The sequence below is a fragment of the Myotis nattereri genome (genome assembly GCF_964212035.1).
Source record: "Myotis nattereri genome assembly, chromosome: 15".
NCBI classification, from domain to species: domain Eukaryota; kingdom Metazoa; phylum Chordata; class Mammalia; order Chiroptera; family Vespertilionidae; genus Myotis; species Myotis nattereri.
Window position 1 is genome coordinate 50459992 of NC_138090.1, and position 70154 is coordinate 50530145.

A 70154-nucleotide genomic window follows, 5' to 3' on the forward strand; every position below is an offset into this window, starting at 1 on the left:
GCCACATATGAGTGAGATCACGTGATACGTGTCTTTCTCTGACTGGCTTGTTTCATTTAGCATAAGAACTGCAGGTCCCCTCACGCCGTTTCAAAGGGGGAAGAGATCCTTCTTTATTTATGGCTGCGTAGTATTCCCTGGTGTACATGTACCACAGCTTTTCTATCCACTCATCTACGTATGGGCACTTGGGCTGTTTCTAGATCTTAGCGATTCTAAATTACGCTGCTATGAACACATTGTATGCGGGAAACGTATTTATACGTCCTACCAGTGTAGTAGAGTGTGGGACACGTATTAATACGTTTTTTATAGACTAGCAGTAGAATGTGGGTAACGTATAAATACGTAAACTAAAATTATTGTAATTTTACTGAACGTTGCCATTTGCGCAAAAAATTAGCAAAAAATGGCCTGCGCCACCTGTTAGTGCGCGACAAAAACTACCAGCAAACAATGTGTGAACATAGGGGTGCATATATTTTTCCTGATTGGTGTTTGGGTTTCTTAGGATATAGTCCCAGAAATATATGGGTCAAATGGCAGTTCCATTATATATATATATATAGATATATATATAGATATATATATATATATATATATATATAGATAGATAGATAGATAGATATAGATATATATATTACAGAGAGGAAGGGAGAGGGAGAGTTAGAAACATCGGTGAGAGAGAAACATCCATCAGCTGCCTCCTGCACACGCCCTACTGGGGATGTGCCCTGACCGGATTCGAACCTGCCACCTTTTCTCGGTGCACACACAGGATGACGCTCCAACCAGTGGAGCCACCCGGCCAGGGCCTGCTCCCCTCTGTGTCACCGATCCAGCTGTCTGTCCTGGCATTCGAACCACACTTTTTTTTTTTTTTTTTAGATCTGTGAGTCGTGCTTCGCAGCACGTCTTCACATCTCGTGGGGCAAGAAGCTCGTGTCTTGCACCACCGCAGCCCTGTTTCCTACCAGTTGCATCACCCGTGCAGGAAACACACCGATCCTCCCCACCCTTCGCAGAGTCTGTTCCCGGGGCCTCCGTCCCCTCTGGCTTCCCGGGACGGAGTGGGGGGGGGGGGGCTAGGAAGTCAGACCTCCCCAGGACCCCGGAAACCCAGTTTCCCCACCTTCTCCTCCGTATCAGCCCTGAAAGCCAACGGCCGGCCGTAGCCAGATCCTTGAGGTTTGGCTCCGTTTCCAGCCCAGGTGCTTAGTAAAGCAAGTCGCCCAAAGCACGGGCTTCCTCTTACTTCCTGTGGTGCCAACCTTTTTTTTCTTTTTTCTTTTGGCTTGTTTTGTGAATCCTCACCTGAGGATATTTCTCCATTGATTTTTAGAGAGAGTGGGAGAGAGGGAAAGACAGAGAAATATCGATGTGAGAGAGACACATTGATTGGTTGCTTCCTGCACATGCCCTGACAGGGGCCCAGGCCGGGGAAGAACCTGCAACCAAGGTACGTGCCCTTGACCGGGATCGAACTCGGGACCCTTTGGTCTGCAGGCTGACGCTCTATCCACTGAGCCAACCTGGGTAGAGCCTGTGTGGTCCCATCTTTATCCTGTGGCTGTCGTCTTCAGGATGCAAGATGCTTGCCCCAGCCCTAACCGGTTTGGCTCAGTGGATAGAGCGTCGGCCTGCGGGCTGAAGGGTCCCAGGTTCGATTCCAGTCAAGGGCATGTACCTTGGTTGCGGGCGCATCCCCAGTAGGGGGTGTGCAGGAGGCAGCTGATCGATGTTTCTCTCTCATCGGTGGTTCTAACTCTCTATCCCTCTCCCTTCCTGTCCGTAAAAAAATCAATAAAAATATATTTTTTAAAAAAAGATGCTTGGCCCACATCCAGGCACCCACATTCTGGGTGAGGAGAAGGGGGAGGTCCAAGCATAGACCCTCCCTTTTCTCAGCAAAACAAAAACTCCCCAGGAAAACCCAGAAGCTAGGTTCCAGCTCAGGTGGCAGCCCAGGTGTGTGTATAGGGGGCGGGGGTGGGGGGCTGGGGGGAGGGTCTTTATCTGGGTCACCGGCCACCTGGAGGAACAGTTGGCCTCAGGGGGCAATGCATTGGGACAGAATGATAACTGCACCTCAATTTTGCCCGACTTGCCCTGTGCTGAGTCAGACTCGGCCACCACCCTCGGCCTCCTGGCTCACAGGCCTCCCTCCCCATATCCCGCTCGCCCTTCAGCCTAAGGCCGACCCCCGCGTGCGTCTGGGCTCTGCCATCAGCAGGAAGAAGCAGAGAGACGTAGCAGAGAGTCAAGCTCACTGCTTCTCCCCATTTACGATTTCACAAGAGAACCTAATGCATTCGTTCCCCACACGCTTCTTATTTTTTTTTTAAATTTCTTGTTGATTGCAGAGAGGCAGGGAGAAGGCTGGAGAGACAGAAACATCGATGATGAGAGAGAATCATGGATCGGCTGCCTCCTGCACGCCCCACACTGGGGATCGAGCCGGCGACCTGGGCACATGCCCCGACTGGGAATGGAACTCTGACCTCCTGGTTCATAGGTCGATGCTCAACCACTGAGCCACGCTGGCCGGCCGGGCTGTCTCCCACCCTCTTCATCGTAATTTTAGCAAACGATCCACCAGCACATTACCTTTAAAAGGGCCAGGTTCACCATCCACATTGTTAAGCCAATCGGAGGGCGTTTACACAACAGTGATGAGGTGAGGTGTCTTTCAACTACAGACAAAAACCTGGAGGAGCCACACAGACAGAATATGCAACGGAACAAATGTATGTGATTTTTTAAAATTTAAGTCGTCACCTGAGGATACGTTTTTATCGATTTTTAGAGAGAGGGAGAGAGGGAGAAACATCGGTGTGAGAGAGACACATCCATCAGCTGCCTCCTGTATGTGCCCCGACTGGGGATCAAACCCACAGCCTAGGAACGTGCCCCGATCTGGGGAATCGAACCTGCAACCTTTCGGGTGTGCGGGATGATGCTCCAACCAACTGAGCCACCCGGCCAGGGCTTGCGGAGTGATTTTATTTTTGTAAATGTATGGTATTCCTGTAAACCCATCTAGACACACACATTTCTAGTTCTTCATGCAGAACGTAGCTAAACTGGTTTTGTTTGTTCGGGCCGGTCTGTGTTCGCCGTGGACAGGGACACGCCCAGCCTGTCCTCACCTCTGACCCTCTGCGCTTGTCCTCCTCTCTGCCTGGAACCCCAGGCTCCCAGACAACCAGCGGGGTTGTCAGGTGTCACCCTGCAGGTCTCAGAGCAAATGCCACCCGCTAGGGTCCCAGGGCTGCTGTGACAAGCGAGCACACGGCTAGAGGCTTCAGACAACACATGTTTATTCTCATACAGCTCTCTGGGTCGGACGCCCCACATGGGCCTAGGTGGGAGGCAGTCAAGACTTTGGGAGGCAGCTGGGGGCCTGGGGGGCTGGCGGGGTGGGGGGGGGGTGGAGGGGGAGTTCATTGCTGCCTGCACTCCCAGGCCCCGGCTCTGCCTTCATCCAAACCAGCTCTTAGCATCATGGAATCTCTCATTCTGACCCCCCTGCCCTCCTTTGAGGGTCCCTGGGATTACAATGGTCCCACCCAGAGAACCCAGGACAATACTTCTATCTCAAGACCCTTCCCATAATCACACCCGCAAAGTCCCTTTGCCCTACAGGGTCACGTATTCACAGGTTCCAGGGTTTAGAGGGTTTAGGACATGACCATCTATAATAATAAAAGCATAATATGCTAATTAGACCGGACAGCTGAACAACCTCCCAGACATCATTCCGGATGAAGCTCCTGCAGTGGGGGCCAAGGCAGAGGCAGTTGGGGTGATCAGACAGGCAGGCGAGTGGTTAAGGGTGATCAGGCAGGCAGATGAGTGGTTAGGGGCATTCAGGCAGACAGGTGAGCAGTTGGGGGTGATGAGGCAGGCAGACAAGTGGTTAGGGGTGATGAGGCAGGCAGGCGAGAAGTTAGGGGCGATGAGGCAGGCAGGCAGGCGAGCAGTTAGGAGCCAGCGGTCCCGGATTGTGAGAGGAATGTCTGACTGCCGGTTTAGGCCCGATCTCCTGTGGGATCGGGCCTAAACTGGCAGTCGGACATCCCCCGAGGGGTCCTGGACTGTGAGAGGGCACAGGCGGGGCTGAGGGACCCCCCTCCCCCACCACCACCCAGTGCACAAATTTCGTGCACTGGGACTCTAGTCTAATATAAACAGCCCCCTCCCCACAACCTCCCTCTCTTTCCTCGTGCCCCGTTCTCATTTGATTGGGGTCATTTAATCGCAATCCTGTCTAATGTGTTTGTCCATCTCCTGATTCTCTGCCTTCTTTGCCTGGAGTGTGAGCTCCAAGGGGCAGGAATTTTTTTTTTTCTGTGTTTTGCCCATTGAGGTGTCCCCAGACCCTGGGACAGTTCCCGGCACCCGACGGTCACACACTCGCTCAATATTGGGAAGAACATGGGAAGCAGCTGGAGTGGACCCGTGTCTTCATCGGAAATAACCTCCCAGAGCCAGTCCCGTGGTAGGGAGGGGCTGCCCTGCCCAGGGTCCAGGGAGTGCGGCGGCAAGAAGACCACACACAGAGTCCACTTCTCCTTGGACGCTTTATTTCTGGCCTTTGGAGGACATGCCCCTGGGAGCCAACTGCAGAGATGGGACCGGTCCACTGTCAGGGGAGGGAGCTGGAAACTCGGGGGGCTGGACGTTACATCCTCAGCATCTTCAGGAAGCAGTGGGGGGCGGGGGGGGGGGTCTGGAAGGAGTGTCAGGCCTCCTGCACGCCGGGGCCTGGGATGACTCATGAGTTGGCCCGTATGGTGTCCTGGATCCACTTGGTGAACATGCAGAGGTTGGTGTAGACCCCGGGCTTGTCGGGCTGAGCACAGGGGAAGTCCCCCCAGGACACCAGGCCCTGTAGGGTGCCGTTGCAGACCACGGGGCCCCCGGAATCACCCTGTGGGGAGAAAGGGAGGCACAGAGGGAAGCAGAGACGTGGGGAGGTGGGGAGAGGGAGACACAGGTGAGGGTGGGGCGGAGCATCAAGAGAGACACACAGAGATGGGAAAACATGGATAGACGAAGGGACGTGGAGAGAGACAGAGAGAGACAGAGAGAGAGAAAGAGAGAGAGAATGTTAACAGTCCACCCTACACCCGTCTTCTGTCCCTCCCGACCCAACCCCACCCTCTCCACTGTCTGTCTCTCCCGTTGTATCTCTCGCTGTTTCTCTCCTCTCGTGTGTCTCCAGCCGGACACTCCTTTCTCTCCCTTCCTCGCCCTTGACCCTCCCCTGACACCAATGCTACTTGTACTGAGCCTTCGCTTTTGCTGAGAGGCAAATCTCAGTCCTTGGAAGACAGTTTCTCAACCCGCTGACACTGGGGCCCGGGAATTCCTCGCCGTGAGAGGCTGTCCTGTGTCGTAAGAAATTTAGCAGCATCCTTGGCCTCTACCCACGAGAACCCAGCAGTTTCCCTCCTTTCTCTCCCCCCTAAATCCCCTGACAATCAAAAATATCTCCAGGCATTGCCATATGTCCCCCGGGCGGTTAAAAACCGTGAATAAAAAGGGGGGCTCCCTGGCGAGTCTGACGAGCTCAGCATCTGAAAGTAACCAACCACACAGATGTCCTAATCATAAAAAAGAAAAATGCTAATCGAGTGGGCTGTTGCCGGACGGCATATCCTATGTGACAGGTTTGCCCTTTACCTTGAGCCAGCCCTGTCCATGGGTTTTGTGCATCTGGAATAACAAAACCTTAACTATCCGACAAGCTCCTCTCCAGGGCTGCAGGACAAATGCTTGGATACTGGGAGGAGGGGACCCCAACATTCCCCATTGTTAGCTCTCACCCGCATAGCTTGGTAACCATGTATATTCACGGTTAACTATCCTGCATCCACATGTAAAAGAAACATACATCTCCCCATGTTACTTTGCATCCAATCCTAGAGAACCCCCCAGCCCCCCTTTTTGGTTTCTCCCGCCTCCTTCACCCACCACCCATGGATATCATGCAACCTTCCTTACCTCTTCTGCATTGATGCTCATCTATATATATAAAAGCCTAATAGGCTAATTGTCCCTCCGACCATCTGACCAGTTGCTATTACATGTACTGATCACCAGGGGGCAGATGCTCTGACTGGTAGGTTAGCTTGCTGCTGGGCGAGATGGGCCAGACATGCCCTGAAGCCCTCCTGCAGTTCCTCTCTGGCCCCAATCGTGCACCGGTGGGGGCCCTCGGCCTGGCCTGCACCCTCTCGCAATCCGGGACCCCTCGGGGGATGTCAGAGAGCTGGTTTCGGCCTGATCCCCGCAGGCCAGGCCAAGGGACCCCCCACCGGTGCACAAATCTGTGCACCGGGCCTCTAGTAATAAAATAAACCACCAGCCTGCCATCCCCTGGACCATGGTCTCAATCTTTTGAGATTTTGCTCTGGGGTCTGGCTCAAATAAACTCCTTAAACCTTTCTTGAGGTTTGGGGCCTCTTTTGCGGACAGACCTGCCCCCTTGGACTCATTTGGGTGGCCGAGGCTGGAATGACCCTCCTATAATAATACTCGCCACTCTTCACTGCCTTTTCTTATGGATGCGCTTACAAATTATGAATGCGTCCACAGAGCCTGGCGTCGATGCAAAGAAAGCCTGAGGCCTGGCCTCTTTCCCTACCAGCAGACACCATTTCGAGGCGGAAGAGCTTCGCTCCCCCGACCTCTAAGTTTCAGCTCTCTTGCGGCCTAATTTGTCTCATGCTTTTTGGCTTAATATCCCCGTAGGGCTCCTTTGGAGCGGCAGTTCGTTCAGCGCGCTGAGCCGCGGCTCCTGTTCTGTAAAGTAGAGCCAATAATAATGAGCTCAGTGAGCTAATCGGCTGACTAAGTGAGCCATTTAGGCAATTAGCCGCTCCCATTAGTATATTATTCCTGTTCATATTGTTGTTATTATTTCTTGCTGTGAGTGGCCAAGCCCGCACACTGGTATGAAAAACCAACTTGTCGTCCGCAAGAACCCCAACAAAACAACCAAACCAAACCAAACAAACACCCCCCCCCAAAAACCAAACCAAACCAAAACAAAACAACAAACCACAAGGCACCAAGCTTGGCCAAAATAGTCTAAAAGGCTGGCATTCAAACTAGATGTGTTTTCTTCTGATAGCCCCCACCCCCACCCCTCTATGCAGAGGTGCGTGCTTCTACTGTTAGGTGGGAACAGAACTGAAATTGGAGACCTGGGAAGCTGTTGCGATGGTGAGGTTTGTAAAGTTGGGGGGACCGGGGTGGTGGTGGTTAAGAGCTTGATAATGTCCATTCCACGAGAACCCTTGGGGGCCTGAGCACAGGGGAAGGATCCTGATTGCTGTATCAGTTTAATTTTAATGTCTATCATCCGCAATAGATGTAGTTTCCATGAGAACATAGAGAAACTCTGTGTTGGGGATCAAGAAATATTGTTGGACACTGACCCCCCCAGCCATCTCTCCAGCCTCAACTCCTACTTGGTCCCCGTTACTCCCCCAGACACGGTCCCCAAACACACTGGCTTCTTTCTGTCCTTTGAATCAGCTGAACTCCTCTCTGCCTCAGGGCCTTTGCACATGCTTTACTCGCCCTTTAACCTTTGCAAGGCTGGCTCCTTGGTGTCATTCAGTCCCTGCTCATATGCCACCTCTTCCGGGAGGCCCTCCCAAGCACCATTGTGAATGCTGCCCCCATCACTTGCTATCATAGAGCTATGTTTTGTTCTCTGCATAGCCCTTACCAGTCTCTGAAATGACTCTATGTATGCCATTTCTTGGGCCATTTTTAAAAAATCTTTTTGCTCCTCTAGCCCTTTCAACAACTTTGGTATCAATCTTATATATTCAACATTCTTTTTAAAATATATAATTTTATTGACTTTTTTTTTTTTTAAGAGAGGATGGGAGAAGGAAAGAGAGAAATATCAAACATCAACTGACTGCCTCCTGTGAGGCCCCCATGGGGGATTCAGCCCCCAACCCGGGCATGCGCCCTGACTGGGAATTGAACCGGCAACCTTTCAGTGCACAGGATGAGGCCCAACCAACTGAGCCACACCGGCCAGGGCTCACATTCTTCTTCTAGCATGGGTTTCTGTTTTCCTTCTTCAAGACATCTTACTAGCATTTGTTGAAAAACCTTCATGCTACACATTTTGTGGGAACAAGACACTTATCTGCCGCCTGCTTGAAATTTGCCCTAAAAGACAGGCTACACTGTGATGTGGGTCACGGGAAGGGGGCCCCTTGAGATCTGAATGCTTTGTGCAGTGCACAACCATACAAAGCAGCCTTCACCTCTCCCTCTAGATCTGTGCTGTCTTACACAGGAGCCACTCGCCACCGGGGGCTGGTGAGCGCGTGAACCGTGGCTAACCCACCTTTGCGGTCAGTGTAGAAATTCGTGCACACTGGCTGTCCTGGCTGGGTGGCTCAGATGGTTGGAGCACTGTCCTGTACACCAAAAGGTGGTGGGCACATACCTAGGTTGCAGGTTCGATCCCCAGTCGGGAGGCATATGGGAGGCAACCAATGGATATTTCTCTCTTTCTCTCTCTCCCTTACTCTCTCTCTAAAATTCAATAAAAGTGTACCCTCAGGTGAGGGTTAAAAAAAAATTTACACACTGTCTTTCAAAGACTTAGAATTGAAAAAAAAAGAATGTAAAATAATTCATTTTACAATTGATTTATATTAATTATACTAGAGGCCTGGGGTCCCTCAGCCTGGCCTGCACCCTCCCGCAAACCAGGATCCCTTGGGGGATGTCGGACTGCCGGTTTCGGCCCAATCCTTGCAGGCCAGGCTGAGGGACCCCACTGGTGCACAAATCCGTGCACTGGGCCTCTAGTATGCATATAAGATCTTTGGTTAATCTCTTCCCACCCTCCTCCCTCCCCCCTTCCTTCTGAGATTCATCAGTCTGTTGCATGTTTCCATGCCTGTGCCCTGAGCATCTGCCCCCTAGTGGTCAGTGCACATCATAGCCACCGGTTGAATGGTCGCTTAGGCTTTTATATATAGAGATTGTGAAATTAATTAAGACACATTGGGTTAAATATAACATATTATTAAGATAGTTAATTTCACCTATTTTTTTTTTTTACTTTAAAAAAATGTTGCTAGCCCTAGCTGGTTTGGCTCAGTGGCTAGAACGCCGGCCTGCGGACTGAAGGGTCCCTGGTTTGATTCCAGTCAAGGGCACATGCCTGTGTTGCAGGCTCCATCCCCAGTAGAGGCAGCCAATGCAAGAGGCAGCCAATCAATGATTCTCTCTCATCATTGCTGTTTCTATCTCTCCCTCCCCCTCCCTTCCTCTCTGAAATCAATAAAAATACATATTTAAAATGTTGCTACTGGAAAACTTAAAATTACAGGCATGCCTCACACCATTATATTCCTATGGGCTGTGAGAACCGGGGTCCTGGCGGATTTGGTCGTGGCTGGCTGCTCAGCGCTGAGCCAGGCCCCAGGTCCCACAGGCGGCACTCCGCGTGGACTGCTGGGCGAACGGACGTCTCAGCTCTTACCTGGCAGGAGTCTCTGCCCGCTTCGTCGCCGGCGCAGAACATGGTGTTGTCGATCTGCTGCGGGTAGGCCTGCTGGCACCGTTCGTGGTTCAGCACCGTGATGTTCAGACACTGGAGGACCTTGGGGAAGTTCACTGCCGGACAGAGACGGGCAGAGTGGGCCACCGTGAGCGTGAGCGGCGGGGAGAGACGGGGCAGGGCAGGGTGCTCAGACAGACACAGGGAGAAGGCGGACAGGCGTGAGCATCCGGAGGGACCCGGAGCCCTGGCTGGTGGGGCTGGAGCGACAACCTGCACACCGAAGGGTCCTGGGTTGGGTTCCAGGCCAAGGGCATGTGCCTGGGTTGCAGGTTCTCTCCCCACCCCCGGTTGAGGCAACTGATCGATGTTTCTCTCTCTCTCTCTCTCTCTCTCTCTCTCTCTCTCTCTCATCCATGAAGAGACTATCCACACACTCACACACACACACTCGCACACACACTCGCACACACTCACACACACACTCGCACATACTCTCATACACACACTCGCGCACACACTCGCGCACACACACTCTCATACACACTCACACACACACTTGCACACACTCACACACACTCGCATATACTCTCATACACACACTCACACACACTCGCACATACTCTCATACACACACGCACACACACTCACACACTCACACACACACGCACACACTTGCACACACTCACACACTCGCACATACTCTCATACACACACTCACACACACTTGCACACACTCACACACACTCGCACATACTCTCATACACACACTCACACACACTCACACTCACACACTTGCACACACTCGCACACACACACTCGCACATACTCTCATACACACACTCACACACACTCGCGCGCACACTCGCACACACACTCTCATACACACTCACACACACACTTGCACACACTCGCACACACACACACACTCGCGCGCACACTCACACACACACACACACAGGGACCTGGACACTCACCCTGGGGGCTGCTGGTTGTCCCCCAGCCAGACACCAAGCAGCTGGTGCCAACGGCTGGACAGTGGGAGGAGATGTTGATGGGCTTGATGTTCTGCGTCTCCATGACTTTTCGGCTCAGTTTGATGAGCATCAGGTCGTTGGTGTGGCCAGGGTGGGAGAAGCCGGGGTGGGGGATGGATTTGACCCCTCGGAGCAGCTGCTGCCCTTGTTCATACATGGGCGACAGGAAGCGGTGGCCGAGACGAATCTTGAAAATCCTGAGGAAGACGCTGCAGATCACCACCAACCCCGACCCCCAGCCCCATGTCCAACGCCAACCGCAGCCGCAAGCCTGGTCCCAACCCCACCCACCGTCATCCTCAACCCAGCCCAGCGCCATCGCCACCTCCAACCCCTCGCCTGTCCCCACCCCATCCCCACTCCCACCTGAATCCTTTCCCCACACAGAAACCAAACATGCATCCCTAACCCCAAACCTAACCATCCCCACCTTCAAGCCAACCATCTCCAACCCCACCCATAACCCTAACCCCAACCCCATCCTCAATCCCCCATCTATTCCCCATAGCAACTTTACCCCAACGCCATCCCAATAGCCACCCCTTTCGACTCTAGAGCCAGCCACAATTCCGTCCCCATCCCAAACCATGTCCATCCCCATCCCCAACCTCAAGCCCAACTCGAACCCCATCCCTAAATCCCTTACCCACCCCAAGCCATCAACCTATGCATTCCTACCTCCAAATCCAACCCATCCCTAACTCCATCCCCACCCACAACCCTCTCCCCAACTTAACCCTGTCCCCACCCCACTCTTTCCCCCAACTCCATTCTTTTTAAATAAATAAATAAATAAATATATTTTTATTGATGCCCGGACAGTGTGGCTCAGTGGTTGAGCATCGACCCCTGAACCAGGAGGTCACGGTTCGATTCCTGGTTAGGGTACATGCCCGGGTTGCGGTCTCAATCCCCAGTAGGGGTCATATCAATAAAAATCAATTATATATATATATATATATATATATATATATATATATATATATATTTTTTTTTTTTTTTTAATTATTATTATTTTCTTTTATTGATTTCCGAGCTGAAGGGGGAGGGAGAGAGCGATAGAAACATCATTGATGAGAAAGAATCACTGATCAGCTGCCTCCTGCACGCCACCCATTGGGGTGGGAGCCCACAACCCGGGCAGGTGCCCTTGATGGGAATCGAACCTGGGACCCTTCAGTCCTGGGTAGGCCGGGGCTCTACCCACTGAGCCAACCCGGCTAGGGCTCCAACTCCATCCTCAATCCCATCCCCAAATCTACCTCCTCGTGGTCCCTGGGCCCCGACCCATCTCCCCCAGCCCTTGGCCTCCAGGCCACCTCACCCCCCCACCCCCCCCACCCCGGTCCCCCACCCGGTTGGGTGAGGTCCCCACTCACTTCTTCCGACAGTGGGCGGCCGTGAGCAGCCACTGCCGGTCTACCAGCACCGCCCCGCAGTAGAGCTGGTTGGGTTTCAGCAGCAGCGCCGCCTGCCAGGGCTGGGCGTGCTCCGGGCAGTCTGTCCCGTTGATGATGCGGCTGCTGCTGTCGTTCTCCCGGGTGCCCTCTCTGGTCCCGGCTCCGAGGTCCCGGGAGCCCCCAGAGGCCCCAGAGGCCCCGGAGGCAGGGGCGTGGTTGCAGGCAGCACCCGCATTTGCAAGAACAGGCTCTGGGTGCAGGAAACAGGAGGGAAGGGGCTCGGAGGTGGAGCTGGGACTGGGGTGGGGGGTGGACAGTGGGGCCAGGAGTTTGGGGGGGGGGCAGGGGTCTAGAGCTGGAGCCACTGGGAGGGAACCAGGCTTAGAGTCCAAGGGCAGGGTCCAGGCTCAGGTGGCGAAGAGATCCCAGGAGTGGTCAGAGGTCAGTGGGTGGGGCCGGGAGGGTCAAGTTGGACACCCTCAGGGGTGGGGCCAAGGGTCAGGGGGTGCAGCCTGGGGTGCTCAGGGGGTGCAGCCTGGGGTGCTCAGGGGGTGCAGCCTGTGGCTGGGGCTTTAGGGGTGCGGCCTGGTTTCCAGGAGCGTGGCCAGGCCTCAGGGAATGGGGTCAGGGCTGGAGGCGGCCCAGCCTGGGTGTGGGTGGGGCTTGGGACCGACCTGGGTGGGGCCCAGGCCAGGGCCACCTGGACCGTCCAGCTACAGAGAGCCGGGCATTGGGGCGCGGGCGTGGGCTGGGCTCTAGGAATTGAGGCCCGAGGTGAAGCGGGGAGTCCTAGAGGCTGACGGGGTGGGCACAGCCCAGGGCCCGCCTGTGGGTGCGGCCTGCGCTGAGGGGCGGCTGAGTGAGGAAAAGGGTCCGGGTCAGGGCGCTCAGGGGGGCCCAGCGGAACCGGGAAGCGAGCTCAGCCTGGGGAGCCCCGTGGAGGGGAGAGCAGAGCTGGTTCTGACACAAGGCGCCTCCTGAATGCTCCTCCCCCCACAAACCCACAGACACGACCCCCCACCCCATCACCAGCCCCCATAGCTCATCAGGTCATGCTCTTGCTGACCACCCAGAGCAGAGAAGCTTCATCACACCCCAGGAAACACCCCCCCAGGAAACACCCCCCCCAGGAAACACCCCTCCCCCCAGGAAACACGCACACCCCCAGGAAACACGCACACACCCCAGGAAACACCCCCCCAGGAAACACGCACACCCCCAGGAAACACCCCCCCAGGAAACACGCACACACCCCAGGAAACACGCACACACCCCAGGAAACACCCCCCCAGGAAACACGCACACACCCCAGGAAACACCCCCCCAGGAAACACGCACACCCCCAGGAAACACCCCTCCCCCCAGGAAACACCCCCCCAGGAAACACGCACACCCCCAGGAAACACCCCCCCAGGAAACACGCACACCCCCAGGAAACACACGCACACACCCCAGGAAACACCCCCCCAGGAAACACCCCTCCTCCAGGAAACACCCCCCTCCCAGGAAACACACGCACACACGCCAGGAAACACCCCCCCAGGAAACACGCACACCCCCAGGAAACACCCCTCCCCCCAGGAAACACGCACACCCCCAGGAAACACCCCCTCCCCAGGAAACACGCACACCCCCAGGAAACATGCACATCCCCAGGAAACACCCCCCCCCCCAGGGAACACTCACCCCCAGGAAACCCTCCCCGGAAACACGAACCCCCCCCCCCCAGGAAACACGCACACACCCAGGAAACATGCACATCCCCAGGAAACCCCCCCCCGGAAACACGAACCCCCCCCCCAGGAAACACACGCACCACCCCAGGAAACACCCCCCCCGGAAACACTCACCCCCAGGAAACACCCCCCCCCCCGGGAACACGCACACACCCCAGGAAACACACACACAACAGCTGTCACAGACAAGTGCACATGCATCGCCTCCAGAGCCAGCTGCACACACCGCTGTCTCCTGCACACTGCCCAGGCGCACACCCTGGGGAGGCCCTACCTGCTCTCACACCCAGTGTCTCAGTCACACGCCTGCATACCTCATGTGCACGCATGTGCAGTCCATGCACACAGACATGTTAGTGCCATGGCACGCCGGGCACCATCCGCCTTCACACAGCCACTGCCTCAGAGGGAGGGCAGCTCCACATTGAGCTGCACTGGTGCACATACGGCCCCATACAAACACACAGTCACACACAATCACCCGCAGAAACACACAGTCACATACACTCACCCGCACAAACACACAGTCACATACACTCACCCGCACAAACACACAGTCACATACACTCACCCGCACAAACACACAGTCACATACAATCCCCCGCACAAACACACAGTCACATACACTCACCCGCACAAACACACAGTCACATACACTCACCCGCACAAACACACAGTCACATACACTCACCCGCACAAACACACAGTCACATACAATCCCCCGCACAAACACACAGTCACATACACTCACCCGCACAAACACACAGTCACATACAATCACCTGCACAAACACAGTCACATACAATCACCTGCACCAACACACAGTCACATACAATCACCTGCACAAACACAGTCACATACAATCACCTGCACAAACACACAGTCACATTCAATCCCCCGCACAAACACGCAGTCACCTGCAATCACCCACACAAACACACAGTCACATTCAATAACCCGCACAAACACGCAGTCACATTCAATCCGCTGCACAAACACACAGTCGCATACAATCCCCCGCACAAACACGCAGTCACCTGCAATCACCCACACAAACACACAGTCACATACAATCATCTGCTCAGTCACATACACTCACCCGCACAAACACGCAGTCACATTCAATCCGCCTCACAAACACACAGTCACATACACTCACCCGCACAAACACGCAGTCACCTGCAATCCCCCGCACAAACACACAGTCACCTGCAATCCCCCGCACAAACACACAGTCACATACACTCACCCGCACAAACACACAGTCACATACACTCACCCGCACAAACATGCAGTCACATACAATCACCCGTACAAACACGCAGTCACATACAATCCCCCACACAAACACGCAGTCACCTGCAATCACCCGCACAAACACAAGTCACCTGCAATCCCCCGCACAAACACGCAGTCACCTGCAATCACCCGCACAAACACAAGTCACCTGCAATCCCCCGCACAAACACGCAGTCACCTGCAATCTCCCGCACAAACACGCAGTCACATACAATCACCCGTACAAACACGCAGTCACATACAATCCCCCACACAAACACGCAGTCACCTGCAATCACCCGCACAAACACGCAGTCACCTGCAATCACCCGCACAAACACAAGTCACCTGCAATCACCCGCACAAACACAAGTCACCTGCAATCCCCCGCACAAACACGCAGTCACCTGCAATCCCCCGCACAAACACGCAGTCACCTGCAATCCCCCGCACAAACACGCAGTCACCTGCAATCTCCCGCACAAACACGCAGTCACCTGCAATCCCCCGCACAAACACGCAGTCACCTGCAATCCCCCGCACAAACACACCGTCACCTGCAATCCCCCGCGCGCAGGGCCTCACGCCGTCCAACGGGCCTAAGTAGAGCCACACCGCCTTGCACCCGCCCCAGTCACACAGTCACAGATATGGACGTGGACTCACACTCGCCCGGACCTGGCGCGGGTCGAGCAGCTCCCCCTTCCCGTCCCCCCTCCCCGCTCCCGGGCCACAGAGCGCCCTCCGCCCTGGGGCACAGCAGCCGGCACGCACGCAGCACGCAGCGCCTCTGCTTACCTGTCACCCGCAGAAGGAGAGCTGTGAGCAGGGCACCGACCATCCACGTCCAGGGCGGTCCTGTCCCAGCCATGGTCCCTGCACCGGCAGGGGGACAGAGAGCGGGAGGCCAAGTGACGACGGGAACCCCCTCTCCTACCTCCCCTCCCCCGGTCCCAGGGCGGAGAGGGGCCCGGGGACACTGCCCACCTGGGAGCCGACCCTGCAGTCGGGGCCGGGAGGGAGGACAGAGAGAGCCGCCTCTCCCTCGCTGCCCCCTCCCCTCCCCCGGCCTCACCTGCACGTCCCCCCGGTAGGGGGTGGGGAGCCCGCTCCCAGCTCAGCGCAGACGTCTGGGGCCCGCGCCGTCCCGCCGCCGCCTCCTCCCCGGCGCCCGGCACCCCGTCTGGGTTATAACCACCCACGGCCGCCCGGGGCGCATTCCCGGGGAGTGAGGCGCCCTGGCGGGTCTTAGCAATCACTCCTCTCGCCTCCCCCCACTTCCGCCCCTAGAGCACCCCCCACCCAGTCCCCAAAGCCACTCCCTGCCTCCTGGCCTGGGGATGGGGAGGGGTCTGCGCGCAGGGCGCGCGGCTCGGCCCCAGGCTTTTCCCGGCTCCCCGCGCCTGCTCTCACCTCCTGTCACCCTTCCAGCCCTGTCTCCGCGTTTCCAGCCCTTCCACCTTCCGTCTCTCCCTCTTGGCTTCCCTCCGAATCTGAGTCTCTTTCGGGATAAGGTGTCCACAGAGTATCACTTTTTGCCTCTCTCTCTCTCTCTCTCTCTCTCTCTCTCTCTCTCCTCTCTCTCTCTCTCTCTCTCTCTCTCTCTCGATCCTGGTCCCTCTGTGTCTCAACGTGTCTGTTCCTCCCTCCCTCCCTCCGCCTCTGTGGCTCCACATCTTGCCTTTGTTCTGCGTCTCCACGATCCTCTCTCTTTTGAATGCTTCGGAGCACTTGGCTTGTCAAATACCCCCTGCAATTCTTCTTTATTTTTTTATTTTTTATTTTTAAATATATTTTATTGATTTTTTACAGAGAGGAAGGGAGAGGGATAGAGAGTTAGAAACATCAATGAGCGAGAAACATCGATCAGCTGCCTCCTGCACACCCCCTACTGGGGATGTGCCCGCAACCAAGGTACATGCCCTTGACGGGAATCGAACCCGGGACCCTTTGGTCCGCAGGCCGACGCTCTATCCACTGAGCCAAACCAGTCAGGGCCTTTATTTTTTTTATTTTTTTTTTAAAATGGCTTTATGGAGGGATGACTGGGGCGCAAGACACCGTGCGAACTTCACGCGTCCAGTTTCCTGAGCTGTGAGGCGCTCTAGCCCAACCATGGCCACGATCATATCCTCGCCCCTTCCTGTGTCTGTGGTTCCTGGTCAATCTCTCTCCACCTCTGGGCTCCTGTATCTTTCCTCCCCTGTGCTCAATCCTCCTCAACCTCTCTCTGAGTCTCTCTCTCTCTCTCTCTCCCTCTCTCTCTCTCTCTCTCTCTCTCTCTCTCTCTCTCTCTCTCTCTCTCTGGCTTTCTGTCCCTTGGGCTCTCCAATCCTGCATTTTGGGTCCAGAAAACTCAGGCCACTTTGCCAAGACAGCCCACAACCCCTTCTCTTGCGGCACCCTGGTGCTACGGAGCAGGGAGCAGAAAGGGGTCAGGATCCAGCCCCCGTCTCCCTCCCCCCGCCCCCCCCCCCCCCCCCCCCGCCACCCCACGCAGGTGCGGTGGCTCAGCTGCACAGCCAGGCGTGGGTGAGAAAGTTGGGCAGGGCCACCTGAGGCTGAGGGGGTGGGTGGCTCCGGGCCCTTTGAGAAATGGGGCACTGGGTGGGGAACCCCAAAGGTGACTTGTCCCTCCCTGGTCCCGGGCCATCTGGGGCTGCCTCTCCTGACCTCTTCTCCATCCGGTCTTTCTGGGTGCCCCCGACTCTGTGCAAACATCTCTCACTGTGACTCCTCCAGGTCTCTGTCCCCACGAGGCTGTAAGAGCCACACACTCATTCAGCACATACGTGCTGAGCACCTACTGTGCGCCAGGCTCATCTACCCAAGAACAAATGGACACAGATGCTGGCCTGGTGGAGGTCACGTGCCTTGAAGGGAAACCACAGCTGTCTCCCTCACTCTGTCCCAAGGAGGGGGGGGAGGGTCTTAGAACCCTTGAGGCTGGCTTAGTGCACAGGGGGGAAAAATGAAAAATAAAATTCTGAGGTGTATTTGGATTATTACATGCATTAAAGTGACACATCCACAGCCTAGCCCTTCCTTAGTTTTTTAAGTTGAGCTTGCAAACCTTTTCATTCTAGATATATCTTTTTTTTAAATATTTTTTTTTTATTGATTTCAGAGAGGAAGGAAGAAGGAGAGAGAGAGATAGAAACATCAATGATGAGAGAGAATCATTGATCGGCTGCCTCCTGTGCACCCCCCACTGGGGACCGAGCCCGCAGCCCAGGCATGTGCCCTGACCAGGAATGGAACCGTGACTTCCAGGTTCATAGGTCGATGCTCAACCACTGAGCCACACCAGCCGGAATCATTCTGTATATGTTTTAACACATTTTAAAAAAGCGTCACCTGAGGAAATGTTTTTCATCGATTTTTAGAGAGAGAGGAAGAGAGAGAGAGAGAGAAACACTGATCGCTGCCCCCACCCCCCCTACTCGTCCTGAACCGGGCATGAAACCCGCATCCTTTTGTTGTACTGTACGGCACTCCAACCAGCTGAGCCACCGGCCAGGGTTTAACACACTTCTATGAGTTCTTTATAAGAACGCTTGGTCTAATTTACAAACGAAGTATCTTCACACATCTCAAACTACATTTTTTTATTTTATTGATTATTTACAGAGAGGAAGGGAGAGGGTTAGAGAGTTAGAAACATCAATGAGAGAGAAACATTGATCAGCTGCCTCCTGCACACCCCCCAACTGGGGATGTGCCCACAACCAAGGTACATGCCCTTGACCGGAATCGAACCTGGGACCCTTGAGTCTGCAGGCCGATGCTCTATCCACTGAGCCAAACCGGTTAGGGCTCAAACTACTTTTCTGAAACCAGCACATTCGGTCTCTTCAGGACGTGCTTCAATGGTTAGACACACCTCCCAGCAGGAAAACACATTCACACACCTCTGCATATTACACGTATACATGTGACCAGCGCCGCCTTTTTTCAAGCCTCCCAGCACGGGATAGGAGGTTGGTGTGACTCCAACTTGAACATCGGTCACCGATGACACACGTGAAGCTGAAGTCACCAGGCTGTCCCTAGGACAGGTACGATTCTCTTAGACACACAAGCACCTTAAGTACCAAATGCGCAAAGACCCTGCTTCAAAAAAAAACCAAAAAAAAATCCGTTAGACCTGGACAGTGTGCTCAGTGGTTAGAGCGTCGTCCCGTGCACCCAGTCAGGAAACATACCCAGGTTGCAGGTTTGATTTCCAGTCGGGGCAACAGATTGCTGTTTCTCCCTCCCATTGAGGTTTCTGTCTCTCTCCTTCTCAAGAAAGAATCAATAAGAAAACACGCATGTGAAAGATTGGGCCTGTAACAGTTTTGCATGTGAAAGATTGGGCCTGTAACAGTTTTTCTGCTCGATTTGAAAGTACATGGGAATTGAAAAAGGACTTTCACGTAGCAAAGCAGGGAGGGGCTCAGACTCGGGCACCAGCCTCCTGACGCTAAAATTCTGATGTGGCATCTGTGTATTGTTGTTATTAATCTTCACCTGAGGATATTTTTTCCATTGGTTGTTTTAGAGAGAGTGTAAGGGGGTGGGGGAGAGGGAGAGAGAGAGACAGAGAAACCTCGATGTGAGAGAGACACATCGATTGGTTGCCTCCAGCACGCACCCCCACCTGGGCTGGGGATGAACCAAGAACCCAGGTAGGTGCCCTTGACTGGGAATCGAACCTGAGACCCTTCGGGTGCCTGGGAGTTAATGCTCTAACCACTGAGTACACCAGCCAGGGCAATGTGGCCACCTAGCCTATATAATAAAAGCCTAATATGCAAATCAACTGAAACAGCAGAACAACCGGTCACATGACACGCACTGACCACCAGGGGGCAGATGCTCAACGCAGGAGCTGCCCCCAGCCCACAGGCCCCAGGTCAGCCGAGGCAGGTGCCACGTGACTTAGATGCTGTTTTGTCTTCCTCAGGGATGGGGCCGTGGGGGTTGTAAGAGAACAATACCTCTCTGGGGACAGGCCCGGGCCTGCGGTTTGGGGACAGAGGGGGGGACCCCGGTTGGGGTCACGCGTGGTGCGTGTTGATGGGAGAACCCGAGAAGGCATGCGGGAGCCTGGGTCCTCACTCAGCTCTGGCTGTCTGCTCCTCCCTGCCCATCCCCCCACCTTGAATGCACCCCAGTGAGATATTCTTTTTTTTTTTTTTTTTAATATATTTTATTGATTTTTCACAGAGAGGAAGGGAGAGAGATAGAGAGTTAGAAACATCAGTGAGAGAGAAACATCGATCAGCTGCCTCCTGCACGCCCCCCACTGGGGATATGCCCGCAACCCAGGCACATGCCCCCGACCGGAATCGAACCCGGGACCCTTCAGTCCGCAGGCCGACGCTCCATCCAAACCGGTTTTGGCAGTGAGGTATTCTAATACCCAGATCTGACCCCGTCCATCCTTCCCTCAGGGTCCACAGGATCAAGGCCAGCGTCTCCCGCCTGGCGTTCAAGGCCGAGTACCATCTCCCACGGACCCTGGAGGGTTAACCGCCTAGGCCGGCCAGGCTGCTGGAAGCACTAAGCAATGGCGGGGTCCCAGGGCAGCAGACGTGGGAGAAAAGCAACAAGTGTCACCAGCAGTGACATTTACTCTTTATTCAGCAGGCAGGCGTGCCAGGCCCTGGTGCCCGTGTTTCCTACATTCGAGACCTTGAATCCTCCCAACGGCGGCCCCTGAGTTATGAGGGGCATAGTGTTACTGTCCCTGTTTCACAGATGAGAGTTTGCACGGGGAGCAAGAGGCAGAGCTGGGGTTCCAACCCGGGTTTCTCCAGGCGTGTGACCGCTCCTCTGCGGGGAGACAACACGCCCCTGGGATCATCAGGAGGGAGCGCTGGTCGGAAGCGATTTTCCTGTTTTCTCTTAGTGGTGGGGGCAAGACCTCAGCCCGTGGCCCCCCTCACCCCCAGGGATGGGGTTGGGGTAAAATCAGGCAGAATGAAGCATTAAGGGTTGATTCCGGGCGGGGGTGGAGGGGAGGAGGCCCAGTCTTGATCGGAGATGTCTTAGAGGCGGTACGTGGGGGCCGAGGTCAAGGGTTGGATGCCACATGTCAGAATGAGTTGGCCCAAATGGTTCTCCGGACCCACTGGTGATATCTGCAGACGTTGGTGTAGACCCCCGGCTTCTCCTTGGATCCACAGGGGACGTCACCCCATGATACCAGGCCTCGGAGACGGTTTCCACACACGAGTGGGCCCCCGGAATCGCCCTTCGGGGAAAGAGGGAGAGAGTCAGTAATACAGGGAGAGAGAGACAGAGAGACAGGAGGAGACACGGACATGCAGAAAGGGAGAGACATCAGAGATGGAGAGACTCAGGAACAGACACACACACATATTTTTTATTGATTTCAGAGAGGGAGAGGGAGAGAGAGATAGAAACATCAATGATGACAGCGAATCATTGATTGGCTGTCTCTTGCACTCCCCCAACTGGGGACGAAGCCCGCAACCCGGGCATGTGCCCTTGACCGGAATCGAACCTGGGACCCTTCAGTCCGCAGGCTCTGTCCATAGAGCCAAACCAGCTAGGGCTCTCTCACCCTTTTCATGCCTCAAAGTCTCTCCCAGCTTATCTCTGTAAAGCCCCGGTAAGGTCTCTGTGTGTGTGTCTCTCTCTTCCTGTCTCTGTCTGTGTTTTCGTGTCTCTGTCCTTTGCGGTATAACTGGCGGGTCCCGTCATTGGCCTCACCTGGCAGGAATCCTTCCCGTACTTCTCATCCCCAGCACACACCATGTTTTGGGTGATCTGGCCAGGGTAGGCACGCTCACAGTCCTGATGAGGTACCAGGTGGACATCTGCACACTGGATGGTGTTAGGAAACACACCTGATGAGAGAGAGAGGGGGGCGGTGGGGCAGGCTCACTTCAGAACCCATCCTTCCCACATCCTCCCCAGCGACCATCCGAGCCCTACAACTCCTCCCTCCTCTGCTGGTCCCCATTGCCCGCTGGTTCCCTTCTCCCCATGTGCCTCTTATTCTTAAAACCCATTTCCATTGGCCTGGACTCTTGATAGGTCCCTCTTTATGCCATTCTTCCCTCCCATTGGCTCGTCTTCCTCATTAGCCCCTCCCTTCTCATGAGTCTTCATTTCCTGTGGGTTTTTCCTTTCTCCTAGGTCCTGCCTCCGCTTCTCTCTCCTCCCCTGGCCCCACCTTCTCCCGTAGTTCCAGCCGACCTGTAGACGCTTCCTGTAATAGTGACCGCCCCTGTCACCCCCCTTTGCCCTTCATTGGACCATTTTTGCTCATTGGCGCATCCTGGTTGGTCACCACTGGACCATTAGTCCTTTCCTAACGGGACCCTTTTTTGCCCATTGGCTCTACCCTTCCTATTGGCCCTTCATCCAATGGTCCACCTCCCTCATTGGTCCTTCCCTAAATGGCTCTCCCTTCCATTGGCCCTCCATCCATGGTCCACCTCCCTCATTGGTCCTTCCCTAAATGGCTCTGCCCGTCCATTGGCCCTTCATCCAATGGTCCACCTCCCTCATTGGTCCTTCCCTAAATGGCTCTCTCTTCCTATTGGCCCTTCATCCATGGTCCACCTCCCTCATTGGTCCTTCCCTAAATGGCTCTCCCTTCCTATTGGCCCTTCATCCAATGGTCCACCTCCCTCATTGGTCCTTCCCTAAATGGCTCTGCCCTTCCATTGGCCCTTCATCCAATGGTCCACCTCCCTCATTGGTCCTTCCCTAAATGGCTCTCCCTTCCTATTGGCCCTTCATCCAATGGTCCACCTCCCTCATTGGTCCTTCCCTAAATGGCTCTCCCTTCCTATTGGCCTTTCATCCATTGGTCCACCTCCCTCATTGGTCCTTCCCTAAATGGCTCTCGCTTCCTATTGGCCCTTCATCCATTGGTCCACCTCCCTCATTGGTCCTTTTCTACATGGCTCTGCCCTTCCATTGGCCCTTCATCCAATAGAGCAACTTCTTTTTTGGCCCTTCGCTCACAGGCCCACCATCAACGGTTCCCACTGATTTATTTGACTACTTTCTTCCTCTAGTGACTCCCTTTGACTATTCACTCTTCCCCCATGGCCCCTCCCTCATTAGCTCTCTCTACCCACCCACTCTCTCAATTCACACCCTTCCATTGGCTCCCCTGCTTTAGTCATCTCTCCTCTCCCATTAGTCCCTCCTCCACTTACCCCTTCTGATCATCAGTGCAGCCTGATTGGTCCCTTTCGACAACTGGCCGCCTTTCTGATCGGTATCTCCCCATGGGTTCTCCCCCCTCCTCACTGACCCCTCATCTTATGGCCCATCCAGCCATACCACTCACCCACTGGTCTACTTTCTCCATTGGCTAGTCACTCATTAGCCCCACTTCCATATTTGTCTTCCCCTCCCCTTTGACCTTTCACCCGGGACACACTGCCCCATTGGTCCTCACTGTCAGACCACTGTCACCTTTGACCCTTCACCCTTTGGCCCACCTTACCCAGGACCCATTGGCCTGCTTCCCCATCTTACTGACCACTTGCTGTCTTGCCCCAGCCCAGGATTTGGCAGCTGGTGCGGTTGGCCGAGCAGTCTCTCTCCAGGGCCAGGGGCCGGATGCGGTCCGAGAGTTTGGCCGGGCGCTTCAGGCGTAACAGCATGATGTCCTGGTCATGGGTGGCCGCGTTGTAGCCAGGGTGGACCACGGTCTGGACAACAGAGCTCTGCTCCTGGAAACTCTCTCTTTCGTAAAGGTTGTGCTTCCCCAGGTAGACCTGAAGATTCCTGGGGGAGAGAGGAAAAGGGCGGGGGTCTCACCTTTAGCCCTTGGGCTGCGGCTGAGACTCCAGATGGGGTGGCGGTGGGAAGTGGGGTAGCCTGGGACACCCCGAACTATCTGGCCGTGTTTCCTTCCGTCTTCCCAGCTCAGCAAATGACGACTCTATCCTTCCAGCATAAACTGGGAGACGATGCTTGACTCTTTATCTCATGCCTTCATGACTCTTTATTTCACGTCTAAGCAGTTCGGAAATCCTTTCGTCTCTTCAAAATGTACCCAGAATCTGACCGCTACTCGCCTCCCCCACTGCTACCATCTTGGTCTGAGCAGCCATCATCCTTTACGCGGACTACAATAGCTACCTCGCTGGACTCCTTGCTTCTGCCGTTGGCCCCCTGTAGGCTATCTTCCACAGAACAGCCGTAGATGTTTTAACAACCTACGTTGGTCCTGTCCTTTGCTCGGAATTCTCCCATGACTCCCAACTCACTCTGAGGAAAGACCAAAGTGCTCACCACGGCCTACGTGGTCCTGCCTGTCACCTCACAGGTATCTCCTCCCACTCCCCACTCCCCCCCCCCCCCCCCCCCCCCGCCACCAACCTCTTTCTAACTCCGGCCACACTGGTTTCCCCGCCTTTCCTTGAACACAACAGTCATCCTCCCACCCCCGGGCCTTTGCACTGGCTGCTTGCTCTGCCAGCAACCATTCCCGCCCCCCCCCCCCCCCCCCAGATATCTGCATGGTTCCCTCCCTCACCTACTTCAGATGTCACCTCCTCATTTGAGGCCTTCCTTGCAACCCAATTAAGATGTAAATATCCACCCCAACAGGTAATTCTTATCTCCCGCTCCCGTCTTCTTCTCCACCAGAAAACCTATCATTATTCTTTTCTGTATAATCTATGTGTTGTTAAATATTTACTTGTTGTATTGTCTCTCCTCCCACCATCACCTCAGTGCCCAACAGCACTGTCCGCAATGATGAAGATTTATCTGCCTACGTGATACCGTGACCACTAGCCACAGGCAACTACGGAGCACCTGAAACATGGCTCGTGGATTTGGGATTTCATTTCATCTTTTTAAATAATATATTTTTTTTTATTGATTTCAGAGAGGAAGGGAGAGGGAGAGAGAGAGAAACATCAATGATGAGAGAATCATTGATCGGCTGCCTCCTGCAGGCACCCTACTGGGAACTGAGCCCGCAACCCAGGCATGTGCCCTTGACCAGAATCGAACCCGGGACCCTTCAGTCCGCAGGCTGACGCCCTGTCCACTGAGCCAAACCGACTAGGGCCATTTCTTTTTTATTCATGTAAATTTAATGAGCCATAGGTGGCTGACGGCATGACTCTAGAATATCAAGACGGGGACGTTTGTTTTGTTCAGATACAGTATCCTCAGAGCCTAACCAGTATCTGGAACATGACGGATATTCAAGAAATACTTGTGGCCGAAACCGGTTTGGCTCAGTGGATAGAGCGTCGGCCTGCGGACTGAAGGGTCCCGGGTTCGATTCCGGTCAAGGGCATGTACCTGGGTTGCAGGCACATCCCCAGTGTGAGATGTGCAGGAGGCAGCTGATCGATGTTTCTCTCTCATCGATGTTTCTAACTATCTCTCTCCTTTCCTCTCTGTAAAAAATCAATAAAATATATTTAAAAAAAAAAAAAGAAATGCTTGTGAAATGGATCCAAGAGCCACTCCCTTGCTCAAAAGCTTCCCATAGCTCCCATGGCCCTCAGAATACAGCCCAAGAGTCCCGTCCCACCGTTCTCTGTCGTCCTCCCCCCGCCCCCCCCCAGCCCCGTGAACTGGTAATGCTCCAGAGTGTTCTCACTTCAGGGCCTTTGCCTTGTGTTTCTCCTGCTCTAAATGCTCTCCCCTCAGCGTCCCTGGGCCACACCGTCTCGTTTTCTGTGCCTCCGCTTGACTTTCAACTCATCCACCCACAGTAGGTGCCTCTGCTCTTTTCCATTCCTGTCCTTCTTCACGGGACTCGGGGTAATTGGTAATTATACCATTTTTTTCAGGGGTTTGTTTGCTAACCGTCTTTCTGTCCTGGTGCCCCCAGGGGCAGGGATGGTCATCCCCTCCTGAATCCCCACTGCCCGACTCCAATCTGGCCCTTAGTGGGTGTTCTCAGTCAATGGGCACTGAAGGGATGAATGAGGATGGGGGGGGGTGAGGCCAGTTCTCGCTGAGCATGGCGGAGTCCACTCTGGGGTCCATGAGTCCATGACGGGACCCCCTCCCCCCCCCCCCACCCCCGCCACACTAGGTGAGGTATCAGTTGCCTGCCACACACGTGAGTCATCATCCCTGGCTGTTTCCCTAAGCCTCAGTTTCCTCATCTGCAAAATGGGGCCAGCAGGCCCTTCTTGTGGAAATGGAATGTCGCTGGAAGCCGATCCACCCTGGCTGCTTGATGCAGTCGCTGCAGGGATGTTTCAAGGGGCCTGGCGTAGATGGCATTCTGTTCTTAATATGTTTGCTCCCCTTCTTAGCGCTATGTGTTTTAACCAAGGTCACCTCTCCGAGAAAGGTTGTTTCCCCAGGTGAGGATTTTTATCAGTAAAACCCCTTACCTAAGTGCCAGGCGGGTAGTTAATCACTTTAACTACGAACAATCACGCTTAAGCTACATAATCTTTACTTAGAATAACCTCCTTCAGTTACTTCCTTGTAGCTTAAGAGAACAATGGAATAACCTTGGAATGGAGGTAAGAAACGCCCTAACCTTTGGCATAGAATGGACGGGATTAAGACCAAATAGTATAAATACAGATGTTAGATGACCATAAAGTGAAGAACCTGGCTATGATGATCACCTAAACACTGACTCCGGCCACACCTTTGGGAACCCCTGGGCCCGCTGGGGCTGGACCCCAGCAGAATGTCACTGCTTCGCCGGGGACCTGGCCCGCCGTCGTTAGCGCCAAACAGCTGCTGTTCGTGTAACGTGTGGTTACCCGTGCCCTGAGGATCTGTCCCAGGCCCTCTCCGCTCCTCTATCCGGCCCGCTTTTTGGGTGATCTCATCTGGTGCCGGGCCTTTAAGTACTACCTGCTCGCGGATGACGCCTTCATCTCCACCTCCCGCTCTGACCTCTCCCCGGGGCGCCAGCGGCCAACCTGGCACCCTTCCTGGACAGCTCCCAGGTGTCTCCGACTCATCTTGGCAAAAAGCAAAAATGCCTGACGCTCCCCCGGCCCGGCCCGTCTCCAAGCTGCTACTCTCTTCCTCTTCCCTGACGACGACGATGCAGCCAGAGACACAACCTAACACCCCCAGGTCAAATCCTTGGAGGCCAGCCCTGCTGGCTCTCTTCCCCTCCCGTCCCACATCACCAGGTCCTGCTGGCTCAGTCTCCAAAGAACTCCCAAGGTTTCTAACTTCTGTTTGCATCCCCCCAGCCAGCATCCTGGCCCCAGCCAGCATCTTCTGGCGCCGGGGGACGAACGGCGTGGCCGGGGCCTCCTCACGCACCCGTTCACCACCTCTCGCCCCGTCCAGGTCTCACCAGGTAGCCAGATCGCTTCTGACAACGAAATCAGATCTTGCTGCTGCCCAGATTCAAACCCGCCTGTGCAGGCTTTCCCCTGCACTTAGAACGAGCCCGTCTTTCTCTCCAGGGCCCTCCTTGCACCACCAGCTCCCCGGGGAGAAGGCCAAGTTCACCAGAGCAGCAGCTCTGCCTGTTTTCTTCCCGGCTCGGTCCCCAGGGCCCCACGAGGCGCCTGGCCCATATTCAGTGCTCAATTAACTATTGGCCAAATGAGACTGGTTATCAGATGGCCTCGCTCCGGGACGGGGGGGACATGCATGCCATTCCGTGCCTGACTGGAGTCTGCAAGACCTCGGCGGGCTCTAACTGCCACCACTCCCCGTGTCCGCGGTGTGGCAACTCACGGTTTTCTGCAGTGCGCGGCCGTGAGGACCCAGGACGGGTGGATGAGCACCCCGCCGCAGAGCAGCTGGCCCGAGTTGTAGAGGGCGGCTTGGTAGGGGTGGGACATCCGCTCGCAGGGCCCACCAGACAGCACCTTATCCTTCCTCTCGGCCTGGACTGCGGGAGGAGGCGGGCAGCGTCAGAGGGGAGGTCTGGAGAGAGCAGCTTCGAACCCCGTCCTGCCTCAGTCATCCAGATGGTCCCCATCCGCACGCCCAGCTGTGTCCAGCACCACCCCCAACGCCGATCCTGTCCGCCATCTCCCCCCCGACTCCCGATCTTCACGGCCACCTCCCTCCCCCTTCCCTTCTGCATCCCCCCTCTCTCACCTCGTCTCCTGCATCTTCCTCGTCCCAACCCCCCCTCCCCTTCCAAACCTGTGTGGCTCCCACCTCCACCATCTCCAGTTCCAATCTCGGCCCCATCAGCAACCCCCACCCTGTCCCCAAACCTCCCCATCCCCCACCCCCCTTTTCCCCACCTGCTGCGGTCAGGACCAGGGCTGCAATCAGCGTCTTCATGGCCGGTCCTGGGAGGGGAAGCCAAGTGCTCCATCAGGCCCCGGCTCAGGCCCCACGCAGGCCCCTCCCCCTTCTCCCTCCTCCCGCCCCCTCCTCCCTGGCCTGCCATGCATGCTCTCCAGACCCCTGCCTTCTGATCTTCATCCAGCCTCCCGATGTCTGGTCTCCTATACCCCTGCCTTCCACCTGAGGGTCCCCTGAAGGCAGGGGACAGGGAGACCCCAGTCCTGCCCCTGCTGGTCCCAGGGGCTGCTCGGTGCAGCGGGAGCCACAGGCAGTCATTCTGTTGGCCCGCCTATTAACAGGGAGGGCTGGCCCCAGGGGCCCCTGACAGTCCTTCCTCCCCATGCATCTTCCTCTGCACCTCGGCTCTGGGCTCTGGGCTCGCCTGCTGCTCACCCCCACACTTTCATATTCTGGGGTGCGGTGCAGTCTTACCTGCTGGGGGCCACTGCCTGCCGGGCCGGGGCCACTGCATGTCACAGGCAGCGAGTCAGAAACACAGGGAGCTGAGCGGAGGAAAGGGATTGGCAAGGCAGTGAGGATCCCCAGAAACAGGAGAGAGCGGCAGACACACAGACAGAGGACGAGGCCGGCGGAGAGCGGCAGAGGTGGGGGCTGTGGGGCCGAGACGTCAAGGGCCTGACGGATGCTCCAGGCTCCGGGCTTCCCTGCAAGTGTCTGGTCTTTTCCCCAGAAGCTCCTGAGCGTCCTTTTAACCCACCTCGCCCAGGTCCCCGAGGCTGGAGGCCGCCCCGCCCATTTCCTCCTCACCTGCCCTCCCACACACATTCTTCACCCCTCACAGCGCTGCTCCTGATGACCCCTGACCCCAGCTTCCAGGAAGGAGCACATTGTCCCTAAGTGCCCTGGGAGCCCGGACTCCTGGGTCTGAGGGAGGAGGGGCTGGGGGCCTGGACCCCTGGGTCTGAGGGAGGAGGGGCTGGGTGCTGACCCCTGGGTGCGGGAGAGGGACAGATGGGACCTCGCCCTCCTCATTCCCTCTAGGTTTTGAGCAAGAAAGTGGCGGAGGACCCACATGTGGGTTCCCGGGGAACCCAGCAGCAGCTCGGCTTTCAGGGGCCCCACCACCCCTGTCTGTCCCTGCTCAGGACCCACAAGTCCTTGTGTCCTGGGAGCCAGGCCGCGCGGGGTCAGTGGGGCTGGGGTGACTCACCAACCTGCCCTCAAGTCCCTCTGTGCGTGCGGATGACCTCCTTGCCCCCACGAGAGAGTGAGCCAGCAGTGAGAGAGCGTGTGTCACTGGGCTGGTACTCGACCCTGCCCGGGGCCGGGGTGCAGGCCGGGGTGCAGGCCGGGGCGCTGTGGGGAAAGGCCTGGAACAATCCGGCTTTGTCCGCCCCCAGCGCCCCATGCCAGGCTCCTGGCAGCTCCTTGCCCAACCTCGCTTCCAGGAAGGCGGGTGGCGGGCGGCACTCAATAGCTCCCTTGTCCCCCCCCAACCCCCCCGTCCCTGCACCCCACACACGTACAGGCCCCTTATAGCAGTGGTTCTCAACCTTCTGGCCCTTTTAGTTCCTCCTGCTGTGACCCAACCATAACATTATTTTCGTTGCTACTTCATCACTGTCATGTGGCTACTGTGATGCATCGTCATGTCAATATCTGATATGCAGGGTGGTCTGAGGCGACCCCTGTGAAAGGGTCGTTCGACCACCGAAGGGGTCGCGACCCACAGGTTGAGAACCGCTGCCTTATAGGGTCTTGGTTGTCCACCCACCTCTGCCGGCTATCAGGGCTCCTGACCCTCCGGCCCCTCTTTCTTTCTTTCTTTCTTTCTTTCTTTCTTTCTTTCTTTCTTTCTTTCTTTCTTTCTTTCTTTCTTTCTTTTCTTTCTTTCTTTCTTTCCTTTCTTTTCCTTCCTTCCTTTCTTTCTTTCTTTTCTTTTTTTAAAATATATTTTATTGATTTTTTACAGAGAGGAAGGGAGAGGGACAGAGAGTTAGAAATATCAACCAGAGAGAAACATTGATCAGCTGCCTCTTGCACATCCCCTCCTGGGGATGTGCCCGCAACCAAGGTACATGCCCTTGACTGGAATCGAACCCCGGACCCTTCAGTCTGCAGGCCAACGGCTCTATCCACTGAGCCACACCGGTTAGGGCTCGGACACACATGTAATACCCTTTGTAATACTTTAAGCAATAAATTAAAAAAAAAAAATAACCTCTCAGCAAACCTATCTAATGAAAATCAGATCTCATTCAGAGGAGGAAAATTTGCTTTTCTGGATAAAACATAATTGGTCCCATAAGATCTATTACCCCAAGAACTAAAGGTCCTGTGTACACAGCACTAAATTAAGTGGTCAATGAATTTTGCCAAAATTCTTAATAAAAAAATTTTAAAAAACCAAAAAAAAGAAATATCAACCAGAGAGAAACATTGATCAGCTGCCTCTTGCACATCCCCTCCTGGGGATGTGCCCGCAGCCAAGGTACATGCCCTTGACTGGAACCGAACCCCGGACCCTTCAGTCTGCAGGCCAACGGCTCTATCCACTGAGCCACACCGGTTAGGGCTTCCGCCCCTCTTTCAAGTCTGCCCACCTTCAGGGTGTGGGTCCCTTTCCCTCCCTGGCCCTGGCGGGTCAACCATCTCTCTCTCTCTCTCTCTCTCTCTCTCTCTCTCTCTCTCTCTCTCTCTCTCTGTTTCGCTGCATTCAGCTCCGTCTGTCTCTTTATTCCGCTGCTTCTTTCTCCATCCTTTGCTCGGTGCCGTCTTTGCCCTGGATTCTCTGAGCCTGTACACCTCGCTGCTTACCTGCCCCCAGGTCCCCCCGCACTAGGGAGAGGGGTGCATCTGCCAGTGGGGGGGGGGGTCAGGTTCCCGCCCCCGGGGAGACGTGGAGGGGGGCGTGGGGAAGCGGGTGGGGGCGCAGGAGGAGTGGGGGACCGGGTGGAACTGGACACACAGGGAGAGACCCTGGAAGCAGCAGGAGGAGCTGAGCTGAGGGGCCGGGGTGTCCGGGAGGGGCAGGCGGAGGTGGAAGGGAGTGCGTGGGCCGGAGCAGCGGGGGCGGGGGGGGGGGGTGCGGGGCTGCGAGGAGGGACCTGCGCATGGGTGTGGGCATCATGGGGACCGGGAGCTGCGGGGCCTGAGAAGGAAAAGGGGGGCGGGGGCGGGGGCGGGGGGATGGGGGTGGGGGAAGGGCTTTCAGAAGGTCCGTGGGCAGTGAGGTCAGCTGAGTGCAGTAATGGACGTGCCTGTCTCCGCACCCGCTGGGGCCTGGCGCTGCCTTTTTTAACTTGAATGAAAGGGAATTGTCCAGAGCCCCCGGGCGGGTGGCTCAGTGGTTAGGACGCCCTCCCCACGCCCCGAAGGTTGCGCGGTTGGAACCCCGGGGGTCAGGGCACATACAAGAATCAACCAATGAAGGCATCGAAAGGGGAACGCCCGATGGATGTCTCTGTCTCTCTCTCTTCCTCTCGCTCTCAAATCAATTTTTTTTTTAAAAAGTGGTTGGGCCCTGGCCCCTGTGGCTCAGTGGATAGAGCAGGGGGTCCTCAAACGTTTTAAACAGGGGGGGCCAGTTCACTGTCCCTCAGACCTTTGGAGGGCCGGACTGTAGTTTAAAAAAAACACAAAACTACGAACAAATTCCTATGCACCCTGCACATATCTTATTTGGAAGTAAAAAAACAAAACGGGAACAAATACAATATTTGTATTTGCATGTGGCCCGCGGGCCGTAGTTTGAGGACCCCCTGGGTTAGAGCGTCCACCTGCACACCATAGGGTCGCGGGTTCGATTCCCGGTCAAGGGCACGTATGTGAATTGCAGGTTCAATCCCCGCCCAGGTCACGGTGTGTTTGGAAGGCAACCAATCAGATGTGTCACCCATCGATGTTTCTCTCTCTCTCTCTCTCCCCCCTCCTTCCCTTCCACTCCCTCTAAAAATCAATGGGGAAAATACCCTCTGGTGAGGATTAACAAGCAAACAGAAAAAGTTTGGGGGTGCTCTGTGTGGAGCAGGCCTCCCCCCCCCCCCCCAGGCAGGTTTTTCTGTCTTTCTCTGTCTCCGAAGCTCCCAGGGTTTGAGCTTTGGCCTCTGTGGCTGGTTTCCTGAGCCCAATTCTCCCACAGCTCACTTCTGCCTCTGTGACTTCCTAGGAAAAAAAAAAATCTAATCGCCACCCCCTTTGCTTGGCCTCCGTGTCTCCCGGGGTGAAACCATTGGGCATTCAGTGTACTCTTCGGGGTGCTGCCCCTCCGGCCCCCGGGTGTCCCAGGCCCTTCACACTCAGGTTCCCACTGAACTCAGGACCCACCATTCTGCCAGGCGGCAGGCTAGTCCCCTTTGTGGGTGACCCCCAAACCCCGTCCTGCCACCTCCCCTCCCTGGCGGCTCTCTCCTCTCTGTCTCCATTTCCCGGCTTCAGCTCAGACCTGCGTCTCTCCATCACCTCCGGCCCTTCCCTCCCCCCTGCATCCTTCCTTTGACCCCAGAGGGGTCTTCTTGCACCCCAACTCTCTCCTGCTCACAGCCCTGCTCTGGGTCCCCCCTCATCCTGGGACAGAGTCCTCACCCCTCAGCCTAGCGCTGGGAAATGCTCAACCTCCAGAACGGTGCTGGCCAGTGGAAATACATGACAGACACACACGCCAGTTAAAAAAAACACACACAAAAAGAAGTGAGAGTTACTACCCATCTGTACTTCTCAATCCCTTCGCCTTTAAAAAAAATATATATTTTTTTATTGATTTCAGAGAGGAAGGGAGAAGGAGAGAGAGATAGAAACATCAATGTTGAGAATCACTGACCAGCTGCCTCCTGCACGCCCCCTACTGGGGATTGAGCCTGCAACCCCGGCATCATATGCCCTTGACCGGAATGAACCCGGGGCCCTTCAGTCCGCAGGCCGACGCCCTATCCACTGAGCCAAACCGGCTACGGCCCTTCACCTTTTCCACCTAGTCCTCCTCACGGGGATGTAAAAGTACAGCATAACAAATATCGCCAATAATATTGCAATAACTATGGGGGATGCCAGTGGGGTACTGGAAATATCAGGGGGATCACCTCATTAAGCATATGATTGTCTAACCACTATGCTGTACACCTGAAAGGAATGCAACATAACACTGAATGTAAACTGCAATTGGAAAATTAAAGTTAAGAAAATAAAAAATAAATGAAAATCTCAAGAAAAGGTTAACATTTCATTAACCCCTTACATGCAAAATATTGTCACCCCAACATGAAATCAAAATAGGAAAAATCTAACCCATTTAAAAAATATCTATAATAATAAAAGCGTAACATGCTAATTAGACCAGATGGCCAAACAGCGGAACGACCATCCGGACAACCTTCCGGACGACCTTCTGGACGACCTTCCAGACAAACCTGGGCACCGTGGCTTCGAGGGCTGAGCCCCTTGCACGAATTTTGTGCATTGGGCCTCTAGTATACATATAATTTTATTGATTTCAGAGAGGAAGGGAGAGGGAGAGAGGGAGAGAAACATCAATGATGAGTCATTGACCGGCTGCCTCCTGCACGCTCCCTACTGGGGATCCAGCCCATGACTTGGGCATGTGCCCTTGACTGGATTCAAACCTGGGACCTTTCAGTCCGCAGGCTGACTGGCGCTCTATCCACGGAGCCAAACCGGCTAAGGAAGAATAGGAAAAATTTGAAGAGACCATTTGCTTTTTTATTTTTTGCACAATTAGCTTTTGGGACCCGATGTGCCTTTTTCTCATCAACAGCACGTCTCAGTTGGATCTCCCCACCTTCCGAGCAGCCGAGAGCCACGGCCATGGCAAGCGGCTGCCATGTTCCCCGGTCCGGCTCTGCCCACTTCCTCTGGTTGCACTCCAGCCATGGAGATGATTGGAGGCTTCCCTGAACCGTGCCATGTCCTCTGACCTCTAGGCCGTCACCCATTCTATGCTCTCTTCCCAGAACACTCTTCTCACAACCTGTCCTGCAAGTCTGCTCAGATACCTCCTCCTCCGGGAAGCCCTCCCTGAACACCACCCAGTTCCCACTCGCTGTGGTTGGGTTAGTCAGTCTCATCTAGATTCCCACAACAGGTGCCTCCCTCAAGTCACCCTGCACCTTGACCCTGTGGGTTCATTTCCGTCTCCCCCGTTGGACGGCAAGATCCTTAAGGGCAGGCCTGGGGCTGACTCAGCCTGTGTCCCAAGTACTGCCAGGACCTGGCCTAGAGGAAGCCTTAGGAAATGTTGACAGACTGACTAAATGACTTCGCTATGCCCACTCCTGTTTCACAGATAAGAAAATCGAGGCTGAGCCCTGGCCAGTGGCTCAGTCGGTTGGGCGTGGTCCCATGTACTGGAAGGTTGTGGGTTCAACGTGAGGTCTGTTCCTTGTAGAGGACGTGCAGGAGGCAACCGATCGATGTGCCCCTCTCACATCTATGTTTCTCTCTCCTTCTCCCTTCCTTTCTCTCTAAAAAAAATCAATAAAAAAATATATATTTTTTTAAAAAAGAATGAAAACGGAGTCTCAGAGAGACAAAGTGAATTGCTCAACGCCAAATACCCAGGAAATGATGGAGCCTGAATTGAAACTCAGCTTCCAGCATGGTGATGGGCATGACGCATCTCTTGGCAGCCCACTGGGTCTGTCTTGCTACAGCGTGGGCTGGGTGGGTTGAGGAGGAATAGCTGAGAGCCGTGTAGGGAAGGAGGAAGGTGGTAGTCGGGGGGGCGGGGGACTCTAAGAGAGAGAATTAAGTTCCCAACTCCAGGTGCTGGCCACTGGCCTTTTGGGATTTCTCATCCTCAGGTGCCACACACACACACTTAATTATGGGATGTTTTTCTCCTATTGACATGCTCTGTTTCATAAATGTTTTATAAGAAAAAGTTCTGGGCCGAAACCGGTTTGGCTCAGTGGGTAGAGCGTCGGCCTGTGGACTGAAAGGTCCCAGGTTCGATTCCGGTCAAGGGCATGTACCTGGGTTGCGGGCACATCCCCAGTAGGAGATGTGCAGGAGGCAGCTGATCGATGTTTCTCTCTCATCGATGTTTCTAGCTCTCTATCTCTCTCCCTTCCTCTCTGTAAAAAATCAATAAAATATATTTAAAAAAAAAAGGAAAAAGAAAAAGTTCTGGCCCTTACTGGTTTGACTCAATGGATAGAGCGTCAGCCTGAAGGGTCCTGGGTTCGATTCTGGTCAAGGGCACATACCTCAGTTGCGGGCTCGATCCCTGGGAGGCAACCAATTGATGTGTCTCTCTCACATCGCTGTTTCTCTCTCTCTCTGTCTCTTCTCCCCCCTTTCTACTCTCTCTAAAAACCAATGGAAAAATATCCTTGGGTGAGGATTAACAAACAAAAAATTAAAAATAAATAGAAAGTTATGAGAAATTAATATTGAACTCCAGCTAAAGACACAGATGCCAGCCCTGGCTGGTGTGGCCCAGTTGGTTGAGCATCATCCCACACACTTAAAAATGGTGGGTTTGATTCTGGCCAAGGCACATGCCCGGGTTGCAGCTCGATTCCTAGTTGGGGGAGTGGGGTGCAGGAGGCAGCCAATAGCTGTCTCTCCCCCACCCCTTCCTCTCTTTCTAAAATCAGTAAAAACATTTTTTTTAAAAAGGATATGCATGCTGAAGTATTTAGGAGGCAGTGTACCAATCTCTATAATTTATTTCGAAATATATTAAAAAATCAGTTATTTTATTTTATTAAAGTATTACAAAAAGTAATACATATGTCTCTTCCCTCCCCCCCTCCCCCATTGACCTTCCCCTGGCCTCCCCTAATTTTTAATAGTTTTTTTTTTAATTAAAAGAATAATGCACCCTAGCTGGTTTGGCTCAGTGGATAGAGCATTGGTCAGCGGACTGAAGGGTCCCAGGTTCGATTCTGGTCAAGGGCACATGCCTGGGTTGCGGGCTTGATCCCCAGTAGGGGGCGTGCAGGAGGCAGCCAATCAATGATTCCCTCTCATCATTGATGTTTCTATCTCTCTCTCCTCTCTCTTCCTCTCTGAAATCAATAAAAAATATAAAAAAGAGTAATGCAAGTTCATTAAAGCAAATAAAGTAAAAAAATGAAAAAAAATCAGATTAATGGATGACTAGAGCAGTAGGTGGATATGAGATAAAGGAAATATAGTAAAATGCTAATGATAAGATCTAAGTGGTAGATGTATGGGTGTCCATTGTAAATTGTCCAGCTGTGCTGCATGTTAGAAACCTTTCATAAACCTTTCTTCAATGTTGAAGAATGTGTACATTCTTGAAGAATGTATAAAGAAACTGTAGGAGAGTTTCCCAACCGGGAAAAAGTGGCCGAAGTCACAGACAACGAGAAACCAACCCTACTGAAGGCTTCCTCTGTGGCGGAAGCTAGCGCCTCTGACTACTGTTCGATCTTCATAGCGGCCGGGAAACAGGTGCGACTTCTCCGATTTCAAAGATGAAGGCACAGGGAGATACTGTGCTCAAAGGCAAATAGCTTGCAGGAGCCAGACCTGGGGTTGGCACCCACAAAGCCCCGTCTCTAGAATGAGTGCCTTTAACTGCTGTGCGCTCCTGTCTACCCCGAGGAAAATGAAGCTATTTTTATGGAATTCGCCAAGAGGACTCCGTGAGGTCGTTGCAAGGCAACCCACCTGCAGACTCGTGCAAAGGAGCCCAGAGGCAGCTCCAGCCAGACTCAGGGCAATGGCCATGTTTTGTTACTTTTTAAAGTTTTGGATTGAAGATTGATTTGGGGTGGCATGCTGGACAGAGGGGTCATTGATGGAACTTCATGTGGGTGGGTGTCTCAAAACCCTAGACATTCCATCAACTTGACACTGATCCAGACCAAGGACAAAGCCAAAGGCCTGGATTCCTGGGTCCGAGGGAGGAGGGGCTGGGGGCCTGGACCCCTGGGTCTGAGGGAGGAGGGGCTGGGGGCCAGGACCTCTGGGTCTGAGGGAGGAGGGGCTGGGGGCCTGGACCCCTGGGTCTGAAGGAGGCGGGGCTGGGGGCCTGGACCCCTGGGTCTGAGGGAGGAGGGGCTGGGGGCCTGGACCCCTGGGTTTGAGGGAGGAGGGGCTGGGGGCCAGGACCTCTGGGTCTGAGGGAGGAGGGTCTGGGGGCCTGGACCCCTGAGTCCGAGGGAGGAGGGGCTGGGGGCCTGGACCCCTGGGTCTGAAGGAGGAGGGGCTGGGGCCTGGACCCCTGGGTCTGAGGGAGGAGGGGCTGGGGGCCTGGACCCCTGGGTCTGAAGGAGGAGGGGCTGGGGGCCTGGACCCCTGAGTCCGAGGGAGGAGGGGCTGGGGGCCTGGACCCCTGGGTCTGAAGGAGGAGGGGCTGGGGGCCTGGACCCCTGGGTCTGAGGGAGGAGGGGCTGGGGGCCTGGACCCCTGGGTCTGAGGGAGGAGGGGCTGGGGGCCTGGACCCCTGGGTCTGAGGGAGGAGGGACTGGGGGCCTGAACTCCTGTGTTAGGTGGGAGGAGGGGTCTTGGCTTACCCTATGCAGACTATTGGTGGAGAGTAGGATCCAAGGGAGACTCAAGAGGGAGATGAGATGCGGAGGGAAGGATTTGGAGAATATTGGCCAGAGGGAATTCTGGGAGGAAAACTGGAAGGACAGGTGAGAGGGGTGAGTTCCCCGCTGGAGAAAATTCCTCTGTCAGCTGAGTGTGAGATGTGATTGCTCAGGGAGCCTCGGATAGCTGGAGGCCCAGGGTGTGGCGGGGCCCTGAGTCACAGGGGACTCTCCCTCCTCCTTCCTCCTCCTCCCTCCTCCCTTCCCTGAATTCTTTGGGACCAGGAGCCCACCTACACAGGTACCCAGCCCCATCGTGCACTGCCACCTGGGACACCGGGTGCTCACTTGTGGAAGCCCCTTGTGGGCCAGTCCTAACCTTCGTGGGACCTCCTCCTTCTGACCTAGTTTGCCACCTGTGAGATGCTCAGAACTACTTTCACGTCCATTCCAACCCTCATGAAGTAGGCACTTCTCATGTCTCTCTCTCTCTCTCTCTCTCTCTCTCTCTCTCTCTCTCTCCCTCTGTCTGTCTCCCACTTAATGTTTGGGGAAATCCGAGACCTGGGAAATAAAGAGGAACAGACCCCTGGACCATTGGGGGGCAGGAGGCAAGGTGAGGTGCAGAACCAGATGCGTTTGCCTGTCCCGTTTTCCTCTGTGAAGGTCTCCTCAGGGGTCCCCACCCGTACTGTTCAGGTGGTAGAGGTGCAGGGGCACAGAAAGGGACATGGAAGGAAGGGGGCACCCAGGACTCCGTCCACAGGCAGTTTGGCACATGCTCTTTATTCTGTGACTGTTTCAATTTACACGGTGACGATCGCATGCCTATACATTCGTATCTTTTTCATTGATCGCCAGGTAGCCTACACATTCTTGCACGACACGGAGCAACTCTGCATGATTATTATCCAGAACAGCTTCATTAACATCCTCCTCCCAGATTTATTTATTTGTTTGCATAAAGGATCCACTAATTCAAACCTTGCTCCACCTTTCGGATTTTATCAGAATTTCCAGACCCAAGGTGATGAGCAAGTGTCTCGCTCTACCTTGCCCAAGTGCCTCCCGAATATATTTGACCAATGGACAGTTCCGGTGGTTGAGGCTCCTGGTCTCAAGGCATCTCTGCCAGCGCTGAGGTGGTGGTGGTGGTGTTTGTTTTTTTAAATCTTAGCGTTTGGCTTGATTTCCATTGGTTTGCACACGTCTCCTATGGTTGAGGTTTTTACTATGACGTTGAGCAAAGGTCAAGTCCACTATGACGGCAGGTCATGGATGTCCTGGTTTCTGTCAATTTCCGGTTTCAAGGCATAGAGCTGGAGAGATGGGAGCTCGGAGAGATTAGCTGTTGTTTTTTATGGTCTCATTGATCCAGTCGGTGAACTTGCAGACTTGGGTGTAAACACCGGGGCTGTTGGGTTGGCCACACGGGAACGCACCCCAGGACACCAGGCCTTGCAGGGTGCCTTGGCAGATCAATGGTCCCCCTGAGTCACCCTGGAGGGGAGAGAGCAGATTCGTTTTGGCTTCCGAGCAACCAGCATTGAGGTCTTATATTAACCCCCTCCAGCCCCCCGCCCGCCCACTGCCTTCCACCCTATCCAATGGGAAGAGACTCATTGTCTCTGTGGACCAATGGGAGAGCAGGAATTAATGCAATCTTGCCAGAGGACATGGGCTGGGTGTCTCTGTGGACCAATGGGAGGGCAGGAATTAATGCGATCTTGCCAGAGGACATGGGCTTGAGCTCCCAGCCACAATGGGACCAATCACGGGAAGGGGGCGGGGCTTCCGTCATGAAGGCCTCTTGGCCAGTAGCCCCTAAAAGAAGGCGGATTGTCTCCAGGGGACCCACCACCAGGCCCTTGCCCAGAAATGTGGGACCAGATGCTCTCTGGGCACCAGGGGCAGAACCAATGACCTAATTTGCAGGGTCAAGTGCAAAATTAAAAGGAAGACCACCTGGAACAAAGATATGAATTTCCAAACAGCAACAAGAATTTACAGCAAGGGCGGGCCTGCCCCCAGCGTGGGGCTCTGTGTCCCCGCACACCTTGCACATTCTTAACTCAGTCCTTCCGTGGGGGCAAAGGGGGACCCCCCATTCTTTAGGACACACAGTCCTGTCCTGTCACCCCTCTCCCTAACGCACACATCCCCCTGCCTCTGAAAGCAAATGTGAGCAAAGATAGTGGAGGTACGGAGAAGCAAAGAGACAAAATGAAACAGAGAGAGAGAGAGAGGTAGGGAAGAAGGAGGGGGATAGAGAAGCAGACATTTTGGGGTGGGGGAAAAGGCAGAGATGGAAGAAATGAAGAGACTGACCGAGGCAGAACATGAGAGAGAGAGAAAGGGGGCGGGGGGGGAGAGAGAGAGAGAGAGAGAGAGAGATCCCAACATAGAGAGAACACAAATGAAAACAAGGAAATGAAATGTAAGGAGAGATGATTCTCAGAGACAGAGATGAGGTTACAGAGATGAGGAAGGGGGAGCAAAGAGGAGGGAGGGGCCCCTTCCTTTCCCAGGCAGGACCCAGGCGAGGTGAACGAGACATAAGCTTCTGGCACGAAATCTCAGGGATGGCAATGAACAATATTTTTAGGGCAATGCTCTGAGAATCACATTTAATATGAATTTTTTAAAAATCTGTGACCATCAGTTTACCCCAATTTTAGATACGTGAGGACAGCACCATGGTTTGCCAAACCATACGGAAGCCGAGAGGCAAATGGACAATAGAGTCGAACATGGTTCGTTATGGAAAATTCTGATAGTTTTGCCCATCAAGGACTTTTGCGATGATTTTAAAAAATATCGCATTAGAATAGGATGCACCTTGGCCACTGAGTGTTTGGTGCCCCCCGAAAGTTGGTGCTTGAAGCCAGTGTGCCTCACTCCCCTTGCCCACGTCTCACCCCCCATTTTCTCACCGTCAGTCCGTTCCCTTCAACTTCGTGCCCAGCCCCAGGGCCACCCCAGCCCCCATGGGCTCCCGCTCAAGCCCTACGCAGAGAAGTGGGTCGAGAGAGCCAGGAGAGCAGGAAGTGTGCTAGAGGTGGTTGGGCACCGGGGTGGGGCCCCTAGACTCTGCGCTGGGAGGAAGCAGGACACGGGGCCAGGGAGGGAATGGGGGGCGGTCCTCACATTGCAGGCGTTGGTCTTCGAGTTGGGTTCGCCGGCACACACCATGGATTTCCCCAGCAGGTCCTTGTAAATCCTCTTGCAGTTCTGGGGGGTGATGAGCCTGATGTTTGTGCACATGAGCTCCGCCGGGAAGGTCACTGTTGAGGAGGCGGGCAGCACAGGGCAGTCAGAGGGGTGGGCCTGGAGCGCCTTGGGTGCTCATGGGAGAAGGTGTGGGCCCTGCACCTTGAACTAACCAGGGGCTGTGGGGCTCAGTACTATAGACGTGACAAGGGGCCATGCCTTCTGGGTTGGCGGGTTGGCGGGTGGGGAGGTGGGGAGCGGGGGAGACAAGGACCTAGGACCTATACTCCTGGGTCCGAGGGAAGAGGGGCCGATGGCCAGTGCTCTCAGGTCCCCGAGCAGCCTCACCGTCCGGGCTGGTGATGGTGCCCCAGCCGGAAACGGTGCACGGGGTCCCGGCCGGATCGCACTGGGTGGGGAGGTTGACTTTCCTCACGGCCGACGTCAGCTTGGCGGACTCGCTCAGCTTCACCAGCATGATGTCATTCTCGTGGGTCTGTGTGGAGTATTGGGGGTGGACGAAGGACTCCGTGGCCTTGATCTTCTGGCCTCTCCTGCTGTTGAGCCGAAAACTGCCCATGTACACGTTGTAGTCGCTGGGAGGAGAGAGACATTCAGAGAGAGACATTCAGAGAGAGAGGCCCCGCCCCGGAGAGCGGGGGATGGGGCCCAGAGAGAGGGGACAGGGTGCAGAGATAAGGGGACAGGGACCCAGAGGGAGGGGCAGAGACCCAGAGGGAGCGCTGAGGACTCCCTGCCACGCACGCACCTCATCTGGCAGTGGGCGGCGGTGACCACCCACTCCTCGTTGACCAGGACGCCCCCACAGTGCAGCTGATTGCCTTTGAGCAGGGCCACCTGATAGGGGTGGGAGCCTCTTGGACATGGAACCCCATCGATAATCCGGTCCCCCGCATTCTTTCCTGGAGAGAGACACGGGGAGCACATGGGAAGCACGCCCCCAGACCAAGCTGAGGAATCACTGAGGGATGTGCAGGGACAGACAGAGAGGCGTGGAGAAGGGCAGAGGCGGACACAGAGCCCAGGGCTGAGGCCGCTGCAGACTTAGATGGGGAGAGACGGAGGGAGGCTGCTCAGAAGCCCAGGGCAGCAGCTGGTCTGGAGGCAACTGCAGCATCTGATGAGGGAGACACTGAGGGCGGGAAGCAGCCTGGAGGGCACCCAGAGCCCCGGCGTCAGGAGGGAGCAGGAAGAAAGGGGCCACAGCCCAGGGGGCGGGTCTCCATGGGAGGAGGCTGCTGCAGGGGAGGGTCCTGACTCAGGGGCTCCTTGGAGAGAGGGGGCCTGGGGAGGGGAGGTGGGGGACTGTGAGGCCCAGGGGCAGGGGCAGGACCCCCAGGCTGGTCCCCACCTGCTTGTCTAGCAGATCCCAGGGCGAAGGACAGCAGTAGGAGCAGCAGGGGCTGGAGCAGGGGACCTGCCATGTGTCCTGTCTGAGCCTCTGTGGCTGCCACGGAGGAAGGGCCTTCTGTGCTGGGGCTGGAAAGACAGAGAGTTCAGGAAGCAGGACTCCTGGTCTCCAGGTCCCTTCTCTTCTCTCAGGCCCTGGAGCCCTAGTCTGCACCCACCTCCTCCCTCAGACCCAGGAGCCCTAGTCTGCACCCACCTCCTCCCTCAGACCCAGGAGCCCCAGTCTGCACCCACCTCCTCTCTCAGACCCAGGAGCCCTAGTCTGCACCCACCTCCTCCCTCAGACCCAGGAGTCCCAGTCTGCACCCCTCTCCCCCCTCAGACCTAGGATCCCTAGTCTGCATCTACCTCCTCCCTCAGACCCAGAAACCCCAGTCTGCACCTACCTCCTCCCTCAGACCCAGGAGCCCCAGTCTCCACCCACCTCCTCCCTCAGACCCAGGAGCCCCAGTCTGCACCTACCTCCTCCCTCAGACCTAGGATCCCTAGTCTGCACTTACCTCCTCCCTCAGACCCAGGAGTCCCAGTCTCCACCCACCTCCTCCCTCAGACCCAGGAGCCCTGTTCCTCAGCCTCCTTTCCTGCCTTAGACCCCAGAATTTGCCCTCCTGCCACATCTTCCCTCCAGCTTGGGTTTTAGGCCCCCCGAATTCCTTCCTCTGGGGACCTAGGAATCTGGCCTCCCACTCTCCCCGTTCATAAGCCTGTGCCCCTTGTTCCTTTTCTCTAAGAGACTCAAAATTCCACCTCCAGCTTCTCATCTCTCAGAACCAGGACTCCAGACCCCCCTGCTCCCCTCCCCTCAGGAGTAGGAGTCAGCCATCCCTCCAGCCTCACCTCCTGCCCCCCCCAAAAGGCCCCTTCTCACCTGCCGGTGGATCTGATCTGATCTGGGTTCCAGACGAGGTTGGGAGCCAAGCCTGTCTAGCCCTGTGAAGGGCGGCCCTCTTATAGCACCGCCGCCCCCACCCCGGCCTCCGCCCCGCACCCAGGTTCCTCGGGTGCAGGTGGAGCCAACTCTGAGACACCCCCTTCCTGAATTTGCGGTTATCTGGAACCCCTGAGGCAGCTAAAGCAATAGGCCTGCACCTTCTCCACCCTCCCTCCCGAGGCTGCGTGGGGGCGGTACCCAGCCGGTTCACCCCCGCACATTCTGGGCCTGGTGGCAGCTCCCCTGGGAGGGACCAGGTGCAGGCCTGCGGAGGGGCAGGAGCTGCAGGGCTCAGGAATGGCCTGTGTGCGACCATTGTTCTTGCCTTCGCCCCCTCTCAGCCGTGGCCTCGACCCTACACCCTGACTCTGATCCGCCTGGGGGAACTGGTCTAGGCAGAATCCCAGACATGTCTCTGAGCCTGAACCCAGCGCCACCCCTAATATAGGGGTACCGATGAGAGAGGGCGGGCTCTCCCAACCCCACCCCACTAAATGCCTACTGCTATCCATAGTACTATCCATCCTACTATGCATTTGTTAACAAAAATATCTGTACTGCCCTGGCCGGTTTGGCTCAGTGGATAGAGCGCCGGCCTGAGGACTCAAGGGTCCCGGGTTCGATTCTGGTCAAGGGCATGTACCTTGGTTGCGGACACAACCCCGGTGGGGAGTGTGCAGGGGGCAGCTGATCGATGTTTCTCTCTCATCGATGTTTCTAACTCTGTATCCCTCTCCCTTCCTCTCTGTAAAAAATCAATAAAATATATTAAAAAAAAAATCTGTACTGAGTATTGCCTAATGTAGACTTTTATTTCACTCTGTGAACATGTTCCCCGCTGACTGCATTTATTTCTGCTTTCCTCATACGGTCGCATGCTATTTCACACTGCAGAATCATTCCGATTCATGTCATCCGCTTCACGTTGAAGCCCATTTGAATAGTTTTCATTTTCATAAAATGGGATGAATGTCTTTGTCTCATCTTACCTTTGCTCATCGCATTCATTCAAAAAAAATATCCACTGTGCCTTGACTCTGAGCCCTGGCCTCTGGGGACATAGCATCAGCAAAACAGAGAAATTCCCTCACAGAGCCTCTTGTTCCGTTGGGCGGAGGAGACCTCGATTAGCAAAATAAAAGCTTAAAATACGTAGTCTGTTTTTTTCTTTTTCTTTTTATTAAGTTTATGGGGATGACATTGGTCAATACGTTTATACGGCATGGGAGAGAGGTAGGCTTTACCATCGTTCGTATGGAAAATCATACAATAATGAAAAAAGGATAATACAAGAACAAATTGTATTCTGTGTGCTCACAACTATAAACCGACGTTCGCCAACCCCCCCCCCCCCCCCCCGCCCGGGTAGGTTTCAAGTGTACATTTCTCCGATACGTGAGCTGTATGTTGCGTTCTGTGCCCACCACCCGGAGTCAAATCATCTCCCATCACCATATATTTGATCTTCTAAAGGGTCAAATATATACCCTTTGCTCCCCCTCAACCCCCTTCCCAATGGTAGCTGCCACACTGTTGTCCGTGTCTAGGAGTTTTTGCTTGTTTGTTTTGCTTGTTTGTATTTTTTGTTGTTTTCAATTTTATATCCCACCTAGAAAGTGAAATCACATGGTTCTTGACCTTTTCTGTTAGACTTATTTTGCTTAGCATGATATTCCATACTGTCATTTGCCTTTGGGGTCAAATTAATAAGATCTTATCTACTACCCAGGTTCATAAGTTTATTATCTATGTTTCCTTCTATGTAATTTATCGTGTCAGGTCTTCTATTTAGGTCTTTGATCCATTTTGAGTGAATGTTTGTATGTGGGCACTGGTGGAGGTAAGTGTTATGAAGAAAATATAAGACCAGAAGGATAGATAGGACATTATTGGTTCTCTTTCCTCTCAGGAGGAAAAACCTCTGGGGTCATAGTGTGAGATAAAACCATTGGAAAGACCCCAGGTGAAGAGGACCATTGAACAAAATCTTGAAGGAGGTGCTGGATGAATCATGTAGCTACTTGGGATTAGCCATCCCCAGGCAGAGAGAACCATCAGGTGAGAAGGGAAGGGGTGACCTAGAATGTTCTAGCAGATAATTTTTTTTTTTTTTTTTTTTTTTTTACTGTGTCTGAATGAGTCAAAGGGAGAAGGGTGGGCAATGAGGTCAGAGACATCACAGGACTTGGCCATCACAGGGATTGAAGACCAAGGTAGGACGTTGGCTTTACTTTGAGCGAGATGGGAGCCATTGCCAGGTGACGACTACACAGCCAATTTCTGTTAGTGGGATTGAACCTCACTTCTAAGTCAGACCCCAAATGATAACTTATTTCCCATTCTGAGCTCACATCTCATCTCCGTCCTGACCCCTAACCCAATTCTACCTCGATCCCATAATTTGACCCATCATAGACATTGTTGTTGCCTACCCAGCATGCTCTCCTTCTGCCATTCTGTCAGACCTTGATTTAGTTTGGGGATAGCCTGCTGTGCTCATGTGACCACACATGAGCTTGATTGCACGGAGCATGGGGGCCCATGTCTGCTGTTCAGGGATGGTTAAGAAATGGACACGTGGTGCAGTTCTAGCCAATGAGGAGTGAGGGGAAGACCATTGGGCCACTTCTGGGAACAGCTTTCTTCTTTCCAAAGCAAGACGTGAGAAGAGTTCTCCTTCACTCTCTTAGATGGCGTCCCTTATGGATGTAAAATTAGGAAGTGACACAGCTCCCTTGGACCTATGGAGGGAAGTGGCCAGTAGACAATGTCATAGATAGGATCTCGTCTACGGCCATACCACCCTGAACGCGCCCGATCTCGTCTGATCTCGGAAGCTAAGCAGGGTCGGGCCTGGTTAGTACTTGGATGGGAGATAGGATCTCTGATGAGGTCACTGAGGTGGCGAGTTAATGGCCCGTGGAGCCCCCTTATTTCATGTCATATCTCATTCTGGTTTTCTTTCTGGTTCGAAGATATTTTTGGTTCCCACAGCCAAACTTTTCCCCACTGAGACCTCAGTGTTGAGTCCAAATCTCACGTGATATCCAAAATCCAATCTTAAACCATGAATGTAAATCCAAGTCTCTGAAGCCCTGATATTTACTAATAAATAACCAGACTTCTCTTCTGCTAGGATTTGCATATCTGTCAGTGTTTTTAATTATTTTCTTTTCTGATTTTGTTGCTAAACACTGGTCTGTACAAGCAGAGGGGTGTGTCTGTGATAGTCACTGTTTTTTTTAGCACTCCACCCAGATCAGGGAACCCAGGAGGCACTTAAATAATACTTGTTTGCAAATCATTGGCATCCACAGTTCTGACAACCTTTTCAAAAAATATGTTTTTCTTGATTTCAGAGAGGAAGGGAAAGGAAGAGAGAGAGAGAAACATCAATGATGAGGGCGAATCATCGATTGGCTGCCTTCTGCACCACCCCCCCCCCCCCCCCCCACACACACACACACACTTGGGATGGAGCCCACAACCTGGACATGTGCCCTGATCAGGAATCAAACTGGGACCCCCTGGTCCCTAGCTTGCTGCTCAACCACTGAGCCACGCTGGACGGGGCACAGTTCCGACAACTTTGGATTCAGTCCTTCCCTGATCCCTCAGCCACACGGCCATGGGACGGGACAAAATTTGGCTTCACAAGTCAGACCAGCCCAGGCTTGCTTCCTTATCGACTTCCCTGTCATTCCAGGTCAGTAACTGAATGTTTCCAGGCCTCACCGTGGCCCCTGCTCTCGAAAGTGGGGGAGAGCAAATCTACTTGCCAAGGCAAATGGAAGGGTTTAGTAAAATAGTGAAAGAAAAATGGGTAGGCGGTAGCAGGCGCTGAGTCTGTGTTAGCCGCCTGACCACATCGCCCAGAGAATAAGGCCGCTTTGATTCCTTGTTGTACGTTCTGTGTGATGTGTCAGACACTTGTTAGGTCTTGTCACGACTCCTCACATAGATTCAAGCGAGGATTGTCTCCCATGTGTTTGTACATGAGAACATGGAGGCTTTCAGAGGGGAACTCCCGTGAGAGCAAAGTCATTCAGGTCAGGAGTCAAAAGAGGTAGAATTCGAAGGCTGACGGTATCACCATTGCACAAGCCCACACTCCGCAAAGGAGATTCCCCTGGGACACCCTCCTGTACTGTCAGATTCTCAGTTGGCTGAAACCAAATTCAGGTCCCCAGGAGCCTATTAATGATGCAAGCTCCCCCCGCCCTCCCCAGTCCCTGCCTGCACCTCAGCAAGAATTCCACATCCCAGCCATGCTATGCCCTTGGGTTTAGTCCCAGACCCGTTCCTAAACGCCCCCTCCCACCTCAACTCATATCACCCTTGCCCTCAGACCTACCTCCTGAACCTGTGCCCGATGACTCATTTCTCGCTCCTGTTCTCATCTGAGACTTGGCACCTGACTGTCCTGCCAGCTGTGTTTGCCCCGGCGGATCCTGGACACTGATCCCCAACCTTCTGGTTTAGCACCTTCGTGTTCTGAGGGCCGATTGTTTCTGGTTCCTGGATTCACTTCCCCCTCCTTCAAGAACAACTCTCTACTTCTTGGAAAGCTGCCTACGCGTCTTCTGGGCGAAACTGCCCCTTAGACGTCTATCGACCCTCCCACCCATTGGGATGGATGGGTGGCGCAGGCCAAGGTAACACAGGCACGGCCTCTGCCCTAGAAATGGTGATGGAATCAAGGGCGGGGGGGGGGGGGGGGCAGGGGCTCTGTTCAAGCTGGAGGCTGGAATAAGATCGTCCTACCGAGGGTAGAATGAGATCCACAAGAGAAGGAAAGAGATAAGCCATGATGAGAAACAGCTGACACATGTGGGAGCGAGAAACAGAGACGAAAAAGAGGCAGGCAGAACCACACACACACACACACACACACACACACACACAGTCCCAGGGAGAGAGAGAAAGAGAGCTGACGAGCTTCCCTGGGACCCATGCCACCTCCTCTGACATCATGCATTCACCTTGGACAGAGTGAGGAGGGGAGGTTAGGAGACTGGACTCCTGGGTCTCAGAGGAGAGGCTGGGAGCCTTGGTTTATATTTTTAAAAAAATACTCACTGAGGATATGAGTTTTCATTAACATTTTTAGAGAGAGGAAGGGAGAGGGAGGGAGGGAGAGAGAGAGAGAGAGAGAGAGAGAGAGAGAGAGAGAGAGAGAGAGAAAGAGAGAGAGAGAGAGGTGAGACTGAAATATTGACTGGTTGCCTTCCTTATACTCCCCAACTGGGGGTTGAACCCACAACCCCACAACCTGACCATGACCTTTTGGTGTATGGGATGATGCTCCAACCCACTGAGCCACACTGGCCAGGGCACATACCTAGGTTGCAGGTTGGATTCCCCATCGGGGCATGTACGGGGGTGGGCAATCGATCCATGTTTCTCTCTCTAAAATCAATATAAGAAAGTGGAAGGAGCCCTAGCTGGCTCGGCTCAGTCGATAGAGCATCAGCCTGCGGACTGAAGGGTCCCAGATTCAATTCCGGTCAAGGGCACATGCCTGCATTGTGGGATAGATCCCCGTAGGGGGTGTGCAGGAAGCAGCCGGTCAATGGTGCCGGTCAGTGATTCTCCCTCATCACTGATGTTTCTATCTTTCTCTCCTTCTCCCTTCCTCTCTGAAATCAATATAAATATATATTTTTTTAAGTGGAAGAGGCCTGGAGAGTATCACGTAGAGGAAGCAGCAGGAGAGTAAAGGCTTTGAGATGGAATAAAGTACAGATGGAGCTCAGAGAGCCGACAATGAAGGGGCTTGTGGGTCATGGTGAGTTGGACTCTACCTTGTGGCCACTGATGAACCACTTGGACTTTATGAAGAGATGTGGCATAGAACCTTTGTATTTTCAAAAATAGCAACCTGGCTGCTCTATGAGGCAAGATAGGAAGCGGCCATGGAGTCACAAGGGGGCCATTGCTCTCGTACAAATGAGAGATGATGGAGACCAGGGGAAGGCTATCTGGGAGATGGAGATGGTAGCAAGTGGGTGGATTCAAGGTGCGTTTAGGAGGAAAAACCAACAGGCCACGGCGGCGATGGGCTGAACGGAGTTCGTCAACTCTGTTGACAGGGAGCTGGAGATGTTAGGACTTTGCGGCCTCTTGCTCGGTGGACATGGTGCCCTTCGGCGAGAAGACGTGGCCAGATCTGCTGTAAAGCTCAACAAGAGGGTGAGAAACCCCGCTGACCCTGATGTCAACTGTAACCCCAAGTGTAGTCTTTACTTCGACACAGCTCTCAGCTCCAGATTTCACACAGGGAGTTTGGTACATGTTCTTTATTCTGTGAATATTTCATTTTACACAGTGAGGATCACATGCATATACTACATTTTTTTGGTGTTGTTTTTTTTTTTTTTCCATTGAACACCCGATAGCATACACATTCTTGCGTGACAACTCTGCATAATTATGATCCTGAACAGTTTCATTCGTATCCTGACCTCCATCCGTTTATTGTTTACACAAACAACCCAATAATTTGGGACGTGTTCAGCGTTTTCTCTCTTCTGCTATGACAAATAGTGTTGTGAGGCATTCAAACCTTGCCCACCCACCCACATTTCGGCTTCACTAGAATGACTAGATCGAAAGTAATGCGTAAACCTCTTGATTGATCTCCCTTTCACAACACCTGTAGCAACCCACAGTTCCAGTGGTGGAAACTATGGGTCTCACCACATTTTTACCTGTCCTGGGTTTTTTTTTAGATAATTTTAGTAGATTTTAGATAATTTTAGTGTTCAATTAGAATATTGTTGACATTTTAAGATGACTTCGAAAAACAGTCAAGTCACATATGTCTGTAAGTCATGGATGCCTTTATTTTTTTGTGTGAAGTAACTGTTCTAGGGTGTAGGGATGGAGAGGTGGCAGTATGGAGAGATTAGGAATTCCTTTTCATGGTATCACTAATCCACTTGTGGTACCCGCATATACGAGTGTAGAAGGTTGGGTGGAAGGGTGGATGACGAGGGAAATTCCCCGTGGACACCAGGCCTTGCAGAGAACCTTCGCACATCAATGGGCTCCCTGAATCACCCTGAAGGGAGAGAGCAGATTAGCTTCCGTTTCAGAGCAACCATCCCTGAAGTCTCATATACCTTGTAGTTATCAAGTCTTTGTCCTGCCAGAATACAGCCTTCTGCCCTGGCCAATGGGAAGAGACTCATTGTCTCTGTACACCAATGGGAGAGCAGGAATGGATGCTATCCTAGAGAGGATCAACCAGGTTTTCTGAAGACATTGGCTTGAGTCCTGGCCAATTACAGGGAGGGGGCGGGGCTTTCAGGAAGTCAGAGCCCCATTTATTTTCCACTAGAGGCCCAGTGCACGAAACTTGTGCACTCGAGGGGGAGGGGCGGTCCCTCAGCCCAGCCTGTGCCCTCTCACAGCCTGGGAGCCCTCGGGGGATGTCCGACTGATGGCTTAGGCCTGCTCAGGGCTTCTGGCTGAGCAATGATCCCCTGTGGGAGCACACTGACCACCAGGGGGCAGCTCCTGCATTGAGCATCTGCCCCCTGGTGGTCAGTGTGCATCATAGCCACCGATCATTCTACCGTTAGGTCGATTTGCATATTAGGCTTTTATTATATAGGCTGGTAAGGGATGCTTTGCCAAGCCACTGGGAGAAGGTGCATTATCTCCAGGAAATCAACACATTTTCTTTCTCTGGGATGTGGGCCAGGGTTGTCCTGGAAACCAGTTGCAGGATCAATGACCCAATTTAAAGGGCCAGTGCAAATGAAAATGGGGCCACCATGTTCAAGTATATGAGTTTTAACACAGCAGGAAAAATACGTTAAACCAAGTGTGATATGTTCTCAAGCGCAGGGCTCTGTGTCCCTGCACAGCTTGCCCATTCATGAACAGCTTTCACTGGGGGGTTGGGGCGGGGGCCGGGAACACCACCCCCATTCTTCAAAAACACTCCGATTCCCAAGATGCACCATCTTGTTGACCCTGGAAAGCTGAGCGTGAACATGTGAAGGAGGAGAGTGGGAATACAAAGAGGCCAACAGTCAGAGAGAAAGGGAGAGAAGGGTGGAGAGAAGAAAGGGAAAGTAAGAAGGGGACAGAGAAGCAGAAGTATTGGGGGTAAGGAAAGAGGAAGAGATGGAGAAAATAGAAAGAGTAACAGAGGCAGAACGAGAGGGAGAGAGAGAAAGAGAGAGAGAGGATTCAGAGGAAAACAAAATAAAGTGAGGTGTAAAGAGAGATGGGGGGAGATAATTCTCAGGGACAAGAGGGGGTTACAGAGATGAGGAAGGGGGGGGAAGAGGAGGAGGAGGAGGCTCCCTCTTTCCCCAGAGCCAGGATCAGGTACAAAGACATATAAGCAAGCCAGACACTAGCTCCGGACACAACATCTTAGTGATTGCAACAGTATTTTAATGCAATACCTTAGAAATCAAATTTACTTGGAAAAAAATCCATGACAAACCGGGTATTTTAATTTTAGATAAAGTCGTGGCCATCACTGTGGTTTGATGAACCATTAGGAGCCGGAGAATGGAAAATCCAGTCACAATGGACTGCTATTTGTTGAAAATTCTATTTTGTTACATGGATTTTTTGTTTGCAGAGAGTAATTTTTAAATATTGCATTAGATCCTAGCCATAGCGATCAGACAAGAAGAAAAAAATGAAAGGCATCCAAATTGGAAAGCAGGAAGTAAAACTGTTATTATTCGCAGATGACATGAGATTGTGCATAGAAAACCCTAAAGCCTCCATCGAAAAACGACTAGATTCAATAAATGAATTCAGCAACGTAGCAGGATACAAAATCAACACCCAGAAATCGATGATATTTTTATATACCAATAGTGAACTCTCAGAAAGAGAAACTAAAAAACTAATCTCATTTACCATTGCAACAAAAAAAGTTAACATACTTAGGAATAAACTTAACCAAGAAGGTAAAAGACCTGTACTCAGAAAACTACAGGACGTTGAAAAAAAGCAATAGAGGAAGATATAAACAGATCGAAGAATACATTGTGTTCATGGATTGGTAGCATCAACACCATTAAAATGTCTATACTACCCAAAGCAATCTATAGATTCAATGCAATCCCTATAAAAACACCAAGGGCATATTTCACAGATCTAGAAAAAATACCCCCCAAATTTATATAGAACCAAAAAAGACCTTGAACAGCCACAGCAATCTTGAGAAAGAATAACAAATTGGAGGGATTACAATATCAGCTATCAAGTTATACTAGAAAGCCGCTGTAATCAAAACAGCCTGGTACTGGCACAAGAATAGGCATATAGCCGAAGCCGGTTTGGCTCAGTGGATAGAGCGTCGGCCTGCGGACTGAAGGGTCCCGGGTTCGATTCCGGTCAGGGGCATGTACCTGGGTTGCGGGCACGTCCCCAGTGGGAGATGTGCAGGAGGCAGCTGATCGGTGTATCTCTCACATCGATGTTTCTAACTCTCTAAATCTCTCCCTTCCTCTCTGTAAAAAAATCAATAAAATATATTTTTAAAAAAATGAATAGGCATATAGATCAATGGAACAGAACAGAGACCCCAGAAATCAACGCAAGCCATTACGCTCAATTACTAATTGACAAAGGAGGCAAGAGCATACAATGGAGTAAAGACAGTCTCCTCAATAAATGGTGTTGAGAAAATTGAACACGTACATGCAAAAAAAAAAAAAAATGGAACTAGACACCAACTTACACCACACACAAGAACAAACTCAAAATGGACAAAGACTTAAATGTAAGTCACGAAATCATAAAAAACCCTAGAAGAAAACATAAGCAGCAAAATCTCACACATCTCTCGTAGTAATATGTTTACCGGCACATGTCCTAGGGCAAAGGAAACTAAGGAGAAAATAAACAAATAGAACTATATCAAAATAGAAAGCTTCTCACAGCAAAAGAAACCATTGTGATAACATGAAAAGGGAATCCACTGAATGTGAGAACGTATTTGCCAACGACACATCTGATAAGGGGTTAATTTCCAAAATATATAGGGAACTCATACAACTTAACAAAAGGAAGACAAACAATGCAATTAAAAAATGGGCAAAGGACCTAAATAGACACTTCTCCAAACTGGACATACTGCAGGCCAAGAGGCATAGGAAAACATGCTCAAAGTCACAAATCATATGAGAAATGCAAATCAAAATGACAGTGAGGTGTCACCTCACACCTGTCAGAGTGGCTATCATCAACAAATCAACAAATGACAAGTGCTGGCGAGGATGTGGAGAAAAGGGAACCCTCATGCATGGCAGGTGGGAATGCAGACTGGTGCAGCCATGATGGAAAACAGTGTGGAGTTTCCTCAAAAAAATTAAAAATGGAACTCCCATTTGACCCAGTGATCCCACTTCTAGGAATATATCCCAAGAAATCAGGAACACCCATCAGAAAGAATATAGGCACCCCTATGTTCGTAGCAGCACAATTTACAATCGCTAAGATTTGGAAGCAGCCCAAAAATCCATCAGCAGATGAGTGGATTGAAAAAGAGGTGGTACAACTACACAATGGAATACTACAAAGCAGTAAAAAAGAAAGAACTCTCATCATTCGCAGCTGCATGGGTGGACCTGGAGAGTATTGTGCTAATTGAAATAAGCCAATCAGAGAAATACAAGCATCACATGATCTCACTCATAAGTGGAATCTAATGAACAAAATAGATCCAGAGACATAGAAGCACAGAACAGACTGTAGAATCTCAGAGGGAAGGCGGGAGAGGGTGAGTGGGTGGGAAGAGATCAACCAAAGAACTTGTATGCATCCTATATAATAAAACCCTAATATGCAAATCGACTGGTAGCTATGACTTGCACTGACCACCAGGGTGCAGATGCTCAATGCAGGAGCTGCCCCCTGGTGGTCAGTGTGTTCCCAGCTAGAAGCTGGGCTCATGGCTGGCAAGCGCAGAGGCAGGCAGACATCCCCTGAGGGGCCCCAGACTGTGAGAGGATGCAGGCCGGGCTGAGGTACCCCCCACCCCCCAGTGCACAAATGTCATGCACCAGGCCTCTAGTATATGCATAACCCATGGACACAGATAATAGGGTGGTGAAGGCTTGGGGTGGAGGGTGGCAGCAGGCTGGAAGGGGGGATGGGGGGGGGGGAAGGAGGACATATGTAATACTTCCAACAACAACGATTTTAAAAATCAAATAAAATAAATATTGCATTAGAATATATTGTGTCCTGGTCACTGAGTTTTTGGTGCCCCCTTAAAATGTATGCTTGCAGCCAGTGCCTCACTGCCCTTACCCTCATTGTAGCCCCTTTTTCCCAACTCATGTTAGGGACTTTGTGCCCACCCCCAAGGCCACGCCGGCCCCCGTGGGCTCCCACCCGGACCCGGGCAGAGAACTGAGTAGAGAGAGCCGGGAAAGTGGGGCTGGTAAGGTGTGAGGGAAGGCTCAGCACCAGGGTCAGGCCACCCCTGACAGTGGATGTGGGGGGAGACGGGGCTGAGAGGAAACAGGGCCCAGGGCAGGGGAGGAGGGGACTCACTTTGCTGGCGGAGGACTGTCTGTCGGGAGGAGCAGCACAGACCATGAATCTCCTCAACATGGCCGGGAAAAGCTTCCTGCAGTCCTTGTAGGGGACGATGCGGACGCGGGAGCACATGAGCTGCGATGCGTTCCTCACTGTGGGGGGAGTGAGGGGGCGGTCAGGGGCTTGGGTGGCCGGACCCCTGGGTGCTGATAAAAGAGTGGGGGAGGGGGGGTCCTGGATGTTGAATAAGGGGAGGCCGGTGACTCAATGCTATGGTTAAGAAATAGGCCCCAGCGATCGAACTCTTGGATTTGAGGGAGGCCAAAACTGATGGGCCTGGGGGTGGAAAAGGCTGGGGCTTCTGAGTCTATAAAAGGAGGTGACTGGGAGCCAGATGTTGTGTGTGTGAGAGCCTGGAGGGTGCTGGGGGCCTGGGTCCTTGGGTCTGAGGAAGCACCTGGGGGCCAGGACTCTTGTGTCTGATGGAGGCAGGGGCTGGGTCCTGGACATGGAAATATCGGGAGATGCATCGGAGAGACAGATATTCTTGGTCTGCATGAGAGGTGGCTGGGGGTCTTGGACCCCTGGGTCCGAAAGATGGAGGTTTGGGATTCAAGGATGACGGCAGCGGTTCTCAACCTTCCTAACGCCGCGACCCTTTAATACAGTTCCTCATGTGGTGGTGACCCCAACCATAAAATTATTTTCGTTGCTACTTCATCACTGTAATTTTGCTACTGGTATGAATCGTCATGTAAATATCTGATATGCAGTGTTGGGGACCGTCATGCTGCTGGCAAAGTCTGGGCTGACCAGAGGACATGGCAAAGCCCTGGACTCTACCCTATGTCGATCCTGGAAGGTTTTAAGGTCAAAGCTCAGGAAAGGCTTAAGGCTTACTTAGAGTTTGCAGCAAAGCGGAATTAGACAAGGCTTGACCGAGGCACGACCTCGGTGGCTAAAAGTGCAGTTACTAAAACATAACCTGATTGTCATAGTAACTGTCAAACATAGATGGATCTAGACAAAGCTTGCCCAGTCTTGCCCAGCCTGTAACAATCTGCTACTTCCCTATAATGGGCCAAGTCCTAGCAGTGATCTATGAAGCATGACCAGCCACAGCTTAGATATAAAGCAGTGTGTGTGAAGAATAAAGTTGCTGGTACTGGTGCTGGTGCTGGTGCCTTGTGCCAGTCCTCCCAACCCCGGACTCTTGGTCTTTCATCCCACTCCACCTCTACCCATCGGACCCTCTCCAAGGTGCGGGTTACCGCAATGCAGAATGTATTTTCATTGTTACAAATTGAACATAATGAAAGCATAGTGATTCATCACAAAAACAATATGTCATTATATACGTGCTTTCCGATGGTCTTAGGCAACCCCTGTGAAAGGGCCGTTCGACCCCCAAATGGGTCGCGACCCACAGGTTGAGAACCGCTGGATTACGGGTTAAGGGGAAAGGGGGTCTACGGCAGAGTCCTCAATCCGCTGGGAAAAGGCCTGGTGACTTGGACTCCAGGGTCTGAGGCGCGGAGGGTTTTGAAGGTCTGGGATCTTGGGTTTGTTACCTGTATTCTGTGTCTTAGACAAAAAGGGAGCCGTGCGCTGGGCTATTCCTGGGCCTCAGGGGGCAGCCTTACCTACATCCACGGTGGTGCTGCCCCAGCCAGAGACGGTACAACTGGTCCCAGGCTGTTTGCACCTGGAGGGCACGCCGACTGTCCTCACGGAGGACGAGAGCGTGGCCGGGCTGCTCAGCCTCACCAGCATGATGTCATGGACCTGCCTGGCCGCGTCAAACCGGGGGTGGACGAAGGACTGTGTGGCCCTGATCCTCTGGGCATTTCCATCAACCAGAAGATCACTGCCCATTTGCACGATATACTCACTTGAAAAGAAAAAAAAAAAAGTGACATTGAGAGGGAGACTCTGTGACTGGGTAGGGCAGTGGTTGGCAAACTCATTAGTCAACGGAGCCAAATATCAACAGGACAACGATTGAAATTTCTTTTGAGAGCCGAATTTTTTAAATTTAAACTGTATAGGTAGGTACATTGCTATTAACTTAACTAGGGTGCTCCTAAGCTGGCCTTTGCTAAAAACGTCCTCAATCTGATTGAGGTACGTTCGCTGAGGCCGACCCCTTCCAACTCTGCCATCTACACGCATCTTGTATACTTGTTTCGTCCATCTCCTTTCGTTCATCCTCTCTATCTGTCCACCCCCGACTTCTTCTAACGCCACTTCTTCAAAATAGACTCGCCCAGGCTGAAAACCTACTTCTGTGCATGGGCCACGAAGTTTCAATCGCACTGTATGTGCGCGCCCGCACGTGGTATTTTGTGGAAGAGCCACGCTCAAGGGGCCAAAGAGCCGCATGTGGCTCGTGAGCCGCCGTTTGCTGACCACTGGGCTAGGGGAACATAGACCCAGAACGAGGGAGACAGAGAACCAGAGAGAGGGAGCCAGAAACCTAGAGTGTGGAGGAGAGAGAGACACACAGAGAAAAACCAAGATTGAGAGAAACAGAGAGAGAGAGAGAGAGAGAGAGAGAGAGAGAGAGAGAGAGAGAGAGAGAGAGAGGCAGGGACAGACACCCAGAGTGAGAAACGAGTCCCTATGGCTCCCCTGCCACATACCTCTTGCGACAGTGGGCGACGGTGAGCACCCAGTCCTTGTCGACTAGCACCCCTGCACACTGGATCCCACGGTCCGTAAACAGGGCCACCTGCCAAGGTTGGGCGCCTCTTGGACATGGAACTCCATTAATGATCCTTTCCCCATTTCCGTGGGCTGGATGGAGACATGGGGAGAGCATGGGTAGCAGGCCTCAGGGGATGGATGCCCAGAGACAGCGCTGGAGAGAGAGACAGACAGACAGAGAGGCGTGGAGAAGGGCAGAGGCGGACACAGAGCCCAGAGCAGACACAGCTGCAGACCGAGATGGAGAGAGACGGAGGGAGGCTGCTCAGAAGCCCAGGGCAGCAGCTGGTCTGGAGGCCACCCCAGCTTCTGATGAGGGAGACACTGAGGGCGGGAAGCAGCCTGGAGGGCACCCAGAGCCTAGGAGTCAGGAGGGAGCAGGAAGAAAGGGGCACAGCCCAGGGGCAGGTCTCCATGGGAGGAGGCTGCTGCAGGGGAGGGTCCTGACTCAGGGGCTCCTTGGAGAGAGGGGGCCTGGGGAGGGGAGGTGGGGGACTGTGAGGCCCAGGGGCAGGGGCAGGACACCCAGGCTGGTCCTCACCTTCTTCTTCAGCAGATCCCAGGGCGAAGGACAGCAGTAGGAGCAGCAGGGGCTGGAGCAGGGGACCTGCCATGTGTCCTGTCTGAGCCCCTGTGGCTGCCACGGAGGAGGGGCCTTCTGTGCTGGGGCTGGAAAGACAGAGAGTTCAGGAAGCAGGACTCCTGGTCTCCAGGTCCCTTCTCTTTGCTCAGACCCAGGAGCCCCCACTTCCACCCTCAGACCCAGGAGCCTCAGTCTCCACCCACCTCCTCCCTCAGACCCAGGAGCCCCAGTCTCCCCTCACCTCCTCCCTCAGACCCAGGAGCCCTAATCTGCACCCAGCTTCTCCCTCAGACCCAGGAGCCCCAGTCTGCACCCACCTCCTCCCTCAGACCCAGGAGCCCCAGTCTGCACCCACCTCCTCCCTCAGACCCAGGAGCTCTAGTCCAGTTCCTCAAACCCATCCTTCCTCAGACTCAGAAGTCCAGGCCCAAGACTCCCTTTCACTCTGAACCCAGAAATCTGGCTTCCTATTCCCGCCCCACCCCCCTGCCCCCCCCGCAATTCCTTATCACAATTTCGTTTTAGGTTAAAGACTAAAGAGTCCAGACCTCAAGCCCCTCCTTCTCAGAACCGAAGGTGCAGGCCTCGGACCCACCTCCATCCAGACACACCTGCCTCCCCACAGAAGCAACTTTTCTCACCTGCAGGGGCCTCCAGAGCGGGTGGGAAGTCAGCCGCGTCCAGCCCTGTGCAGCGTGGCCCTCTTATAGCTCACTTGCCCCGCCCCAACCCCCAGGGACCTGGAATTCAAGTGCAATTAGTGTCCCTGGAATTCTGGGACACTTCTCCCTGCACTTGCTCTTCTAGAATCCGGGAGGCAGCTAAAGCCATAGGCCCGCATGGCCGCCCCTCACACCCCTCAAGGACGGGGTGGGACAGTACCCAGGGGTCTGGCCCCAGCACATTCTAGCGCCACTGTTCCTGGTGGCAGGTGCCAAGGGAGGGACTGGTGCTGGTGCTGAGGGGCAGGAGCAGGCATCAAGGACCTGCACAGCTCAGGGAATGGATTTTGTCCCGGGTCCTCCTCTGGGATCATTTTTCTTTTTTCCTTACTTATTTATTTATTTATCCTCACCCAAGGATATTTCTCCATTGATCTTTTTAGAGGGAGTGGAAGAGAGAGAGGATGTCAGAGAGAAACATCGATGTGAGAGAAAGACATCAATTGTTTGCCTCCTGCACGTGCCTCGACCAGGGCCCAGGCCAGGGAGGAGCCTGCAACCTAGGTACGTGCCCTTGACCGGAATCAAACCCGGGACCCGCTGGTCTGCAGGCCAACGCTCAATCCACTGAGCCAAACCGGCTAGAGCGTCTAGGATCATTTTTTCTCACTCTTGTGCCTCTCAGGGGTGGCCTAGACCCCACATCCTAACTCTGAGTATCCCGTGAGGGGGTTGAAGTAGAGAATTAATGCTCCGTGGAGCCCCTTCATTTTATGTCATTGTTCAGGCTTCCTTCCCGATTTAAAGATTTCTTTTTTCTTTTATTTTGGCTCCCACAGCCAAACTCTTCCATACTGAGACCTCAAGGTCGAGTCCAAATTTCACCTTACATCCCAAATCCAATCAGAAACCATGAATGTAAATCTAATCCTAACTAGAGCCTCCACGTGGAATCCAAATTAACCAATAAACCCAATCCTAGTCCCAGGCGTAGCTCATTCTCCAGACTTCCTCTCAGACCCAATCCTTTATGTACCTATGAAATCCATATTGAGCACCAACTATATACCAGGCTGGGATTGGTGCTGAGGATTCAGTGGTGCTCAAGTCAGGACACACAGAGTCCCTTCCTTCAAAATGCAGCCAAATGTAAAAGCAAAATAATCAAATCACTGATATGCAAATGTAAATTTACAACTTTAATGTGTGCTCTGAAGTAAATGCGCAAAGGATTCTGAAAGCACTTTCAGGGGGATTTTGAACCAAGAAGCAACAAATAGCGAGAGAGGGAGGAACAATAAGCATAAACTAAAAAAAAAAAAAAAAATGTAAAGAACTTGCAGGGCATCAGGTAGGGAAAACAGCAGGTGCAAAGGTCCTGGGGTAGAAGGCGACCATGGATGGAACTCAGAGAGTGAAGGACCTTGTGGGTCCTGGTGAGTTGGACTTTATGGACGATGATGAATCACTTGGACTTTGTTCAGGGGAGTGACATAAAACATTTGTATTTTCAAAATCTCGATCTGGCTGCTCTATGAAAAATATTCAGAGTGGATGTACAATCATGAAGGGGCCATTGCTATATTCCAAACGAGAGATGATGGTGACTAAGATAAGGCCATTGGGGAGATGGAGATGGCAATAAGGGGATGGATTCAAGGTGTATTTAGGAGGGAAAATCAAGAGGCCACCGCGATGGATTGAATGGAAGTTGTGGTGAGGGAGATGGAGATGTTGGGGCTTCAAGGTCTCCTGCTTGATGGACACGGTGCTATTCAACGAGAAGGCATGGTCAGATCCGATCATGAGCTCATGAGAGGGTGAGAAACATTGCAGTCCCTGATTTCAACCATAATTCCAAATCCAGTCTTCACTTGACACAGCTCCTAACTCCAAACTTTACACAAGCCCGTGTCTTTACCTGCAACCCCAATGGTACCCAATCCTATCCCTCAGTACTTCTTTATCCTTGACCAAGTCCAATTCAGACCTCAGCGTGGCACCTACTTAACTCAAGCTCCATCGCTCACATCAAGCAAACTTGGTCATGACTCTTGACTGGGAACCTTGGATCCCTGAACAGAAGTCAAGCTCCACCTTGACCCCAACACCAGGTGTCACTACATCCTGAATTCCAAAAGCCCGACCTCAGGCACACCTTGGACGTTAGTTTTGCATCACTCCCTCCCCTCCCCCCCTTCATATTCCAGGAAGTCCATGCCACCTTCCTCCTCGTAAACCCATCTCACATTTACATCTGACTCCAATCCTAACACTCTGGCCCCAATCCAAGATCTATTTTCATTCCAAACCGAATTTCTACCTGAAACCTCAACATTGTTTTCATGCCCAACTCTTACCCCCCAACCCTTCATCACCTCTATGACTCTATCTTTCACAGAAACGCTAACGTAACGTCTACGAACGAACAACATACTAACGTTGTCCCTACACTGACTACGTAAATCCAAGCTAAGTTTCCCAGACCTACTTCTCAAGGCAAATGGAAGGATTAAATAAACATGATGAAAGAGAAATGGGTGGCAGGCAAGAATTATACAACGGAACCACCCACGCACACTTGAAAGTTGTGGTTGGCAAACTCATGAGTCAAGAGAGTCAAATATCAACAGTACCACGATTGGAATTTTCTTTTGAGAGCCAAATTTTTTAAACCTAAACTATATAGGTAGATACATTGTGATGAACTTAACTAGGGTACTCCTAAGGCTTAGGAAGAGCCACACTCAAGGGGCCAAAGAGCCGCAGGTGGCTCGCGAGCGGCAGTTTGCCGACCACTGATCCAGAGAATAAAGCAGCTTCGATTTCTTGCTGCGCGTTCTGGGTGGTGTGTCAGTCACTTGCTGGACCCCGTCACTATTCCTCACGTAAGTGCCAGTATCATTGTCTTCCTCGTTTGTGTAGATGAGAACGCGGAGGTTTTAAAAAGGGGAGGTGACTTGAGCAAAGTCATTCTGCTCAGGAGTCAGAAGGGCCAGCCTGTGAACGTTGGGGACCGTTCATCGTATCACAGCCCATTTTCTGCGAAAGAAATTTCCCCGGGGAAACCCTCCCACACTCTCAGAGTCTCATTCGGCCGAAAACAAGAACCACATGAGTCTATGGATGATGCCAAAAGGGATGCGAGGGTAGAATAAAAATATGATGTTTTTTCCCCCCTCCTGTTCCCTTCCTTTCTCCGTCCTTTCCCCGAACCCTTTTACTAACAGAATATGTAACTGACTAACCAACGTGTATGTTTAGCCTTATGTTTTCGCCCAGATTTTGCTGCCGTTCTCAGTTGACCGGGCAAGAACAAAGAGACGCTTAACCCAGCCCTGAACTCACACGCCTGGCCACCAGGCATGCGGAGACCTATCGATCAGGTACAGAATCACCAATGACACACACCCGATCCCCGCCTGGCCGGTTTCGGAACGCTGACCATCCCTTTCCAGGCACCAGTGATGAAGACATTCATCATGACCCAAGAACCGCCCCCAGGGACTCAAATTCCAGGACCACAAACCACCAGAAACCCCTTGCACTCCCTCCCTACCTTAAGCTCCCTCCTAGCAAGCTTAGGGGGGAGGGGGATGTTAGGATTTTTACCCATCATCTTCCCATACGTCTGATATTAAACACACATTTATAATCCAATCCCTGTCTCTGCTTTTGACTGGGTGGCGATAGGCAACACATGCCCTGGACTCAATTTCTTATTTATTTATTTATTTATTTTAAAAAATAGTTTTATTGATTTCGGAAAAGAAGGAGAGGAAGAGAGAGATAGGAGGGATGAGAGACAATCATTGACCGGCTTCTGCCTGCGTGCCCCACACTGGGGATCCAGCCGGCAACCCAGGCACCTGCCCTGGTTGGGAATTGAACTGTGACCTCCTGGTTCATAGGTCGATCACGGAGCCACGTGGGCTGGGCAGACTTCTGGTTTCAATGCCGTGTTAGTGAGAGTCCCAAACCCCAGCCCTGCCATGTCCATGAACTGTTCTTAAATGCCATCCAAACGCGCTGACCCATGCCACCCTCGGCCTTAGGCCTGTGCTCTGAACTTTGCCCAATGACTCATCTTCTAGCTCAGGATCACACCTGAAAACTGGCATCGGCCTGTCCTGCCAGCTGTGCCATGCCCTGGGGGAGCCTCAACACTGATCCTGGACCCTTTAGATTTGGCACCCGGGACCTGAAGGCCAATTGTTTCTGACTTCCTGGACGTACTTCCTCCTACTTTAAAAACATCTCCCCACTTCTCGGAAAGCTGCCCCCTCATATCTTTTTGGTGAAAGTGTGAATTATACTCCTCCAAGCCCTCCCATCCATTGGGGTGGATGCATGACCCAGGCTAAGCTAACAAGAGCACTGCTTCTCTTGCCCGGCTGGTGTGGCTCAGTGGTGGAGCATCAACCCAGACACCAAGAGGTCACTGGTTCGATTCCCGGTTAGGGCCCATGTCCAGGTTGTGGCTCCATCCCCCGCAGATCGATGTTTCTCTCTCATGGATGTTTCTATCCCTCCCCACCTCTCCCTTCATCTCTCCCTAACATCAATTAAAAAAATATTTAAAAAATTAAAGAGCACGGCCTCTCCCCTAGAAATAATGATTGATTCAAGGGGTGGGCTCTGTTCGAGAGCTGGACCAATCAGAGTTCTCCCTTGGGATTAAAATCAAGACGCCAGGCGAAAGGGGGCCTTTGTTTCTGCTGGGTTTGCTTAACGGGGTCTCTTTGGAGCTGTTATGTTTCCTCCAGGTCAACAGAGTTTAGAATGAGATCCACTCAGGATGGAAAGACACGGGCAGAGATGAGAAACAGCTTAGGCCCTGACCGGTTTGGCTGGGTGGATAGAGTGTCGGCCTGCGGACTGGAGGGTCCCGGGTTCGATTCCGGTCAGGGGCATGCACCTTGGTTTCGGGCACATCCCCAGTGGGAGGTGTGCAGGAGGCAGCTGATCGATGTTTCTCTCTCATTGATGTTTCTAACTCTCTATTACTCTCCCTTCCTCTCTGTAAAAAATCGATAAAATATATTTTTTAAAAAATAGTGGTTGGTCTGATGGTGGAGGGGGTTGAGGGCCTGGGCCATTTCCCCCCAGTATCTGGGTACTTGCTCCTGCAGGTGTGGAAAAGTGAGCAATCACCTGACAGAGAAAATACATAATTACTCCTGATGCACAAGAACAATGGACAGGGTTCCCTCGAGGTGAAGTTAACTGACCATACAGGGCTGGGGCTGTGGCTTCCCGCCATGACCCACTCAGTTGGGAAATTTTTAACGATCCAAACATCCCGGGTAATTATTTTTAGTTACTAAGTTTGTCTTACCGGGTAGTGCCATTCTTGTTCACATTTCTCCTCGTCTTATCTCGCACTTGAAAATGTTTGGGTCGCCTTCTTTCCCCGCTCTTCTCCTTGTAGAATTCAGCAGCAATGGATTCCCAGCACAAAGACGGTTAAGACACCTGCTCCCATAAAACAGGTAGAAGCCAGGCCTCCCAGACCCCTGCCCCCTCAGACCCAGGAGTCCAGACCCAGGTGGTTCTGGTCCCAGGACCATAGTCAAGAACCCAGCTTCTCCTCATTTTGGAAAAAAGTCTGGGCATTCATCAACACACTCTTTCTGGGACTTGGGAGTCCAGGTAGCCCCTCACCTGGCTTCACAGTGAAGAAATTGGGGTTCACCTCAGAGAGGCAGTGTGATTCACGAGGGGGCCCCAGAGCCAGGATTCAGGTCCCCGCCTGTCTGACTCTCATTTTAGGTCAGACCAGCCTCGGTCCCAGGCCCTCTTCAATGGCATTCTTTTTTTTTTTTTTTAAATATATATTTTTATTGATTTCAGAGAGGAAGGGAGAGGGAGAGAGAGATAGAAACATCAATGATGAGAGGGAATCATTGATTGGCTGCCTCCTGCATGCCCCCTACTGGGGATCAAGTTCTTCTTGTCAGAGCCCCATTCAAACTGGCTGAAGCACAGAAGGGATTGGTTCACCTAAGAGGCTAGGAAGGTCTTCAGAGGTAGGTCTGGGAACTTAGCTTGGCTTTATTTAGTCAGTATAGGATCAACGTTAGAATGTTTTAGTTTGTAGACTTTGTGTTAGAGTTTTGTGAAGGTCGCATAGAGAGGTGATGAATGGTTGGGGGGTAAGAGTTGGGCATAAAAATGATGTTGAGATGTCAGTTAGAAATTGGGTTCGCCATGAGAATAGGCCTGGAATTTGGGTCAAAGAGTTAGGATTGGTGTCAAATGTAAATGGGAGATGATTCTACTAGAACAGTGGTTCTCCACCTTCCTAATGCCGCGACCCTTTAATACAGTTCCTCATGTTGTGGTGACCCCCAATTTCATTGTTACAAATTGAACATAATGAAAGCATAGTGATTCATCACAAAACAATAGGTCATTATATATGTGTTTTCCGATGGTCTTAGGTGACCCCTGTGAAAGGGTCGTTCAAGCCCCAAAGGGGTCGCGACCCACAGGTTGAGAACCTCTGTACTAGAAGGATGTCCAAGTAGACTTCCTGGAACATGAGGAATGCCGACGAAGGTCCGAGTTGTGCCTGAGATCAGGTTTGGAATTGACACAATGGTGACACCTAGTGTTTGGGTCAAGGTTGAGCTTGACTTATGTTCAAGGGTTCAGGGTTCAAGTCAAGAGTCACGATCAAGTTGCTTGATGTGAGAGCTGGAGCTTGAGTTGACATCTGGAGTCAGGAGTAGCTCGGTCAGGAAGTAGGTGCCATGTTGCGGTATAAATTGGACTCGGCCAAGGATAAAGAAATACTGAGGGTTAGGATTAAGTACCATTGAGGTAGCAGGTTAAGACCCTGGGCTTGTGTAAAAATTGGAGTTGAGAGTTGTTTCTAAGTCAAGACTACACTTGGGAGTATGGTTGAAACCAGGGACTGCGGTGTTTCTCACCCTCCCATGAGCTCTTGATCAGATCTGGCCATGTCTTCTCATTGAATGGTGCCGTGTCCACCAAGCAAGAGACTTTGAAGCCCTATCATCGCCGTCTTCCTCACCACAACTTCCGTTCAAAACATTGCCGTGGCCTGTTGACTTTCCCTCCTGCACGCATCCTGAATTCATCTCCTTATTACCATCTCCCTCTCCCCAATGGCCTTACCTTAGTCACCATCATCTCTCATTTGTGAAATAGCAATGGCCCCTTTCTGACTCCACATCTACTTCTTACCTTCCTTCACAGAGCAGCCAGATTGACATTTTGAAAAGACCAATCGTACACGTGGCTCCTCTGAACAAAGTCCTAGCTGTTCATCATCGCCCACAACATACAGTTCAACTCACCACGACCCAAAGGTCCTTCATTCTCTGGGTCCCTTGACCTCTGTTCTCTGAGCTCCGCCCTTACTCTCCCTCCATCTCAGACCTTTGCGCCTGCTCTTTTCCCTACATGACGCCCTGCAAATTCTTCACATTTTTTGTAGTTTATGCTTATTGTTCTACCCACACTCACTATTTGTGACTTCCTGGTTCAACCCTCCTGCCCACCCCCAGAAGTGCTTTCACAATCCTTTGCACAGTTACTTCAGAGCACACGTTCAAGTTATACATTTACATGTGCATATCAGTGATGTGATTGTCTTTCCTTTTACACTTGGCTGTTAGTTCCTTGAAGGAAGGCATTCTTTGTGTCCAGGATTGAGCACCACTATAGCCTCAGCACCTAGCCCAGCCTGGTGTATAGCTCGTCTGTATATGTATTTTCTAAGTGTATAAATGATTGGGTCTGAAAGAGGTTGTCGGAAAAGGGCTGGAGGAAGAGGTACCACTGGAGGTCGGGTTGGCTTTGTTGGTTAATTTGGATTCCACATAGGGATTCTAATTTGCATTAAAGTTACATTCATAGTTTGGGATTGGATTTGGCATCTTACCTGAGACTTTGAGTAAACATGGAGCCCCAAATAAGAAAGAGTTTGGTTGTAGGAACAACAACAACAACAACAACAACAAAAACCCTCCCTACCAGCTCGCCCAGTGTGGCTCCGTGGTTGAACATCGACCTATGAACCAGGAGGTCACAGTTGGTTTCCCAGTCAGGGCACATGCCTGGGTTGTGGGCTCAATCCCCAGTGGGGGGCCTGCAGGAGGCAGCCGATCAATGATTCTCTCTCATCATGGTTTCTATTTTCTCTACCTCTCCCTCCTCTCTGAAATCAATAAAAAAATATTGTTAAAAAAACCTCCAAACCAGAGGGAAAGCTGAACATGATAGGAGATGAAGGGGCTCCATGGAGTGTTAATTCACCAGCTCAGCAACTCATCAAAGACCCTATCTCCATCTCTCTGTTTGTCCATCTACAGGGCTATGGCTTTGTCTAATAGAACCATAGGGCATGTCAACTCAAGCTCCAGCTCTCACATCAAGCAACTTGATCGTGACTCTTGACTTGAACCCTGAACCCTTGAACAACCCTTGAACTTGTCTAATGGCCACTTCTCTCCATGGTTCCAGGAGGCTGCCTCACTTCCAGAATTTACACCCATGAGGGACACTAACAGAGAGAAGGAGAACGCTTCTCGTGTCTCGCTTTGGAAAGAAGAGAGCTGTTTCCAGAAGTAACCCTGTGGTCTTCCCTTCACTCTTCTTTGGCCAGAACTGCACCACACGTCCATTTCTAAACAATCCCTGAACCGCAGACATGGGCTCCCATGCTTGGTGCAGTAAAGCCCATTTGTGGCCTTGACGGGTTTGGCTCAGCAGATAGAGCGTCGGCCTGCAGACTGAAGGGTCCCAGGTTCGATTCCGGTCATGGGCATGTACCTTGGTTGTGGGCACATCCCCAGTAGGGAGTGTGCAGGAAGCAACTGAATTGATGTTTCTCTCTCATCGATGTTTCTAACTCTCTATCCTTCTCCTTCTCCCTTCCTCTCTGTAAAAAAATCAATAAAAAAATATACATATTTTTAAAAAGCTCATTTGTGGTCACAGGAGGACAGCAGGCTATCCCAACTAAATCAATGGCAGAAGGAGTGAATGTTTGGGTAGGCAACAACAATGTCTATTATGAGACCAATTATGGGCCAGGGGTAGAATTGGGTTAGAGGTCAGGGCTGGGCTCAGGTGGTGAATGAGTCATATTTTGGGGACTGATTTAGAAGTGGGGATGGGGAGTGTCAACTCCACTATTAGAAGAAGTTGGAGCCGAAACCGGTTTGGCTCAGTGGATAGAGCGTTGACCTGCGGACTGAAAGGTCCAGGGTTCGATTCCGGTCAAGGGCATGTACCTGGGTTGCGCGCATATCCCCAGTGGGAGATGTGCAGGAGGCAGCTGATCGATGTTTCTCTCTCATTGATGTTTCTAGCTCTCTATCTCTTTCCCTTCCTCTCTGTGAAAAATCAATAAAATATATTTAAAAAAAAAAAAAGAAGAAGTTGGGTGTTTGGTAATAATCCGACAATGGTTCCCATCTCGCTCAAAGTAAAACCAAACCAACCTCCTCCCTTGGTCCTCAATCCTTGTGTGGTCTGAGTCCCGTGTTGTCTCTGACCCCAGGTGACCCCTTCTCTCTTTGGCTCATTCCGCTCCAGTCAAAACAGCTTCCCCTAGGGCAGGGGTGGGCAAACTTTTTGACTCGAGGGCCACAATGGGTTCTTAAACTGGACCGGAGGGCCGGAACAAAAGCATGGATGGAGTGTTTGTGTGAACTAATATAAATTCAAAGTAAACATCATTACATAAAAAAGGGTACGGTCTTTTTTTTTTTTTTTTTAGTTTTATTCATTTCAAATGGACCGGATCTGGCCCGTGGGCCCACAGCTGCCCTAGGGCATCCTGGGGTGCCTCATAACATCTCACCTATGTGTTCACTCTGTCGGGGACTCACTCCCGGCTCCCAAGTAGCTACATGATGGATCCACCACATCCTTCAAGATCTTGTTCAGATCCCTCTTCACCTGGAGTCTTGTAATGGCCTCACCTAGCACTGTAGCTTCAGGGGGAGAGACCCAATCACTCTCTATCCCTCCTCCTCTTGCTGTCCTCCACAGCACGTACTGCCACCTGACAAGCTAGTTACTTCAAGTTCTTATTTTTCTTTTTTTTTTTAAAAATATTTTTATTGGCCGAAACCGGTTTGGCTCAGTGGATGGAGCGTCGGCCTGCGGACTGAGGGGTCCCAGGTTCGATTCCGGTCAAGGGCATGTACCTGGGCTGCGGGCACATCCCCAGTGGGAGATGTGCAGGAGGCGGCTGATCGATGTTTCTCTCCCATCGATGTTTCTAACTCTCTATCTCTCTCCCTTCCTCTCTGTAAAAAAATCAATAAAATATATTTTAAAAAAATATTTGTATTGATTTCAGAGAGGAAGGGAGAGGGATAGAGAGGTAGAAACATCAATGATGAGAGAATCACTGACTGGCTGCCTCCAGCATGTCCCGCAACCCAGGCATGTGTCTTTGACCAGAATCAAACCTGGGACCCTTCAGTCTGCAGGCCAATGTTCTATCCACTGAGCCAAACTGGCTAGGGCTTAAGTTCTTATTTTTCTACTTGTTCCACCCATTGGAACAAGACCCTCTGTGGGAAACAGTTTTTCTCTTTTGTGGATGCTGGGTCCTCAAGGGCCAGAATAGTTTCTTGCTCAGCGCCAATGCTCACTGCGTCCTTCTTGAATGAATGCAACGAGCAAAGATGATTGTACCGAGAAATTGTATTATAAGGACAACTCCTCAAATGTACGTCAATGTGAAATAAATCACATGAATCCTAACGGTGCCCTAGTGTGAAGTATTACACAACATTATCAATAAAGAAGAAATAATGCAACTGTAAGCCAGAGGACAATGTTCAGGATATATGATTGAGTAAATAAAATTTAACATAAGAGAATACTTACTAAGGTCATTGTTTGTTACAAATACACAGTATGTGTAGAAATCTATGTGTAATATGAGACAGAAGAGTTAGAGTTAACAGTAAGCATTTCCTGAGTGAAGTTGGGAAAAACCTTCCCTTTTTAATTCATACCCTCATGTAAGGGTTGGTTTTTTGGTTCAGACTCAAAGACACGTCTAGGATTCAGCCTGGAAATCTTCCCACTGGCTGCTTAGAGTGAGAGTGTAGGGTCCAGGCCAACCCTAGGAGGGGGGTTGGGGTGAAGGCAAGAAAATGGACCACAGAAGTCACCCCAGGGTGAATTCCAATTCTGAGCTGTGCAGGTCCTTGACTCTGGCTCCTGCCCCTCAGGGCCCACACCTGGTAGCTGCCACTAGGAATGGTGGAGCTAGAAGGTGCTGGGCCAACCCTGGACTTGCCTTTACCTGTCCTGGTTGGTGAGGACGGGTGTAGAATTCGGGCCAAGTGATGCGGGTAGAGGTAGAAGGCTGGCGAGCAGTCACAGT

The 70154-nt window shown here is 52.6% G+C and overlaps 4 protein-coding genes across 6 annotated transcripts; all 4 read right to left on the reverse strand.

Annotated features, from left to right (window-relative positions):
- Nucleotides 1–4565: 4565 nt before the first annotated feature.
- LOC308531294 (kallikrein-5-like) lies at nucleotides 4566–15872 on the reverse strand (the record flags this gene model as incomplete). Its single annotated transcript, XM_081108249.1, has 5 exons — nucleotides 4566–4933; nucleotides 9533–9666; nucleotides 10528–10784; nucleotides 11967–12237; nucleotides 15800–15872. The coding sequence occupies 5 exons, from the start codon at nucleotides 15870–15872 to the stop codon at nucleotides 4778–4780; spliced, it is 891 nt and encodes a 296-aa protein (XP_080964375.1). The 3' UTR covers nucleotides 4566–4777.
- A 4335-nt stretch (nucleotides 15873–20207) lies between these two features.
- On the reverse strand, nucleotides 20208–29524 carry LOC308531337 (kallikrein-6-like). Of its 2 annotated transcripts, XM_081108303.1 has the most exons (7): nucleotides 29419–29524; nucleotides 28676–28746; nucleotides 28198–28245; nucleotides 27677–27833; nucleotides 23517–23764; nucleotides 21725–21861; nucleotides 20208–21242 (listed from the first exon to the last, which is right to left on the reverse strand). In XM_081108303.1, exons 2-7 carry the CDS (start codon nucleotides 28713–28715, stop codon nucleotides 21084–21086), a joined length of 789 nt encoding a protein of 262 aa, XP_080964429.1. In that variant the 5' UTR covers nucleotides 28716–28746; nucleotides 29419–29524; the 3' UTR covers nucleotides 20208–21083. The 2 variants fall into 2 exon arrangements, with proteins under 2 accessions (XP_080964429.1, XP_080964430.1); XM_081108304.1 differs by lacking the exon at nucleotides 29419–29524 and having other exon boundaries at nucleotides 28676–28908.
- A 9506-nt stretch (nucleotides 29525–39030) lies between these two features.
- Nucleotides 39031–58140, reverse strand: LOC308531572 (kallikrein-7-like; the record flags this gene model as incomplete). Of its 2 annotated transcripts, none has more annotated exons than XM_081108543.1 (5): nucleotides 39031–39225; nucleotides 40873–41009; nucleotides 41284–41531; nucleotides 41705–41858; nucleotides 58068–58140. In XM_081108543.1, 5 exons carry the CDS (start codon nucleotides 58138–58140, stop codon nucleotides 39070–39072), a joined length of 768 nt encoding a protein of 255 aa, XP_080964669.1. In that variant the 3' UTR covers nucleotides 39031–39069. The 2 variants fall into 2 exon arrangements, with proteins under 2 accessions (XP_080964669.1, XP_080964668.1); XM_081108542.1 differs by lacking the exon at nucleotides 58068–58140 and adding an exon at nucleotides 42308–42380.
- LOC308531363 (kallikrein-7-like) lies at nucleotides 53381–57641 on the reverse strand (the record flags this gene model as incomplete). Its single annotated transcript, XM_081108314.1, has 4 exons — nucleotides 53381–53410; nucleotides 54836–54972; nucleotides 56464–56711; nucleotides 57463–57641. 4 exons carry the CDS (start codon nucleotides 57639–57641, stop codon nucleotides 53381–53383), a joined length of 594 nt encoding a protein of 197 aa, XP_080964440.1.
- Nucleotides 58141–70154: the final 12014 nt, after the last annotated feature.

Excerpts from the sequence above, each read along its gene's own strand:
- LOC308531337 (XM_081108303.1), bottom strand. The coding sequence starts at position 28,715 with ATGCAGTGGCCCCGGCCCGGCAGGCAGTGGCCCCCAGCAG. Across the intron at positions 27,834-28,197 it reads CCTGGTCCTGACCGCAGCAG|TCCAGGCCGAGAGGAAGGAT; the intron begins GTGGGGAAAAGG and ends CTCCTCCCGCAG. Across the intron at positions 23,765-27,676 it reads GCCGCGCACTGCAGAAAACC|GAATCTTCAGGTCTACCTGG; the intron begins GTGAGTTGCCAC and ends TCTCTCCCCCAG.